General features: G+C 33.6%; 2 protein-coding genes, 2 long non-coding RNA genes and 2 other non-coding genes across 8 annotated transcripts in view; 2 read left to right on the top strand and 4 right to left on the bottom strand.

Moving 5' to 3' along the window:
* Positions 1 to 6,072: 6,072 nt before the first annotated feature.
* LOC107939070 (uncharacterized) lies at positions 6,073 to 6,844 on the bottom strand. The gene is made up of 2 exons (XR_001695040.2): positions 6,454 to 6,844; positions 6,073 to 6,360 (listed from the first exon to the last, which is right to left on the bottom strand). It is a non-coding gene; the product is annotated as an uncharacterized lncRNA (long non-coding RNA).
* A 13,253-nt stretch (positions 6,845 to 20,097) lies between these two features.
* LOC107927138 (uncharacterized) lies at positions 20,098 to 23,766 on the top strand. The gene is made up of 2 exons (XR_001692385.2): positions 20,098 to 20,839; positions 23,230 to 23,766. It is a non-coding gene; the product is annotated as an uncharacterized lncRNA (long non-coding RNA).
* Positions 23,767 to 25,514: 1,748 nt separating this feature from the next.
* LOC107927119 (nuclear transcription factor Y subunit C-2) lies at positions 25,515 to 27,749 on the bottom strand. 3 transcript variants are annotated; one of them, XM_016858120.2, is made up of 8 exons: positions 27,625 to 27,749; positions 27,396 to 27,531; positions 27,201 to 27,297; positions 27,034 to 27,104; positions 26,752 to 26,946; positions 26,134 to 26,214; positions 25,968 to 26,043; positions 25,515 to 25,678 (listed from the first exon to the last, which is right to left on the bottom strand). In XM_016858120.2, exons 1-7 carry the CDS (start codon positions 27,714 to 27,716, stop codon positions 25,969 to 25,971), a joined length of 747 nt encoding a protein of 248 aa, XP_016713609.1. In that variant the 5' UTR covers positions 27,717 to 27,749; the 3' UTR covers positions 25,515 to 25,678; position 25,968. The 3 variants fall into 3 exon arrangements, with proteins under 3 accessions (XP_016713609.1, XP_016713617.1, XP_016713623.1); XM_016858128.2 differs by lacking the exon at positions 26,134 to 26,214; XM_016858134.2 differs by lacking the exons at positions 25,968 to 26,043; positions 26,134 to 26,214.
* Positions 27,750 to 40,677: 12,928 nt separating this feature from the next.
* On the top strand, positions 40,678 to 40,784 carry LOC121211655 (small nucleolar RNA R71). Its single transcript, XR_005906874.1, has one exon. It is a non-coding gene; the product is annotated as a small nucleolar RNA R71 (small nucleolar RNA).
* Positions 40,785 to 44,652: 3,868 nt separating this feature from the next.
* On the bottom strand, positions 44,653 to 44,759 carry LOC121211656 (small nucleolar RNA R71). Its single transcript, XR_005906875.1, has one exon. It is a non-coding gene; the product is annotated as a small nucleolar RNA R71 (small nucleolar RNA).
* Positions 44,760 to 65,720: 20,961 nt separating this feature from the next.
* The window catches only part of LOC107927114 (zinc finger CCCH domain-containing protein 14), a 9,928-nt gene continuing 3,559 nt past the window's right edge, over positions 65,721 to 72,089 (bottom strand). The window contains exon 2 of the mRNA XM_016858107.2: positions 65,721 to 69,869. Within this exon, the coding sequence (XP_016713596.1) occupies positions 69,594 to 69,869 (276 nt within the window). The 3' untranslated portion in view covers positions 65,721 to 69,593. The remainder of the gene's footprint in view (positions 69,870 to 72,089) is intronic.

Raw genomic sequence — 72,089 nt, 5'->3', positions numbered from 1 at the left:
TTGGAAATTCGAGGAATCATACCCTACTGTGCTGGGATTCGATTTTTTGTTGGACTAAATAGTTGAGCATCCTTTTGTGATTTTCAAATTATAAATTTTCGGTCGTCGAAACAAGAAGACTTTTGACAATCAACTCGGGTTATTCAAATGTTATTAAAAAAGGGAACCACATTTCAAAAACATTTTAGACATAAGGACAGTATTTAATCGCTTTGGTACCAATTTTGGGCGTAGTGAGGGTGCTAACCCTTCCTCATACGTAACCGATTCTCGAGCCCGTTTTCTAAAATTTTCGTAGACCATAATCGGTGTTTTAGTAAACTGAAAATGTTTTATTAAAATAACCAAATTCTTAGGTGATCTGTTCACACCAAAATAAAGAGATCGGTGGCGACTCCATATTTCCATTTTCAAAAAGTCGATTCCCTCGCTTTTTTTATTTTAAATAATAAAAAATAAATGGGTGGTTTCGACGGTATCGTTTCGATATTTCGTAATTTACTTAAACATTGAGTCAATCCACAAGAAGTTCCAAGACTAAAAACTCCTTATTGTATACTCTTTATGAAAACAATTCATCCAACTGTTTTCTCCAATGACCTCGTCATGTATGTGTTACCCTTATATAATATCCTTGATTTCTTTGAGTTAAATTTGTTCACTCAATACAATTCTATTTTATCTTATTGTCACCATTGTTTCTTCATAATGATTAATATGATCACTGTCAACAAATGACTATGATAAATTGTTTGTTCGAGAACAAGCAACTCGTAGCCATGTTCCATATTTATCAATCCACACAATGTCAATGAGAGGATACCGTTAACTCTTTAATCGCGCTATGAATTCCATTGTTGCTAGTAAATCTACGACATACACAAGTCATGTACCCAACATACTGACTATGTGCTCGATCATCTTTAGAGAATAAGCCTCCACTTATATCAAAGCACATGAGGTATATATGCATGGTTAGCAGCTAACTTTGGATTTAGGTAAATCACACCATAGATGTTACAAGTGAATTAATTCACAAACGGATCCAAAATTAATTCATCTTGGGTCCAGTCCAATGTATCATTTTTTCAATGAATACATCTATGTCTCTACCCGTGGAACCAACTACTCTGATAGTCAAGACTAGTTATCTCCCTAATTAAAATTTTAGATGACATAATAATCCTTCTGAGTATTTGAATCAAACGTTCACTTTGATTCTTTTACGGTATTATAGACTCGTTTAGGTTATCTACTGAAGTAAGTTGTATTTCTCATAATGTAAACGTTCTTACAATGGCACTTATCATCAATTTGAACTTAGACAATCAATGAGCTAATATTTACTAGTCACAATTTTTCTATGTATGCAAAACATGAAAGATAGAAACACAAAATATATAACAGTGAAATATAAAATTAACTTTATTTATTTATTCATTGTTCAAATATATAGAAAACAGTTACATGTTTACTATAATATGGACATATTCCCAAACATGGTATAGTAGAATGGAAAATTTTTAAATATGATTTTAGGTCTCCTAAACTAGTACCAAGTTGGCTCTTGTGAAAACAGTGAATCACGTCACGATGACAAACCTTTGAAGTTGCAAGCACAAAGCCATGTGGCAATGTCATGATTCAGGGTCATGGCGAGCATCAAATAGAGATTTGCATCGTGACGAGGAACCCTCAATGTCGGAACATCAACTGAAAATCTTAAATTTTTTTACAGTTTGGCCTTATTTCGGCATTGGGTGATTAGAAAAGCTTTCATAAGTTCGTATAAGACCCGGTAACGATTATGTATCGTTTGATACTCATGTTCTAGCTATATTTGAATGTTTAACGATCTGTGATTGAATGTAATTATAGTTGGTCCAGCAACGAATGTAGCACCTTGTAACTCGGACCCGGCGATTGGGTCAGGTAACAGGGTGTTAGAACGATTTTCCTTTATAACTGATATGGTGCTCGTCAAAATTTCTTCAAGCTCTTGAATTTCTTTAAAGACTTCTTAAAAGAACTTTTGAATATGTGTTGAATGGGTTGGAGGTGACCCTTTTTTATAGTTCCAATTACTTGAGTAAAAGAAAGTACTTATTAAATGTAAACTTTTCAATTGAGTGATTTACGAATATTAAACTATTTTATCTACTCTAAAATAATAATATAATAATATCACTTAATCATTTTAGTTTAATTAGTGATAATGTAAATTTTTATTATGTATCTTTTAGTTGATCTAAATTAAGTAGAGAAAAATAATTATAACATAGTATATGATGTCATCATTTTAAACTTACGGTAATTTCGATTTGACTTGTGACAGTCTTTAATTGATTCAAAAATTACTTTGTTTGCACTAATATTTAAGATTCCTACTGAGTTGGTGTTACCCTTCAATCAGGATCTAACCTAGTGGTAAATTTATGAAATGTCTCTTATTTTTACAAAACAATACTTATTATTTTGAGGGTTATTTTTTCTTTTTATATAAAATCTAAAAAAATATTTGCATATGATAGGTTTTAAACCCAAAACCTTATAAATGTTAATAACTAAACTTTATTATTTCAACAAAAATTATACTTAATAATTCTATCATTTTTTAGAAATTTTATTACATAAAATTTTGACTCATATAGTAGGTGCACTGTCTTTTATGTTTTTGTTTTCTTGTTGGAAAGAAAAAAGAACAATATTCCTTTTTTTCTTTTTGATTAAAAGGAATTTTTTTGGCATAAAAACTTATTTTTCCCTCCCGTTCTATAAAAAAATTATTTTAGTCATTCATTTAAATTTTAATATTTTTTAGCTCTTAAAATTATTTTTTTATCAAATCAACTCAAAATTGATTAAAAGTTAACATTTTTTTAACTTTTCTGACATGGCATACAAGTGGATTACTATGTGGATGACACATTAGCATTTAATTAATTTTTTAAAATTTAAAATTTTCAAATTTTTTTAAATTAAAAATCATTACAATGATTAAAATAATATAAAAGTTATAAAAATATTTTTTAATATTTTTAAATTTTAAAAATTAATTAAATGTTGACATTTCATTCATATGGTTATCCACGTGTATGCCCACGTCAATAGAGTTAACAATAAATGTCAATTTTTCTATACATTTTGAGGTGATTTAACAAAAGATATAAACTCATATGTTAAAAGTGATAAAAATTAAATAGAAAGTTAAAATGAATTTTTTTTTATGAAGTTAGAGGAGAAAAATGTTATTATATCATTTTTGTTCAATGGGTTTTGCAAAGCAATATTAGGCCCCAAATAGGAAATTGGAAAATATTAATTAATTATTTTGGAAAATTCTTACTGAAGGATACTTCAAGAAAAAACAAATTTGTAGGTGAACGCGAACTTTGTTTTAATTTTCTGAAGGATTTTTCAAAAAAAAATTCCCATCAATTATTTTTTCATGGAAATCCATAAAAACATTAAATTGTTTTCACTCATGTGAAAAAGAAATTATCTTAAAAATATATTTAAAAATTCATACAAAAATTAACTGAAATTCCTGTTGAAATAGTAAAATTGAAAAGTAAAAAAAAAAGTATTTTGGGTTGAAATTTCATTTTTTTATGTGTTTTAGTTAGGTTTATGTAAAGGATGAATATATCCCATAACAATATAATTTATTATGTAAAAGAAATATTTTAATAATTTCTTGATATTTGGATAGGTTACACAAGTGAATTAAGTATTCCAATTAATAGTTTAAATAGGCAGGAAATTAAAAAAAAATTCACTTAAAAACGGACTTCCATCAGGGTTGGTTATGTTCCAAACAACACATGATATAAAGCTAAGTCTAGAAACCAATACAAAATGATAAGCTGGTTGTCATTATTTCTTATATTTTGAATTTGGGTGTGAGAAATTTGTGAGCAACAACCACTAACTCATTTATTGTAACATAAAGATTATTACCATCCACTTCCAACATTCAACATAACAATATCTACTCTCTTATTTATTGTTACAATTCTATAAGAATCTAATCAAATTTTTATGCTATAGGCTAATATGGGGGTGGTGGAGGAGGTCCTCCTGGACCTTGAGGAGGTGGAGGCTGCCCAAATTGAGGTGGTGGCGGATTGTGCGGAATAGGTGGTGCTGGCGGTGGAGGCTGCCCAAACATAGGTGGTGCGAAGGGGTCTGGTGGAGGTGGTGCCGGATGCCCTGGCGGTGGTGGAGCAAAAGGGTCAGGTGGAGGTGGTGCCGGATGCCCTGGCGGTGGTGGAGCAAAGGGGTCTGGCGGAGGTGGTGCCGGATGCCCTGGCGGTGGGGGTGCAAAAGGGTCTGGTGGAGGTGGAGGATGCCCGTGGTGAGCCATTGTGGTGTGCCAAGTGTTGAGTAGATCAATGTTTGGGGCTGCACTTGTTTATAAACAAATGGTAGAAGAATGTAGAAGGCAAAAGTACAGTACATAGACTAGTAGTTGAGAGCTAGGAAAATGGCACGTTGTAGGAGACAAGCAAAAATTTGGCAAACTGTGGTTCCAAATCTTGTAATGTTCCAACCCCCAAGGCATTTGGTAAATAATGAAAATTGATGGCAAATAAGATTATGAATTTATGGATGGCCTAGAGCCACATGTAAAGGTGAAATGGACACACCCCAAACCATTTTCTAGTCTTCAATAGACAAGAGGTCGGTGTGAGCTAAAATTCATTACTTTTTATACTTAAAAATATGTTATTAATATTTATATTTCTATAATTAAAATTAGATAAAATAATTTTTAAGATTACTTAATTTGAATTTAGATGGGATGAAATCATTGTAGAAGTTAGGGGTTAGTAAAATTCGATTCGATTCAAAAAAATAGAAAAAAAATTCAATTTTAAATTAATTGAGTCAAGTGTTTTGAGTTGGAGAAGAATATGGTCCATGGGTTCCCTTTATTGGAACTATGTTTCTATTTATTTTTGTTTCTAACTGGTCGGGTGCTCTGTTACCTTGAAAAATCATACAATTACCTCATGGAGAGTTAGCCGCACCCACGAATGATATAAATACTACTGTTGCTTTAGCTTTACTCACGTCAGTAGCATATTTCTATGCGGGTCTTTCAAAAAAAGGATTGGGGTATTTCAGTAAATACATTCAACCCACTCCAATTCTTTTACCTATTAACATTTTAGAGGATTTCACAAAACCCTTATCACTTAGTTTTCGAGAGTCGAATATTACAATTTAAAAGAAAATCAAAATAATTTTTTATATTTAAAATATTTATAAAAATTTCAAAATCTATATTTTTCAAAAAATATACTTTTTTTTAAAATTTTTAAAAAATATATAAGAAAAGCTAACAATTTTAAAATTTTTTAAAATAATAATTTTAAAAAACTAAATAAGTTAATTAGTAATTTAAGTTTATCATATTAAAATATTCTTTTTTTTCTTTGAAAAAGTTTTAAAGATATATGTTTCAAAATGTTGTACTAATTAATTATACTATAATAAATCAAGCTAAAATGATAAAATAAAACTCATTAATTCAATTAACTAGAAATTTTTTCCCAACGTTAACCCTAGTAAAAGTTGTTATTCTCCACACCACGCCCACTGAGGCGGATCCGTGGATAGATTAATCTAGGGACTGATTTTGTGCTTCAATCAACAATTATCTTATATTTGGATAGCAATAAAATTAGAGAGAAATAAGTAAGATACTTCCTGTAATTCATTTCATGTGGTTGGGATTCAATTATCATTCACAAAAATGTATCATATTTTAAAACCAATTATTTATTTTTTCAAAAAATACTCGTAATAAAAAAATTATTGAAGTAGAGAGTGGATACCTGGGTTAAGAAAAAAAAAACACCATGCAAGAAATTTTCCAATTTAGATTTCTTTTATTCAATAAAAAAATAAAAAAAAGATGAATGTCCTTGATTACTCTCCTCTTTTTTTGTTTCTATTTCAAGCTGGGAAAATAAAGTAATTTTTCTATTAAGATATTTCTATTAATCTTTTGTATAAATTATTTTATAGGAAATATAATTTGAAAAAAAAAATTATAAACCATTCTTTTTCTTTTTCAAATCTTAACTTAATAAAAATGATGAAAAATTCTAAACATTAAGCATCATTACGCCTATAATCCCTTTTTTACCCTCTCCTTTGCTATATTCGCATCAACTTCTGTAAGCATAATTTATGAACATAAACATAATTCAAATGTGTAAGTGAAATGAGTGAACATCATTAATTGATCATTCTCGTCCAAAATCCAAGATTGACTAGATTCTGCAGTTTTCCTGCTCAAATTTCCCATATAATGTGCGATCCCTCACAATACAAGCAGAAGCAGCTAGCCTGATATATATATTTTTTTATATCATAACAAAACAGATCAGATCAAGAAGAGATTAAAAAAAGAAGAAAAAAATTACAAAGATACGGCCTTACTTTCTTCCGTTTCCATATATAAACAAAGCAAGGAAGATGTAAGAGAAAGGGATAAGCCTCTGGAAATCACTGGAATGGGTGGCCTCGGGAAGAACTTCAATTTATGACTAAAACGATGAAAAGCTTTCGAATGGTTCATCCCAAAGACCCCATTCCTGTAATTTCCAGTAGCTCAATTTCCCTTTCCCCTCTTCTCTGGTTTCTTCTTTTTCCGGCTCCGCTTTGCCTTGCTTTGTCGCTATCATATCTTTGAGCACCCAGCACGGATCCGATCTGAAGTCTATTTAATATCTTTACTTAGGTTTTTAACTTTTGTTATTTGCTAGCTGGTCCTTTATGTTTCAATGTTTTTGCTTCAAGCTCAGTTGTCTATGTTCTAGGGTAAACTACGCTCATGGTCACTTTTTTTTTTACTTCATGTTACATTTTAGTCATTTATGTTTAAAATGTTATGTTTTAATCACTTACGTTATCATGTTGTAACATTTTAGTCAGTGAGCCATTAATTTTTGTTAAAAAATTAACGGTAAGCTGATGTGGCACGTTGAATTATCATTTCAAACAAAATTTTTCAGTTAAATTATACAATTGGTCCCCTATACTTTTTCATTTTGAGCAATTTAATTTTTTTTCTTTTATGTTCTTTTAACTTTCCTTTTTTTTTTATTTTCTATTCTCTTATGCTTCCCCCTCTGTTTTCCTACCTTCTCCATTCCTTTTAACATATTAGGAAGTCGAATTGGTAATGAAGAAAGAACCATTGTATGGGCTTATGAGTTTTGACTATAGGCAATGATGGCTTTTGACTTCCTACTTCTTTCTTCACAGCCAATTCGATTTCTTGAAATATTAAAGAAATAAAGAAGGTAGGAAAATAGAGGGAAAAACAGAAGATAATGAAAAAAGAACAGAAAAGAAAAGTTTAAAAGAACATAAAAAGAATAAAAATTAAATTGCTTAAAAATAAATATAGGGATCAATTGTATAATTTAACCTAAAATTTTTGTTTAAAATTATGATTTTAGTGCCACGTCAGCTTACCGTTAAGCCATTAATGACAATTAACGGTTCAGTGACTAAAATATTACAACTACAATAACGTAAGTGATTAAAACGTAATATTTCAAATATAAATGATTAAAATGTAACTTAAAATAAACAAAAGTGACCATAAGTATAATTTACCCTATGTTGTATGTTATATGCCTTTTTCTTTTGTTGATAATGAATTTTTTTGTTTCTAACTATTATATCCTTTACACTTTAAGACATTCATTAATAATATCAAGAATGTAAATAAAATTCCTTCAACATCTTTAAATACTTATATTCATTTTTTAAAATTAATAATTTTCAATAACTAAATAATTTTGTTTTAATAACCTTAATCTCCAAAAATTAAACTTGTTTTTTAAAAGAAAAAATCAAACAAGAGCTCAAGATATAATAATACACGAAGTTGAATTTTTTTTATTTTGTTTATTCTTGTTTCTAACAGCAAATTTATTTTTAAGCTTTTTTTTTCTCAATAAAAATAACAAAAATATGAGAAGAGATTGTATGAAACTGTAATTTCATATCATCTCTATTCATTTTTAGTAGATGAATAACAAATCATATTTTTCCTCCTTATTTTTAGCATTTTTAGTTGAATTTAAATTTTTTTCAAAAGAAAAAAACTGAAAATAAAAAAAATTCTAATTTGTCATTCTTCTATTGAAAAAATATAGGGATAACATGAAATTACAATTTCATATTATTCTTCTTTAAAAAATATTGCTTTTTTAAGCTAAGTCTAAATATTCTAAAGCCCATACAATAAAAGAAAACCTTAAATTTTACATTCATCATAGAGCAACCCTTTCATCCACTTTAATTCTCTCTTGGCACCTTCACTTTAATTCTCACATTCGCATAGACTCCCCCAATCATTATTGCAATTTCATTCACCATCTCCTATCAAAATTAACACTTAACAGAAAGCTTCCACCACTACTTCACCTCTCTCGGCTTTTGCCTCAACTTATTGCCATCACCTTTATCCAACCACACCACCTCCTTTGCATGCATTACCAGCACTCCTCAAGCCCCACGCGGATACCACCAGCTCTTGCTCTTGGACCCCCCACCATTTTCACCTTTCCCACCATTACTCTTTATGACCCTCTCATCAATCACCATCCTCAACTCGACACTTGTCACCACACTGCCTACATCATTTCCCTCGTCACTAAAATCACCTATGACCAGCTCATCATTTCATCATTGCCAAGCCCCCTAGCCATCATCACCCTAGGAACCCGTATTCAAGCACAACCAACCTTGAGTCCCTGATCATGAAACCCGATTAAATCAAACACAACTTAAAATCTTTTCCTTGTTGCTTTTTTTTTCATAGAAGCTTTTTGTTAGCCTTGATTTCAAATGTTTTGATGTAACATAATTAACTTAAAATTTTTATTAAAATTTGTCAAAATTCATGATAAAATCTTAGAAAATTATTTTCAAATTGTTGAAATTATTTTTTTGAAAAAACGGGGTCGACTTTGATTTTGAAAATAAAAATAGGAGTCGCCACCAATCTTTTTTGTTTAGGTGTGATCGGATCACCTCGTACTTTGATTGTTTTAATAAAATATTTTGTTTTATTAAAACAACGATTTTGGTCTACGAAATTCGAGTAAACGGGTTCAGGAGTCGATTACGTATGAAGAAGGATTAGCACCATCGTAACGCTTAAAATTGATACCTAATTGATTAATTAATGTCTTAATGTCGAAAGTTGAAAATCCATAAAGAATTTAAAAATACGATCCTCCTTTTTTATTAATGTTAATTTTACAAAATGGTTGGATAAATCGAAGCAGATGCTAAAGACCTTATTGTCCCGAAGTAATAAAATGTCACATTCAGTACGTTAGGACACTACATTTTAAACCCTCGAGAATAAGCTTGTCTTTTGATTTTCAAAACTCATGCATTTTAATTTTATAAGGACATTTGGATCAAACAAGAAAAATCGAAACCAGTACGCTAGGGCACAATCTCTCGAATTTCTAAACATGGAATATCGCCTTTATCTTATTCATATATTTTGAAATTTGAAGAATTTTGGCTATTTAGGTTCGACGAGAAAAAATCGAAACCCCGTAAGTTAGGGTATGATTTTCTCGAGTTTCCTAAATTCGAAATATTGCCTTATTATTGAAAATTCTTTTTTTAAAGAATAATATTGAGTATTTTGCTTAAATGAAATGTAATTTTTTTAAAACGATGATATGTGAATAAAATTTTCGCATGAATGAGAACGAATATACTAATAAGAACGATTTACGAGAATTGCATAGTGTACACTAATTAAATAATCAAAGATGAATGAAATAAATAATAACAACGATAATGATACCAAAGTATGCACATAAAAGGACTACCAACTTAAAGAATAAAGGCAAAGAAATAAATAAAATAAATACATAAATAATGTAAGAGAAAATAATTTATAAAAATATTGGAAATGAAGAACCAAATTAAAATATAAATAAAATCAATGATACAATTCATAAATAAATAAATAAATTAAATAATAAGAATAATAATAAAATACAAGTAAAAAAAATAAGTAATCTAATTTTTACAATAATGAATAAATAAATAAGTAAGAACTGATAAAAATTTAATTAAAAATTGAAATTTAGCAAATAAACAAATAAATGAAGCAATATTAAATATAATAGTTAAAACCATAATAATAATGATGATAATAATAATAATATAAAAAATAAAGTAAAAAAAATAATGATATTAATACATAAATATAAATAGAAATATAATTTGTAGAAATATAATAATAATAGAAATATAAGTAGATAAATAAAGATTAAATAAATAATAATAGTATTTGAATAAAAAAATATGGAAATATAATACTAATAGTAATAATATGTTAAATTAATTTATTTGAAAATGAAATAGCGAAAATAACAAAAAAATGACTAAATTGAAACTTGAAGTAGGAATTTGTGGCAAAAATTAAAAAAAAAGAGAGAAGAGGACTAAATAGCATGTGCGAATAATAAGGAGGGACTAAAAGGGAAAATTTTCCTTTCCCTCCAAAACGCACAGCTTAAGGGAGGGCCAAACTGAAACGCGCGCCACGATGGAGGGATTAATTGGGCAATTACACCCTACCACCAAAACGACACTGTTCTAGTGTCCAATCTTCACATAGTCTGAGGACCAAATTGAAATCGAAATAAAATCGTGGGGCAAAAATTAAAAAATAAAAAAATATTACATTGCAAAACAATAAAAAAGCGGAAGGGCTAAAAGCGTAATTAGCCCTTTCGTTAAAAAAACACGCTGACCTTGGCTGGAGCGGGTCAGGTCGAACAGGTCTTGGGCGAAACGACGCCATTTTGGGCGTTTGATACTTGCTCCAAAATGACGCCGTATGGAGGGGCTATAAAAGTAAAAAAAAACTTTAAAAAAAATTCATTTTTACACTCTTTTTAAAAAAAGAAAATAATCCTCTCTCCCTCTCCCGCCCCTTGCGATTTTCGGCCTAACTCCGGCACTGTCTGTCACTGCGCACCGCTGTCAGCGTCGCCGTATACAGCAGCCGGAAAGCCGAAGACCTTATTTTTTTTTTCAGGCCAATCATAAAGGTAAGCTTCTCCTCTCTTTTATATCTATATTTTCCGATATATATGTATATATATATATAATAGATTCAAAAAAAGAAAATAATAAATAAAGAAAATAAAAGAAAACAAAAGACCTTAGAATAATCTGATTTCTGATCTGAGTTTTTTTGCTTCATTTTTGATTCTCTGTGTATATTCGTAAAAAATGAGGGAGAAAATACAATGTCATGTTCATGGCTTTTATAGCCGAACCATTACAATTTTTTGTTCTTTTTGCTGCTATTTTGTGTTGTCGTCCTTTGTTTGTCTTTTCTGCAGGTATGGGGCGAGGATGTGGAGGCACGAGGGTGGCGTACGGAGGCTAACGTAGTGGTAGAGGTCGGGGCTATTGGTGGTTGCGACGCAAGGGAAACCTAGGATTTTCGAAAACCTCAAAATTTTGGGCCTATTGGGCCTTGTATTTTTGGGTCTAGGGGTTTTGGGTTATAAATTGGGCTAGGGTCTTGGGTATAGGTTTGTTTGGATTGATTTTGGGTTTGTGGTAATTTGGGCTGTTAAAAATTGGACTTTATTTAATGGGTTTTATTTGATTTTTTATTTGTTTTTATTTTGTATTTGTATGGGCCCGGGCAGATTTGGGCCTGTACAGCTGCCCCTCTTTACTCATTGTCGTGTAATGGAAATTAAGCAAAGACCTTTAAGAAGGGCCAATCTTGCCCGGTCTCTAAATTTCGACTTCTTTGGGTATTTCTCTTCTTCAAGTAACCTTGTTCCAATCCACTGTATCTTCAGAGGTATAGGAATTGGTGCTTCAATCTGTTCCAATGTAATTTCAGGGAGAAGAGATTTGTAGCTTCGATCTACTCCGTTGGAACTTCAAGGAGATAAAAATTGGTAATTTCAACCTACTCTACTGCAACTTCAAGGAGATAAGGTTTGTGTACTTTTATCCTGCTCTACTGCAACTTCAGAGAGATAAGGATTGTGGCTTCGATCTACTCTAATGTAATTTCAGGGAGAAGAGATTTGTAGCTTCGATCTACTCCGCTAAAACTTTAAGGAGATAAGAATTGGTAATTTCAACCTGTTCCACTGCTACTTTAGGGAGATAAGGTTTGTTTATTTTTATCCTGCTCTACTTCAACTTTAGAGAGATAAGGATTGTGGCTTCGATCTACTCCAATATAATTTCAGAGAGAAGAGATTTGCAGCTTCGATCTACTCCGCTAAAACTTTAATGAGATAAGAATTGGTAATTTCAACCTGCTCCACTGCTACTTCAGGGAGATAAGGTTTGTTTATTTTTATCCTGCTCTACTTCAACTTTAGAGAGATAAGGATTGTGGCTTCGATCTACTCCAATATAATTTCAAAGAGAAGAGATTTGCAGCTTCGATCTACTCCGCTGGAACTTCAAGGAGATAATAATTGGTAATTTCAACCTGCTCCACTGCAACTTCAGGGAGATAAGGTTCGTGTATTTTTATCCTACTCTACTGCAACTTCAGAGAGATAAGGATTATGGCTTCAATCTGCTCCAATGTAATTTCAAGGAGAAGAGATTTGTAGCTTCGATCTACTCCGTTGGAACTTTAAAGAGATAAGAATTGGTAATTTCAATCCGCTCCAATGTAATTTCAGGGAGAAGAGATTTGTAGCTTCAATCTACTCCACTGGAACTTCAAGGAGATAAGAATTGGTAATTTCAACCTGCTTCACTATAACTTCAGGGAGATAAGGTTTGTGTATTTTTATCCTGCTCTACTGCAACTTCAGAGAGATAAGGATTGTGGCTTTGATCTGCTCCAATGTAATTTTAGGGAGAATAGATTTGTAGCTTCGATCTACTCCGCTAGAACTTAAAGGAGATAAGAATTGGTGGCTTTAATCCACTCCAATGTAATTTCAGGGAGAAGAGATTTGTAGCTTCGATCTACTCCGCTGGAACTTCAAGGAGATAAGAATTAGTAATTTCAACCTGCTCCACTGCAACTTAAGGGAGATAAGGTTTGTGTATTTTTATCCTTCCTACTACAACTCAAGGGTATAGGATTTGTATCATCTTTAATCCATCCCACTATAACTCAGAGGTATAGGATTTGTACCATCTTTAATCCATCCCACTACAACTCAGGGGTATAGGATTTGTATCTTTTTCAATCCATCCCATGCAGCTCAGGGTTATAGGATTTGTGGCTTCTTCAAATCTATTACACTATTCTCTGGGTATCATGACTAGATGTGTATGCATGATATTTGCATGAATGTAGAATATCATTTTTTTCAAGAATGACCCCCCTTTAATGTTTAGATTCTCATTGCTTGTTATTTGTCGAGGTTGTATCACTAGCACAATATTTTGTCTCCTTGTTCAACTGATATCTTTGACAGAAAATCCGAAGAGTTAGTCACAATTTAGACTCCTCTTTCTCAAACATTTCCAACCCTTAGGTTTGGTGAGTTCTAAACAACAGTCTTGTTTTAGGTTCTTATACTATTTAGAAGCCTTCACAGTAATATGCATAACTTCTTTCGTGAAAGTTTTATTAGTCCATTAATCATTATTTAAATGCAAAATGCTTGAAAAAGATCATAACAATAAACAAGAAGGAAATTGATTGGGAGCATAGCTCGAAATAAATAAAATAATCAAAGATAGCAAATACAATAAGAAGGAAATTAACTCAAAATGAATAAGTTAATCAAAGATAGCAAATGTAATAAGAAGAAAATTAACTCGAAATGAATAAGTTAAGCAAAGATAGCAAATGTAATAAGAATAAAATTGATTGGGAGCATAGCTCAAAACGAATACAGTAATCAAGGATAACAAATTCAATATGGGTAAGATGAAAACTAGGTGCCCTAGATATCGCAGCTTGAGCTTCTCTATACGAACTTCTTGAGAACCATTTTGAGCTTGACATGTGTTTAGAAGATCTTGAGTACTTTGTAGATGCCCCAAGATGTATCATACCTCCTCATTTTTAATTCAGGCATAGCAAGACTACCGCAAGCCCCACTTTTTATAAAAATTTTAATTGCCTTTTACGGGTTTTCAATTCAAAATCCCTTTGGTCTCAAGGGGCCCTTTGAGGGTTTTTGTCTTGGCCTCTCATTTTTCTTTTCTTTTCTTTTGACTGAATCCAAATTTATGGGATTAGGCAAGTTCTTGCCATTCATTTCAGTTAAAATCAATGCTTTTCCAGAGAAGGCATTTTTTACCACATAAGGTCATTCCAGATTCGGCATCCACTTTCCTCTAAAGTCCTTTTGTATATGAAGGATCCTTTTCAAAATTAAGTCATTCTCATAGAATTCTATGGGGCAAGCCTTCTTACCATAAACTCGCATCATTCTTTTTTAATACATTTGACCATGATAGATATTTTCAAACTCTTTTTCTCAATCAGGTTCACTTGATCATATTGAAATTGGACCCATTCTGCTTCATTCAATTCTTGACTCAATCAAAGCTTGGAGAGAAGGAATCTTAATTTCAATGGGCAAAACTGCTTCCATTTCATAAACCAATAAGAAATGTATTGCCCCACCGAAGGTCTTGGCCGACGTTCGATAAGCATAGAGGGTAAATGGTGACTTCTTATGCCAATATTTACAAGTCTCGGTCATTTTCCCCACGATCTTTTTTGTTTTGTTTTGTTTTCCTTTATATATATATTTCCCTTTTTTTTTGGAATTTGATGATTATTGACTTTGTAATATTGGCATATGAAGTGACTTTCACCCATTTAGTGAAGTAATCGACGACCACAAAGATGACGGTGTCTGCTAGAAGCTTTTGATGAGATCGACCCAATAACATCCATGCCCCACATAGAGAAAGTCTATGAAGAAATGAAGGAGGCACATGAATCTTGCCTCCCTAAATTTGGCATTTACGACATAACTGATGCAATCCCCTTCCATGGTGGACCAGCAGTACCCGAACTTCATGATTTGCTTGGCCATTGTAAAACCATTAGCATGTATCCTTCAGACCCCTTATGGACCTCTTCTAAGATTTTTTTAGCCTTAACAGCATCCACACGTCTTAGTAGCCCAGGCGTATCTTGATACGATCATGCGAAAACATCTTTAAATTCTTGAAATAACTCAATGATGTCTCGCTTTGTCTCTAAGGTGACATAGGCTCCTATTTTCACATTTTTCTCTTCTCCTAGGCTCACAATGTCCATTGAGCCTTTGTAAGATAGGATCTGTTTCTCACCTTATTATACCATCTTTAACAAATCAGGAGATAGGCTACAATCTCTATCATCTTCAAAGTCCTGAGATCCCTCTAGACACATATCTTGCTCAAAAGGAGATTCTAGGTTAGTAGCAGTGTCGCTCATGTCGTTGATATCTAGGAGACCTATCGTAGGTAAGAAGGAATATTTTAAAGAATAAATGAATCTAAGAATAATTATTTGTATGGAATGATCATGAATGAAGAATGAAAGAATATTTGAAAGAAAGTCCAAAGAACAAATGAATTTAAGAATAACTATTTTGAATAAAAGAATATTTGCTTGCAATGATAGCAAAGATGCATTTTATTGTAATAAAGATTTTGAACATAAACCTATTTTACAAAAGAATTCTTATTGCTTCTAGGCTTAAAGCAACAAGCGTGTTTTGAATTTTACTCTAAATTGGCTCTAAGAAATACAAGGATCTCTTCTACAGTCCCATTGTTCAAAACATCCCCAAGTACGTTAGGGCAGACACTTGAAAAATTCTATTCCCCGGTTCCCTCTTCGGATATGTCGTTAATGTTTAGATTCCCCAACATTCCTACCAGGCCTTTGATATCTTCATAAAATTTGATTTCTTTATTGTCCATCATGTCCTGCACCAGGGCTCTGAACTTGATGCATTCTTAGATTTCATGCCCCTCTTCATTATGGAACTCCCGCTCCATTGGGCGTGGATGGGTCGTCAAACTTCACAATCCCCATTTTAATAAATATTTCAATTAGATTTTTAAACGCAGTGCAATTTTCGATTGAATGCCTAATGATTCCAGCATGGTATTCGCACTGAGCATTTGTGTCGTTTCATTTGGGAAAATGAGGTTATATCAGTTCTAGGTAGAAAGGGGACACTACGTGTGCATCGAATAGGTTCTGATATAGCTCCCTATACGTCATAGGTATAGGTGTGAACTGTATCCTTTTAGTATTCATCTTTGTATTGGCTTTTTATCTTGGGGCGCTTTGGTGGTTGACAGTTACCGTCTTCAGTTGGTTTACAGTGAGTGACTTGGAATGACCTTTGTTGTATGTGCTCGTGTTGTTTACCTCATTCTCCCTTTTCCTTGGGGCTGACCTCTTGGTACTATCCCCTGCCTCTATTTTTCCGCTCCTTACCGCGTTCTTGATCATTTCGTCAGTCATCACTATATCTGAGAAGCTTTTAGTGGCACTCTCCAACATATGAGTGATGAATAGAGCCTTTAAGGTATTGATGAACAACATGGTGGTTTCTTTTTCTAGGAGAGGTGGCTGAACTTGTATAGCAACCTCCCTCCATCTTTAGGCGTATTGTCAGAAGCTCTTATTTGATTTCTTTTACATATTCTGCAAGGTGATCCTATCCGGGGTCATGTTCGTTACGTGACTATACTGTTTCATGAAAGCTTGAGCTAGGTCCTTCCATGAGTTGATCTTGTTACGGCTCAATTAGTTATACCATTTGGATGCTGCCCCAACCAAACTGTCCTAGAAGCAGTGAATCAATAGTTGATCATTGTTGACGTACCCAGTCATTCATCTACAAAATAGGGTAATATGAGCCTCGGGGAAACTAGTCCCGTTATACTTCTCAAACTCAGGAGTTTTTAACTTGGGGGGAAGCACCAGGTTTGGAACCTAGCTCAAATCTTTAGCATCGATTCCACAGTGATAGCCAACACTCTCCATCACTCTGAACTTCTCCTCTAACCACCTGCATCGGTCTTCCAATTATTTTGGGAGTTCCACTCTCGCTCTTTCAGCTTCTACCATGTCATCTAGATCAGGGACTACAGGATTAATTGGGTTATCCCCTGGATTAGAGCCTAAGCCTGCTTGATAGTTGATTGGCATCGAGGCACCGACCTGAAATTGTTGGGGCCTAATTGTAACGAATGACCTTCGCGTGTACATCTTGGGTTGCATTTGAGCATTTCTCGTGGTAAAACCAAGAGGGTAAAGAGGATCTTCATTTTTATCTCCAGTATTGACTATAGGACATTTTCCTTTGTCTGGCCTACTGGTCAGCAGTTGTGTTAGCTGGTTTATCATGTTTCTTTGTGACTCTAGCATTTGGTCCCTCATATCCTGTTGGATTTTAGCCAATTGCTCATGCATTTGTGCTTGCATCTATTTTTGCATCTCTTTCTGCATTTGTTCTAACCTTTTCAGTCTTTTATCCATCGCTTTATTTTTTCTTCGGGTTCCATAATGATGTGTACTTGGTAGGTTTTTATCGGTTTTCAGATTAACTGAAATAGTTTTTAACTAATTAGGACCCTTTTGTGATATTCAATGCATATGATGAAATGCAATGCAGATGCATGAAATGAATGCAAAAAGAGACGTTGGTTTTGATTCAATTCTGTTAGAACAAATTTTCTAGATAAAAAATCTCTTTACATAAAGCAGAAACATATACGACCTTGCTCTCATACTCCAGGCAAAGACATCGATCCCTTTCTTCATATCCGGATGTTAAGATCAAACCTCACGAACTTCCCAATGGATGCCTCTACTAGCTCCTTTTTGCTTGATTTGGGCTGCGACCCATTACTCACTTATCCCCGTGAGGTTTGTTAGCTTCTTTAAGAAAGTTGACGGCTCCCGAATAATCTTTGTCGGCTCGAATCCTCGGGCAGCGAAGTATAGTCGTATATTTCTCCACGGACTATCAGCCTTCTCTCATTGTGCTTACTCGAAACATACTCAAATGGCCGTATTATATTCCACTTTATCAAGAAATCCATTTTCCATGACAAGCTCTCTATTTAGCAACTAAACGTGAATCAACACTTTTTTTCTATGATGATGCAATGCAATGTAATTATAAACAAAACAAAACAAAACACGTCAGTACATAAGAAATAAACAACAAATAGAGCACCTATTCGGGTGACCTTTAGGGGTTTGGTGGTTCTATCTAGGGTGGGCTCCTAGGGCTCACTATATGTGGTCTGGTTCTAAAGAAGGGGTACCTGAACTAGCAGATTCCTCGATCCTCACCCATTATAGGCTCATATAGACTTAGTTCAGTTCAGGGGAATACATTTCCCTATGGCTATACGGAGATGAAAATATCACGAAAACATAGGTACATATGTATCCCGGAAGCAATCCGCTATCCTATGCGGAGGTGAAAACCTCACGAAGGACTAGTTTCTCACTCCTACTAAAAAGGGTAGATCGAACGATCATGAAATGCAATATGCGAAAACACCTAAAGATTAAATCAATAAAGCACATATTACAACCAAAATCATAAAAAAATGACGAATGAAATGTAATAAAAAGATCGTATTTTAAAACAAAATTTTCAATTTTCAACGAAAAGACAGAAATTAATCAATTTACGATTTGACTCTCTTATTTCCCCAGTAGAGTCGCCAAGCTGTCGAAACCATTTTGTTTTGTGTTTGAAAAATGAGTCGACATTTTATTTTGAAAATGAAAACAGGGTTCGTCACCAATCCTTTTTTATAAGGTGTGATCGGGTTACCTTATGATTAATCATTCTAATAAAATATTGTGATTTATTAAAATAATAATTTTAGTCTATGAAATTCAAGAAAATGAGTTCAGGAGTCGATTGCATACGAGGAAGGATTAGCACCCTCATAATGCTCAAAATTGGTACCTAATTGATTAATTAATGTCTTAACGTCGAAAGTTGAGAACTCGAAAAAATTTAAAGTATGATTCTCTCCTTTTTATTAATGTTGATTAAAAAATTTGAACGAATTAAAACGAGTATTGAAGGCCCTCTCGTCTCGAAGTACCAAAATGTCATATCCCGTAAGTTAGGACACTGCATTTGAATCCCTCGAAAGTAAGCTAGCCTTTTAAATTTTTATTTTAAAAGCCGTGCTTTAGTTTTTAAAAGGATATTTGGTTGTTTAAAATTCAACGAGAAAAATCGAAACCCCGTGAGTTAGGGTACGACATTCTCGAGTTCCTAAACACCAAATATTTTCTTTGTTTTGTTTAAAACGTATTTTGAAATTCGAAGGAATATTGGCTATTTAGATTTAAGGAGAAGATCAAAACCCTGTAAGTCAGAGCATGACTTTCTCGAGTTTCTAGATGCTAAATATTGCATTTATTTTAATTAAAACCTATGTATCTTAAAGCTTAAAAGGAGTATTCGGCTATTTCGGGTTAACGAGAAAATCGAAATCCCGTAAGTTAGGACACGATTTTCTTGATTTCCAAAATGCAATATATTACCGATTTTTATTTCCTCCCATTTTATAAATTCGTGTGAAAATCATCATAACATTAAAAGGGTATATGAATAAAATATGTTATCGAATGGTGACGGCATGAGTATACTAACAACAGTTCATAAGATACAATTACAATAATCATGTGACTTAATATCAATATTAGCAATCAACGATGTATGAAATAAATGATAACAATAACGATAGATAATAACAATAATAAAAGTAAGTAAAAGGAAATATGAAGTGCATAATAAAAGGAAATAGATTAATCCAAAGTATTTAAAAATAAGAGGTAAATAATGAATAAATGAAATAAATATGTAGGTACATGATATAAATAATATTAATTATTTTTAAAAATAATGAGTTATAAAATAATGAATAAATTGATAAATAGAGTTTAATCATGAAAACAAATAATGAGTAAATAGGTTGATAGATATTACATATAAATATTATTTAAGTTTTAGTATTAAAAAAAAGGGAACATATAAACAAGAATACACAATTAATGAAATCAATTAAGCCGGGATTGAATTGAAATCAAAACAGAATTAAAAGGAACAAAATGGAATGAAAATAAGATATTGGGCCCAAATTGTGATACGTGAATGAGATGGGGGACCAAATGGGGCAATATCCCTGTCCTCCAAAACACATAACTTCAATAAAGACTGAAATTGAATACTACAAAAATTACAGGGCAAAAATTAAAAGAAAAGAAAAAGGAAACAGGGTCGAATTGCAACAGACCACGAAAGCGGAGGGACCAGCTCCGAAAATAACCCGTTAGAGTAAAAACACACGGATCTTGGCCTACGCGGGTCGGGTCATCAGGTTAGTCCCTATATACAGCGTCGTTTTGGGGCGCTTTGCAGCTGAATGAAACGGTGCCATTTCTTTGTGCTTATAAAAGGCAAAAGAAACTCTTTAAATTCATTCTTTTTGTGTTCTTTAAAGAAAAAGGGAGAGAGAGGCTCTTTTCTCTCTGGGGAGAACCTATATTCCGGCCATAGGGCTCGGTGAGCCTCCGCCATGGCTCCACCGTAGCCGACCATCGAAAACGTACAAAATCGGCCTCCTCAAACCCCTTTTAAGTCCCTTTTCTAAAAGCTAAAAAAGGGTTTCTTTTTGCTTCAAAAATCAAAATAAAGTAATGCATAAGAAGGGGAGAGAACTAGGCCTCTATCGTCTTCCAAATCCTCATCAGAACCCTAAGGGGTTTAGAGGTATTCAGATGCCGCGGCCTCTGACGACGGTAGAAGAGGAATCGCCTCTGGTAAGTGTTCTCTCCTTTTTATTTTTTTATGTATTTCTATCAATATTTGTATCAAGAGAGGATTAAAAAAAAACTAAAACAATCACCTTTGGCCAATACTGTTTCCTTTGATCAATCTATTTGTTTTCTCTCTATTGATTTTTTTGTATTCGTAACCTAGTTTTTTTTTTGTATTGATTGTCTATGTAGGTAAAAAAAAATCAAAAGCCAATTTCTTTATATTAGAATAAGAAAAATAAATGCAACATTTTGTTGTTTTTTTGTTTGTTGTTTGGGCTTAGGGTTAGTTGACTTGTTGGGGGTTTGGGTTTAGTTAGCTTTGGGCTGGTGTTTAATTTTGGTTTGGGCTTGTAATGGGTTTGGTATTGGTTGTAAATGGACCAGTCTTATTTTGTTTAGTTTATTTTATTTTTTTGTTTTTGTTTTGTATGGCAAAATTGGGTCCCTACACAAGTGTTTTCAAACTCATAAATCTAATTAAATTGATTTAGAGTATTTCTTATAATCCTAAAAGTCCTTGAAAATTCCTCTACAATTGTTTTAGTAAAGTCTAGAAACTTATACGAAACCCCTGGCCCACTTGTGTCGATACAATTGAGATAATAATCTCTCATGATTCTAAGGGAGAAGTACCGCACAAAGCCCTAGGAGTATCGATGCAACTAGAGTTATATCAATACTAGCCAAGACTGGTATCGCAACAAGTCAGACAATGAGCACCTCTAATTTTCCATAAACATGTATCAATGCCCTTGAGGAATTGTATCGCAATAAGTCAGATAGTAAGTTCCATTTATTCTTCCCTCAGACTTGTATTGTTATTAGCCCAATTGTATTGATACCACAACCTCTAATGGCTATAATTTTTAAGACTTCTATTGGTACCAAAACACTTGTATTGGTACAAGTCATCTGCAAAATATAATTAATGTGTCAACTCAGTGTTGCAACGGCTCCAATTTGTGTCTAACAACTCCAAACGTCTCCAGACTTGTTAGATGGTACAAATATGGTTCAATGACTCCCAAATGAAGATAAGAAACAAGCTTTCAAAGATTAAAGTGCAAAAATTCAATCTTTTACCTAGTTTTTTTTTTTAACTTGTGAACACTTGTGAGTTCCACTCTTATTCATTTACTACTTAAAAACCTAAAAACGCAAATTGACACTAAAATGACTCGATTCTACTCAAAATATGCTAAAGTGTGTGCAAAGGCACAACAAATAAACATGTCAAATCACAATAGATCAAAAAGCAGAAACTTAATTACAAATTATTTAAGCTCTAATCATATATGTTCAATCAGTAATTCGCTAGCTCAAGATAACTAAAAACGAATTGCATGTAGAACCAATAATATGAAATGAATGAAAACGATAAAGTAAGGGAAATATACCATATACATCACTACATGCAGTAAATGCGTTTTCTCACTAACTACAAAAGATAACTTAGAAATTAATTTAAGATCTTTGAATTATTTAATTAATAGAAATTAAACAATTAAAGTTCGAAGTGAGAATTAAATTAATTAATAATTATGGATTTTTTTAATAAGACAATTAAATATAATTCTTCATAGATTCTAGTACAATAAAGTTATCATGATTTAAACAGAATTAGAATTTGGTTGAAAAAATAATTTAATTGAGAAATTAATTTAGTTAATTTATTCCATTGACTTAATTAATTAATATTTTGAGAAATAAAAAATATATATTGGGTTGAATAAATTATAAGTGTTGGATAAAAGTCTCGATAACACATATAATTAGACCAAATATATAAAAGGGGCCTTACTCTAAGGGTGTCGCCACCCCTTACTCTTCTACTTAGACTAGAAGTTGTATTTACTATTTAAATATTGTTATTTAATTAGATCTTATTCGAATAGAACTCTTGTACTATTTCTCTATGAATAGGAATGATGTGTTAAGCTTTTCAATGCACATTATTCATGTCGTTATTCTGTTAAAAAATAGTGAAATTTTATTTTATAGAATAAATTCTATTTTCTTGGAAAATGCATAATTTCGGTTATAAAGAGAATGACCTTTCCTATTGAAAATTAATAAAGTCTTCATTCTGTGCAATTGATTCATGATACTTTGATCCCATACTCAAAGTAATTCATGGTTCGAGAATAGTAGAGAATGTCGTTTAGTAGAGAGCCATTATTAACTTAATTGTCTTATACAAAGCACAAATATAATTCTAGTTAATGCTTATTCCTATAAATATCATAATGGCTCGGTTTTAAAGAAAAAATTTGCACTTTCATTGTGCCTTAAAGCACTATTTTCTAAACCGTTTTTTCCAACTAGAAGATCCTTTACTTTTCTCCATTGACCTCTTAGGGAATCTTTTCATCTTCTTGTTTTATTTGTAGCTTACGAAGGAATGTATCAAGCATGCACCGATATATTGCGGTCCCCGTAAGTCATGTTCCACATTCTGAAACTTTTCTATTCACCTTTATATCATTTTAAAGGCTAAGATGTTACGCTCAATGGTTGCACAAGTGAGCTTGATATGGGATGGTTCTCCTCGTGTCCTTTTAATTCGTGATGATAAGATGTAGCATTTTCTACACTTACATTTGATAAGGAGATTTAAGGAGCCATCATGTTTATATGAAGGGAGTCATTAAGGGATCCATTCATTACCTCTCATTGAAGGAAGGCCTTCACTTTTACATACTTAAGTAGTTAGCTTTGTTTGTGATTATCTTCTTCTCTCATCAAGCCACTATTCAATAAGCTATAAGGCATTTTTGTTCTAATAAGGAGATCTAAGAAGATGATATGATGTGGTGAATGTTTCCTTTGTGTGCCTTGACCTTTTCATGTGCTCGACATGACATTACTTCTCTTGGCATAAATAAAGTATTCTCACTCTAACTTAATAAGGAAGTGCATCAAACTAATCTGAGTCTTTTTCTTCCTATAAGCTCGTGCATCTTTTATATTAGAAGTTACTCTAACTTTATTTTAAGCTGCCCCTTTTGTTTATTCATTGGCAAGTAACATTTTGTTTCACACAAAGGGTTCGTGTTGTTGGCCTCACTAAGTGCTTGATCTTGGAGGGAACCTATTCGCCCTTCTCTCGTTTTTGCCTTTATTTTTTAAAAGGAGATGGTTGTTGTATGCTAGAATCCAAAGACATCCTTCTATTTCACCAATATTTTGAGGCTTTAGGGATTCTTTTTACCATGATGTCTCCCTTCCTCCTTTTTTGGGAGCAAGGTCTTCATTTTGTAAATGTCTTTGATTGGCCTTTCCTTACATCTACTTAAATGGCATCCTTCAAGTTGAGGTAGTCATTTGTTGTGTGGCCTATATTATTGTGAAGTAGTCACTCAATTATGGACTTCTTCCTCTATAGACTAAACCATATAGGAAGAAAGGTTCCTAATATTCCTTTACTTTCACCAAGAATTTTTCTTTGTGAGGTATTCAAAGGCAAGTATTAAAAGAAGAGTGTCAGTGATACCCTTTTCAGGTGCTTTGGGCGTTGATAGTTTCAGTATCCTACTATAGCTTCATCTTTACTCCATTAGGCAAAGTGGTGGTTTGGTTTCCCTGTAAGTCAAGGCAATACTAATGTTCCAAAGATCATCTTTGGCCTCGAGAAGATTCTTTTTCTTCTTCCTTTCTCAGCTTCTCATTATCTTTCTAGGTTCCTTTCGGGGCACATTCTTAGAGTTGAGCCAAAAGAAACTCATTTTGGGCTTGTAATTCTCTATACTATTGGGTTGTAGATCGAAAATCCTCTTTGATCCTTGGATCTTAATAATATCTCTCCTCTTGATAATCAATAAAAAGATATGAAAGAGTGTGATGGTTGTCCCATCGTTAAAATTGTGGGAAAGATGGAAGGTAAGTTTTTATATTGTCATCATGACCTCGATATTCAATTTTATGTTATGCTGATAATGGCTAGCATCTTGGTCTTCTTGATCCTGATAATGATAGCTCTCCAACGATAACCATATAATTTTTTGTTTGTTTCTCATAGACTTCATCAATTATTATAACAATTAAGTTATATAAGATGTTAGGGAATACAAAGTGGTGGCCCACATCTCCTGTGGCATGGAGAAGCACTAAGGATGGAGGTTCGGAGGGTTAGAGGTGATACTCGAGTTGAGTGTAAGCTATATGGTTGATCTTGTGTATCTATCCCTTGTCTTGATGCCAAGAGGAAGTATTTACAAAGAGAGACTGGCTTGGCGTGGTTCTCAATCATCAAGTGTTTTACTTCATAGGTACAGGCGGTAGAGTGGTGGATTGTTAGCTAGGAGCTTGTTGGTGCTAATGTGAGGGGATTATATGAGATGCCTGGTTGGAGCATTGTTAATTCTTAGAGATCATAAATTGATACGTATTGACAGAATCTCTCACCATATATTTTTAGGGATTGTGTTCGCCCGCCTCATGTGATGTGATGTTTTGGTGAAGTGAAGTTAGGACTATACTTCTGGCAAAGTCAGAAAATTAAATTTCGTCCAATTTTACTGGACTTTGGATAACTCAACGATGGATGAAATGGAGAGGGTATAACGGTTTTAATTACCTTTTAATATAATATTTTTATTGTGTCAATGTTAAAATTATGTACAAACTAAAGGCATATTCTATGAATAGGGGGATAAAGGAAAATGAAGATGCCAAGTTGAAATATATATTAAGTTATTATTATAAAATAGATAAGACAATCTATATGAATGTAAAATAATTATATATAAAATAACTCTGGATTTCATTTTTCTTTTACTAAGGCTGCTTCTTCATATTCCACACACGATTGCAATTTTTGTAATCAGCCAGCTTCATTCACTGCATAAACAAGAGAACCAGTCATGTATACTATGTAAAGGCAAAACAAATAAAAATAAAAGGTCTATGAACTATCCCTTAATAGTTAATATAAAGAACTTTCAAAAGCATTATACAAACTAAAATAGTAATGTATACCATCAAAGTATCAAGCAATGCATTATATAAATTCACAAAAGATAAATATCCCAGATTTTTTTCTTTAATTGAACCCAGTTCAAACCTAATTATTATTAATTCCTAATGTTGTGCAAAAGTGAAACTCTATTTCATATTAAATATCATATACCTTAATCGAACTCATGAGAGGACATAGGAGGTTTAATCATATATTGTTGAGCTTCTGGGCTTCTAATAACCAGCTCCTACGAAGTAAATAAATAATAATAGAATTAAACCACAATTTTTCTAACAACAAATCAAATAATTATTTTTGAACTCATTCTAATTCTCACAGCATTCATGTCCAACAAAGGAAACTGCGGTTGGTTAACAGGATGATGCTCATTTTCCTCGAGAAATTTCCCATCATCATCCTACAAAAATTCGTAGTGTTCAAATAGTCCTACCCACCTCAAATGTTGACTTGTAAGGTAGGGAATCTAATAATAGCTATGTTATATAAGAATTAAGTAATGTTTGTGCATTTTGTCCTCTCTACTCAAAAAATAGATATATTAATTTTTATATGTTAGATTAAAAAGCAAATTGATCAGTTCTGTTAAAAAAATTCATTTATTTATACTGTTAAAAACTGAAATAGCTAACAAAATTATCAGATAGTGACATGTGTACCTTATGATGACATATAAGTCCCAGTTTTTAATAGCAGAACAGCAGAAACAGATGAAATTTTTATCATGATCAGCTTGCTCTTTTGACAAACATACAATAACTAATTTACTCACTTTTTTAGTAAAAGGGATAAAATGTAATCTGATAAAATGTAATACTCTTAATATAGGACTTTTACCGAGACTTGATATATGAATTTGAAGATTATACAACTTTGGCTCATTGATAGTTTTGTAGCATTTGAATGTATTATGTACTGCATTGATATATAAAAGGACCTTGTGGTTAATCAACGGGACGACATCAAATAAGAAATGGAGTGCCTCCTCTTGCCTTATCGCCTTGGAAACGTCACAGCGCTGTAGGGTTCCGCGTTTGTCTTCTTCAGTATGCAGCCATGCACGAAGGGTGAGCTCTAGAATGAAGAGCTCACAGGCCTTGGAGAACAAGATAGGAGTGTCTGCACTGATCATCTAGTGCAACTTATGAAATATTGGTAAAAAGTCCATCAAAATTGAAAATATAAAATAAAATCATATGAAAATTAGTAATAAATTAACCTTCACATCTTTATCAGATTTCATAATCCTCTTGATCCTTGCCAGAGGTAGCTGATGGTGGCTCTTGAAAGCTTTAATTCAGTATAAAAGCAAACAGGCACACAACACAACAATCAGAAAAAAAGCAGAATAACAGATGAAAAGAGAAAGGAAAATTATTAAGGGACCTGAAATGTTATGAATCTCCAACATTTGTTGGTACCAAAACAACTCTAGACTGCGTTTCTGGACCAGAAGATGTGATTGCTTCACTTCTTCACCGTCCTTCACCAAGACATAAGAAGATTAAAATGAATAATAATATGGATAGTACATTTAATATAAAAAGAAAATATGATTTTCAAAGGAAAGAAAAAGGCAACCTCATTGGAAGGCTGGTGAAACGGTAACATGAAAGAAGTCATTGGCATGAAGTTATGAATTTGAGGAGAAGAGGTTGCAGAAGGTGTGAACTCCATAGATTGATTCAAGTCCATGGTTAACCTTTCTAGCGTAGGCCTGTTCATGTCAAGATTCAATGGATCAATATATATAGTGCAGTCTGATTAATCTGAATGAAAAAAGAATTTGATTCCTCTAATTTTAACCTACCAGGTGGTGTTTGTCATAATGAGTTGAGCATCTTTTTTGAGTGAACTTCTGTTCAAAAAGGTTTTAGAATCAACATACACTACCATTAGCATAGGATGGGATTTAGTTTTCGTCCTTAAAAACTGCAAACCTGTTTACTTTTCTTTTTTAACTTTGCTTTCAGCTATGATGTCAACACTGTGTGCGGGGGAAACCAGAAGCAGTTAAATACCAGTTCATTTTAATTCCTTGTTTTCCTGCATTTATTAATATAGTGTCAAAAACTATTGATTTTCACAGTAATTAAAGTAGATGCTTTCAATAAATGTTGTTTTTAAAGTGAAACCAACTTTATAAGATGTTTAGAATTAATCCATAGATATCCAAGCTTCCACAAGAGAAATCCATTCGGATGTAGTAAATTTATGGTTCCCTGCAATTGTTTGATATTTGGCCTATTATCTATGCTTCTATATATACAAGTAATGTCCCAAGGGTTTTAATTTATTTGTTTTTTTTTTGTGTGTATGATTTGGAAATTTGTTTTTTATTAGTTTTCTTTGCATTATAAAAAAAATAAATTTCAGTATTGGTATTCCTATGTTTAAATTTGATATTTAATTTCTAACATAATTTAGTTTTTATATTTTCATATTATTATTAATTAGTTCAAATAATCAATATTATTAAATTTTACCTGATTATATATAATTTATATGGCTTCCTATTTCTTTTGTTTGTTTTTTTTAATATTATAAGATAATGGTCTAATTTTAGTTTTAGTCTCTATACTATGCTGAGACTTGATATTTAGTCTACTTTAATTTTGACATAATCTGTTCTCTCTACTTTAAAATTTCATTAGTATTGTTAACTATTTCAATCAAAAAATGTTCATATCATTTTTTAAAAACTCTATTCCAAAAAACATTTTACTGTGACAAATTTGAAAAGTTTTTAAGAAAAAATCAAAATCAGTATTTTCAATATTATTTTTATTGCTACATCACTACCAAATGAATGCTCTTTTTTTTTTAATTTCAAAATGTTACACCAGTAAATTTAATAGAAGAATTTTAACAATAATAATAACGTGACCTAGATTTTTAAATTTCAAAAGTAGACTGATTAATTTCTTAAAAATAAAAGTAGAGTGATTAACTTCCAAATGTATAGAGTGTATAAGAACTTAAAGTATATTTTAACCTTTAAATTTCTACTCTATAATTTGACACAAATAAATAATCAATTCAATGTAAAGCGTAGACCGAAAACCATAGTAATACATATAATAATTAAATCATTATAAGTTAATTATTATTAGAAATAATTTTTGAAATAAAAAATAAAAAATTATTTAGGGATATTATTTCACACAGCCAATGGAGTTTAAAAACTTTTCGAGCAATGTTGAATGGGTGATATATATCCTTTTGATGGGGTACTAAAATAATAAATAATAATAATTCAAAAAATGAGAAGTGTTGTAGTATTTGAACCTTATATGTAGAATTAAAAATTTTGACTAGAATATTGTAAAATCAAATGTTGTAGTATTTCAAAATTATTTGGTATATTCTAGTGGAGTTTAAAAACTCCATAAACAAATTATAAACAAATTGAGAACATGACATGTGGTTTTAAGATATAGTAAAAAAATTAAAAAGTTAAAAATATAAAATGAATGGGACGTATGACAAATTTTTAATTCTACTTGTGGGGTTAAAAGGTGCAGATCTAGTGTAAGAAATAACAACTTGTATATGAAACAATAGTAAAAAGTCTTTTGAATTGACCAATATGGTTATTATTATTCAATTTATTTTTAAATTATCATTATAAATATTTTATTTTTAATAATATTTATTTGATTTAAAATTTTTGGAGTGAATAGAATTTAGTGATATTTTGATTTATAACACATGAAAAAAAAACAAAAAAAAACAATTTTTTTAGGATTTGAAATAAATAATGAAAAGAAAAGAAAAGGAATTTTCAAAAAAATATTGAAACATTAAAATTAAATAGAATAAAAATAAAATGTTTTCGATATTTTAAAATATCTTTTTTTTAAATTTCTTTTAATTAACCAAAACTTACAAAAATTTTAAAAAAAATAAACACTTATCAACACAATAAAAAAATAATACAAAGAAATAAAAGGGCACTAACTAATCCAACTATCTTTTAATTGATATTACTTAACTAGTAAACAAATCGAACAACTATTCATGGTTATGCCATTATAATTCTCGGTAACGGCATCAACAACTTTATAGTCCACGTACATTTCACTTGCAAAACATATATATTAACAATTTTTAGCACAGAAAAATCGCAAACATAACAGTGTCAAGATGTAATATAATAGTACTCTTTTATAATGAAATACTTATACAAGCATTCGAAAGATCGTTTTCCTTAAGTATTGATTAGTAAACCATGAACTAGTTACACGACTTACTAGTTAGGAAATTATCAACTTACTTTGCTTAATGATTGATAATGAAATCAATATCAAAATCATAAAAGAGTTAACCTAGATTGTTTACTAAGTAAGCTAACCTACAAGTCCTCTTTCTTTATTAGACTAATGCAATTAACAATGCGATGATCAGTTGTTCAACTAGTTACTAATTGAATTGACATGCATGTTTAGATTGTATCATCATTCCTAATGGAAATCCCTTCTCAATCATATTGACACTTAGGAACTATTGCCTAGGATGTTCTCTTAGTCTCACTTAGTTAATAGCTCACCTCGGTCTCACTACTCAGTATGATCATTTTAAGGTTTTACATGGTAAAATCTCCTCCTAGTCTCATCTATGAACATTTTCAACTAGAGGCGTCAATTCTAGTTTACTAAACATCTTAACACAATCAAATAATAAACCAATCATCATGTAACGCCCTCAACCCGACCAAATTCACCAGGTCTGAATCTCAAGTGTTACTTCCCTTGTACTTAGCAAAAACTTTTAAAGAAAGTCAACTTGTACTATTGACTTAAAACATATTCCTTATTATTTTAACTAAGATCTTACTATTAAATAAATAAAGAAAAATATTTAAAAAGATAAAATAATACATCAGACTTGTCACAAGTTTTTACAACACATAAGTTTACAGAAAACAAACACGATAAGGCGTAATCCTACTATATGCCTTATTACTAAGTTGTCCACTGTATGCATAATAACCCGGATCGTCGCTTCCTTGGTGCCTTCCTGGCGTCGTCCTTCTTGGCGAACTCTTTCAAACAACATCACTTGAAACATAAACAAAACACTTGTAAGTTACAGAAACTTAGTGAGTTTGAATTCAAAATACCTTGGAACCTTTCTTGCTAAATTCTACATTCTGGATATTTGGATTACCAAATCTGTCTTTGGCAGATACCTACACATTGTTTGATACCTATATATTTACTTATGCGCCACTTGCCATACTTATTGTATCATACTTAACTAATTGGCTGACTTCAGATTTTACCGGATGATACTATCTTTTCTCTTCTATTTAGACAACTTTCAACATTTATTCTAAAATAGTTGACCACAGATACTATTCTCTTGGCGGATACTACTTATTCACTTTTGGCGGATTCTAACACCAAGTTTTATTAATCATATTATTAGTCATAACATACCTTGACTCAAATTCCATACATTCACATACTGATCAGAAACACTCCAAATCATTCCGAAGAATTCTAAACATCTATAATTCATAACGTAAGAATACCAAATTTACCAATGACTTAAATTCCAGCTTTTCCCAGAACAGTACATGATACCACCCAAATTTGACAGATATTAGATAACTTAGATTAAAGTAACTAAAATCAAACTAACAGACACTTATACATTTCACAATATGAATATGCCCTTACTTCAAACTGACAGACTATTAAGGCGAATTCCCTTTAAAAGTACAAACGTAATTCCTCATTCAAAATTTGCCTCTCACGGCTTATTAATATTACTACCATATCAGACAAACCATACTATCTTCAAACTCATTAGATACTCATCATAGAATTAGCTATAGAAGAAATCTCAAAATTTACCCAGATCCTAACACAAAGGTGAATAACCTAACTTTCCATGCATATACATATTACCGAATAAGCCACACAGACGTATCGGGATTCGCCACAATGGCAATTCAAAATACACCACAAAGGCTTAGTAGATCACGCCACATAGGCAACATACAAAATCATGTGTTTACTATCCGGACGGACTTTCTTAGAAGGTCTCATGAGTTTCTTTCTCATAGACTTATATATAACTTCATGTCATGATTTGCTAGTTTGATTTACATATTACCGAAGGCATCACCATGAATATTCATATCATCATATTACGCTACAAGTCTCCACCACATAGACTTACATACTTTTAGGTCGTGATCTATCAGTCTAGTCTTCATTTTACTAGAGGCATCACCATGAGTGTCTTCAGATCATACAATGCTATGGGTCCCGCCACATGGTCATGCACTTATTTACATATCGTGATCTACAGTCTGGTTAGTAATATAACCACCCTACTAAAGGCATCATAAATGGATATTTTACTCGAAATTCATTACCCAGATTTGTTTACGCACAGCTGATCAATTGGTACATTCCTATATCAGACTTTACCTGCATACTTATCAATCACTTTATATTCATACAATACTCCATACATAACATCATCACATACATATATCATTTTTAGTATGCTTCACATACTTACCTATTATCTGAGGTGTTATCATTATATACATGTCTTTACCTAAACAATTAACATATAAAAGTTAGAATAGAGACTCACTTAATACTCATCCAATTGTAGCTTAAAGCTCTAGACGTGGACATCCATCTCGACCCAACAACAGCAACTGCTTAAAGAATATAGATTCACCATTAAAACCTATTTTTGTACAATCTGCTAACATCTCAATCATAAATAACCCCAATGCAAGGCCTTGTATTCATGACTTACTGTTCATATACCTCTTAATAGACTTACTTATTCAAAACTTAAAATTCAAAGCTATAATACTTATCAGAAAGTGGAACAACCACTAATTAAATCAAGATACTTGACTTCCAACTTAATGAAGAAGAGATAACATTTAAGTTTAAGAAAAAAATTAGAGAGTAATATATTAAAGGAAGAAGAAACTCCCTCATGAACCCTTTTCACACATATATATATACCCAATTTCCTATTAGTGGAACATAACAAGTGTCACTGAATCCAAAATTTGTCCTTCTTAGTGGCCTACAGATTCCTAAAGAAACACAAATGAGGATTCCATATCAATGATATTTGACCAATCAATCTAGTTGACTCCGAATCAGGACACTTTACAAAACCCAGTTAACACATTGCTTCGGTAATTGGGCATATCATACTTTTGGCAGTAACTCTCACCAGGCTTACTTTTTTCTTAACATGATCTTTTCTTAAGCATCAGAATATCCTGAGACAAGATCCTTAATCACTTCCACGACATATACATTACGCTAGACTCTAATCCACCTGAAGACTAAAAATTGACGGGTTCCACTATGCCAAACGGATAATGATGATCGTTTTATGAACCACTAAACTAGACTACGATCACGACTAAGGTAAGCGCACCTATCGAATGGTAGTATAGTTACGGTGAGTCCAGAGTATCGTATCCTAAAGGACTAAAAGTACTAGTATTAACTTTTTTTCTATTATTTAGCCTAAAATATAAGAGATTTTTTTAGTCTAAAATTAACTAACTAATTAACTAATGAACGCGACAGAGAGTGAAGAAAGTAATCGAATAAACTAATAATAAAGACAATACCCAAGGAAGAATCCACCTAGACTTCACTTATTATTCCAATTCTGAATCTAACAATTTATTCACTTGTCTTGATCTGTAGAAATCCCTAAATTATGTTAATATCTCTTTCGAGACTAAAAACAACTGACTTTAGGTTGATTAATTGAAATCTCTTTCTAATTAAAACCCCTATTGTCGAATTAACTCGATTTATGGATTCCCTTATTAGATTTGACTCTAATCCGGCAGATTTATGGCGCCCTATTTCTAGGGTTGCATGCAACTCTAATTAATTATGTGATATCTACTCTTAAACAGGGACTTTTGCTCCACTGAATAAGCACATCAACTTGAATCAATATCCTAAAAATATTAAAACAAGAATTAAGAAATATAATTAAGAACAAGAACAAGTATTTATCATTAAATTCAGAATATTAAATAATAAGATTCGTCTTAGGTTTCATCCTCCCTAGGTATTTAGGGAGTTTAGTTCATATTATAGTAGGAAAAAAAACAAAACATAAAGAAACCAAAAAACTTTGAGAGAGAAATTGGAGGAAGATCTTCAGTCTTGAAGGCGATCCTACTTCCGAGCTGAATCCGTTGGCGTTCTTTGAGTGATTTCTGTGTTCTACTCTGCGTACCCCTTAGATCCTCTCCTAGTGTGTTTAAATAGACTTTGGAATGCCCAAAATAGCCCAAAATTAGCCTTTTTTGAGTAGAATTAAAATAGGTCTCGACAGGGACACGGTCGTGTGGCACACCCGTATAATGGGGCTCAGGCCATGTGCAATTCTGATATGGTTTTAAGTCGACACGACCATGAAACACGGGCGTGTGTTCTGATCATGTGTCTAACACTAGCGTGTGGATTACCCGTGTGGAAGTGTCTGGGCCATGTGTAGCACTGAAATAATCCTATTTTGTCCTTTTTGGCCTTTTTCTCGCACTTTTTGCTTTCCTATGCTCATCTGGATATAAAACATGAAATTAAAGGATTAGGAGCATCAAATTCACTAAATCTTATGATAAATCATCCGAAAATATGTCAAGCATGGGATTAATATATGTTACTTTTGAGGTTTATCAAATATCCCCACACTTAAGCATTTGTTTGTCCTCAAGCAAAATCCTCAACTCACAATTAAAATGCATTCTTCTCAACTTATAATTCTTATCAATAATGTTTCGAAATAATTCACAAATAATCATACATTGAGAATTCAACTAAAAGAACATCAAAGTTTCAAACAATCCAAGTTGAGCATTTTAATCACAAAATCATAGGTATTTCCCTTTATCCAAATAACTACCTTTAATTCCAAATCGACAAGAGTTTACATCCTCACTAAAGATTCACTCAAATCACTCAAAGTGTTTAAGGTTCAATAATTAAGCACTCATTAGTCAAACATGAAAAGTTATTACCATAGGCTTGCATGACAATCAAATCTCCACCACTATAAATGAGATGATGCACAAATCAAAAGGTCTTTAGCAGGGTTATAATGGGGCTTGGGTTAAAGGTGTGGATAAAGGCTGAAAAAGAGAGTTAGAATCGAGATCAATTTAATAAATTACCAACCTTATAAAAATAAAGCTAATTACTGAATTACAAACAAGTGCCAAAATTAAAACTATCCAAAATTAATAAAGTGAGCTTTTTCTCAAAATAATAACTTTAACTTGTCCTAGCTTATTACGGAAGTATAACAATATGTAATTACATGAGTATATAAATATACATTGTTTTTTTTAAGAATAAGAATAATAATAGAAAGTACATAATAAGACATAATTCAGCAAATGAAATGAACGAACATAGTTAGGTAACTAATCAAATCAAATCTCAATAAAAAGGGAGTCAATAAAAATGGAGAAATTCTTAACGAATCAAAAAGGATTAAGTTGTGGGTTAACATTAAGGGGAAAATAAAAAACCAATGGTTAAAGCTCAAAGGGGTTCACTAAGGTTCAATTATGTGGGTAGGCTTTTTATGGGGTAAGTGGGTTAAAAACTAAGTGCCTTTATCATCTCAGTATATCAAATCAAAGGTGTGGTCTTGACATGCATAATCGAAGCAAGTTCTAGAATAACAAATCAATGTTGACACACTCATAACCAATAAAATAAGTGAGCAAGAAAGATATATGCTTTAAAAGGCTCAAAATCTCACCAATAAAATAAGTGAGCAAGAAAGATATATGCTTTAAAAGATATATGCTTTAAAAGCCAACTTATCATGTTTGATTCTCTAATGTCTTAAAGTTTAAACAATCAATGCACAATTACCTATGATTTAATTCAGAACATATCAATAAAATTATAAACAATCAGAATTCACACTAATAGTAACATGAGAAAATTATTTTATGACAAGATATAATTCAGGGATTTTCAAATAATAATACAATTAGCCTCCCCACACTTAAGATGTACATTGTCCTCAATGTACAAAGATAGATAATACCAATATAAGTAGGATATCATAAGAGAGGGAGAAAATTGAAACTGCCTTGAAAATTGGATGAAAAATCCTAGAATAATGAAGAGCTGAGATGTAGGCAAAGTGAATTTTATTGCATGATTCTAAGCAACTAAAGAAAATGAAACACAACTGTTGAAGAAGATTAGAGGGTTACTCGATAAAAGCCATAAAGATAAAATTAGTTAAAAAAATGAGTCTCTAAAAGCAACATAATAAAAATAAAGATAAAAATAAAAATAAAAATAAAAATAAAAATAACATAAGTGGACTCAAAGGTCTTCACCATCAGATGCATCGCGAGGTGGGGTGCTAGAGGCGAAATGTAGAATGCTGGCAGATCTGCTACAGGGTTATTTCTATACTGTCAAATCGCTGAGCAGAGCTGTTGAACTACTGAGTGAAATACTACTCAAAGCGTGTGAATCGCTCAGAGAGGTCTGCCAAGGTGGCAACAGACTGAACAAATCTGTGACTCGGAAGTGGCTAAAAAGGTAGGTCCTCATGATGGGGAGGAACATCATTAGTAATGTCCTCGGGCTCATTGTGAGTGCTAGACTGGAACAATCGATACTGAGGAGGATGCACTCCACGACCCCGCTCTATCATCCTCATATGAATCATGCTCGAGATGCCTTAAGGGGACATTTGGCCAACAAGAGTAAGTGTGGATGACATCTCCGGTGTGTTGAAGAGATCGAAATAGCAAGCTAGGCGAGTGACATAGGGACCCAAACAAATGGGACCCTCCCTATGATGGTCTGTCTGGTGTCTGGAAGCGAGAGTGATGAAATAAGCAAAGTCGAAGACATGACCGGTGGCCATGCTCCATAATAAATAGGCGTCAGTAGTGCTTACGACTCTGTACTCTCTCGCCTCCCAGTCAAGGTGTGAGCCAAGATGGCATAGATATATTGTAGTGCTGGAGGGAGAGAAGTCGCTTTGGAGCGCCTCACATCGTAGGGAATCTAACTCACAGTAAGATCTGTCCAACAGCAGGAGGGCGAGTAGTGAATATGATGGTGGAGGTAGAGAAAGTCCTGAGAGGCCATAAATTCCTCTGTGTATAGGCCCAAAGCAGCTCCAAACTCTGGCACACTCATGTGTCGTATGAGGCTACCAAGTCGAAATGTAATAGTGCCAGCCTCGTCATGGGTGGACATCACGTGCTGAAGATGGAATGTGGTGCAAAACTCAAGGGTCAACTCCATGTAAGTAGGATCGATGATCTGGAAAAAAGATTCCATGGAGTTGTGGTAAGATGGGCTTGAACGAGGTCACTGAGGTGGACCTGCTCCAAAGCAGCCTAATCGATATAGTGGCCCACTCCCAATGGTCGTATGCGGAGGAGTTGGAATAAATCATCTTGCGGGTCTAACGAGAAGTGCAGAAGAGGATGGTGCACTTCAGCAGAGGTACTTAAAGAGGTCGCACCAGGCCCCTTCCTCTTTTTCGAAGGGGGAATAGCAACTTTGGACTTGCCTCGTGTGTTCGTCATAGAGAAACTGTAAGAAGGGAATCACACAATTTTGGACGAATCATCACAATAGGCAGACGAATACAAAATAATCATCAAAATTCATCTCAATCGATTAAACTAAGTAAATAGAATGCTATCAAAGGATAATAATAATAAAAAAACTAATAGGAATATATATCTAAAATAAAGGAAGACACAAACAAATAAATCAAAGAACCCAAATAACTAAAATACTATCCAGACTTGTATTAAAACTAAGCAAATTAGTACTTAAGTAAAATTAACAATGAAAAGATTTATGAATCAAGAACAGAGAATCCAATAGAAACAATAAAAGACATAATAATAATAATAATAATAATAATAATAATAATAATAATAATAAGAAAGTAAACTAAAAAAATGAGAAACAAGGACCGACGGTGGATAGGACGGATGGAGTTACGAACGGCGGCGGCTGGTACAGGTCTTGGCTAGATGCTGGGTGGGGCGGGCGCAGTTGCGTTGATGGAAGCATGCGACGAAGGGAGGGGGCTGTTGGTCGGCGCTTGTGTGCATGTGGAAGATTGATGGTGAAAGAGGAAAGGAGAGAAGAAGAAGGAAGAGGAAAAAGAATGCTTTTGATGGTGGTCAAACAATGGTCGGAGTAGGGGACAGGGTTGGGGTCAGAGGCTGAGGAACAAAGCTTTTGAAGAAGAAGACGATTTTAAAAAGGGACACGGTCATGTAACGACCCTGTGTTGAGCCACACAGCTGAGCCACATGCCCGTGTGGCTCTAGTGTAGCCCATGTTCGTCGCGAAAATTTAATGCCCATTCGTCACATGGCCTTAGACACGCCAGTGTGTCCTAGCCGTGTGGTTCATACGACCGTGTCGCACGGTCGTGTTTTATGTTTTTTACTTCGTCCACACCCGTGTGGCTCACTCATACGCTCGTATAACCTATCGCACGTCTATGTGGATTGACAATGTCTCTCACACGGCCATGGGCCTTGCCTGTGTAACTCTCTGACTTGTTAAAATTTGAGATATTAAGCTCCAGGTTTCACATGGCCTAGGACACGCCCGTATGTCCAGGCCTTGTGTTTCCTACGACCATGTAGATTTATTGCAGGCCGTGTTCATGTCAATTTTTGGGAAATTTTAGCCCTGTTTCCACATGACGAAGGACACGCTCGTGTGTCCAGGCCATATGGGTGTAAAACTTGCACTTATAACATGAAAATTAGATAAACTAAGCTATTTAGTGGTGTTAGTACTCAGGTTGCCTCTCGAGAAGCACTTATTTAGAGTCTAAGCTCGACTCACCTCATATTTTCACGGTTATGGTGGTTCACAGAGTCGAAACTCCTCTTTCCTGCTATCAATTTGATCAAAATAAGGTTTGAGTCAAGTACTGTTTACCTTGAAAGTGCCGAAATTAGTATGTGTTACCTCGACTGTACCGTACGGGAAGACATTTAGTATCGTGAAGGAAATTGCTTTATTAAGCTCAGAATTGGTAATACGAGGGTCTGTATCATCCAACAGTACCTTGTGTAGGCTCGTCATGGATTCACTTTGGTTCCTCTTGTACTCTCAGTTTCTCCTTAACTTGTGTTAGCCTTTCATCTAGTTCCTCAATCTGTAATCTTCGTTCTTCAAGAAACGTCCTGTTGGTATTGAATGAGTTTGGCTATGGCTCCATCACGTCTTTGCAAGGAAATTCCTACACAAAAGGCTGAGTTGTAATGTTACTCACATCAAAATGACTTGTAATATCATCTCTATCACTAGACATTTTAATAGAATCATGAGCTTAGAGAATAATTGTTTCATCTCCTACACGAAATGTGAGTTCACCTGTTCCAACATCAATGATAGATCCAGCAGTTGTTAAAAAGGGTCTGCCTAGAATTAAGGGTACGTCACTGTCCTTATCCATGTCTAAGACAACAAAATCTACTGGGAATATGAATTTGTCAATTTTAACAAGCATATCTTCAACGATACCCCTAGGAAATCTAATAGTTTTATCAGTTAATTGTATGTTCATCCTAGTTTGTTTGGGTTTCCCTAGTCCTAGCTGCTTAAACATCTTGTAGAGCATGACATTAATACTTGCCACTAAATCAGCTAAGGCATTATTAACATTCAAACTATCAATTAGACAAGGAATCGTAAAACTCCCTGGATCTTTCAGTTTGTTGGGTAGCTTGTTTTGCAAAATAACTGAGCAAACTGTATTTAACTCCACATGCGATAACTCATCTAACTTTCGTTTGTTTGCTAAAAGCTCCTTTAAAAATTTAACTATGTTTGGCATCTGCGAAAGAGCTTCAATAAACGGTAAGTTAATATGTAATTTTTTAAAGAGTTTAAGGAATCTACCGAATTTTTCGTCTGTGTGATCTTTCCTTGTCGCATTGGTGTATGGCACACAAGGTCTATATTCTTTGCTTACCGACTTTTGTGTACCATGACTCACCTCAACCTTACCATTTCTTACCATAGCTTCTTGCATCATTTCAGATTTAGGTTTAGCTAACCCTTCTTTGTCGTGCACAGTGATGGCATGGAGTTGCTCCCTTGGGTTAGTTTCTGTATTACTAGGCAACCCACCTTTACGGTTGTTCAGAGATCAACTTAGCAAGCTAACCTATTTGAGTTTCGAGCCCTTGAATCGATGCTTGCTGATTTTTAAGTGCTGTCTCGGTATTTTAAAAATGAGTTTTTGACACCAAGATAAATTTTTTAAGCATCTCCTCAAGGTTCAGCTTTTTCTCTTGTTGGTAAGGTGGTTGATGAAAACCTGAAGGGTGTTGTGGCCTTTGATTCCCTTGACCACCCCACGAAAAATTGGGATGGTTCCTCCAACCTGTATTGTAAGTGTTACTCTATGGATTATTCTGAGGTCTAGAATTGTAACCCATATAGTGGACTTATTCTCCCTCGGTGCTGGGGTTGAAGGATGGATAGTCTGTGTTGTGCATCCCTCCTCCATTTGAATCACACTTCATCACTGGATGTACCTAAGTAGAATCATACAAACCATCAATCTTTTTATTCAATAGTTCTACTAGTTAGATAGCATAGTGACCGCATCGAGGTTGAAAACACTAGCTGCTTTTGTCGGTTTCATTCTCATGACTTGCTATTGATAGTTGTTTAGTGACATCTCTTCAATAAATTCGTAAGCCTCTTCAGGTGTTTTGTTGTTCAATGTTCCACCAGCTGTATCAATCAGTTGCCTTGTTGAGGGGTTCACACCGTTGTAGAAGGTCTGAACCTGTAACCATAAAGGTAACCCATGGTGAGGACACCTTCTCAAAAAATCCTTGTATCTCTCTTATGCATCATAAAGTGTTTCTAAATCCATCTGCACAAAAGAAGAGATATAATTCCTCAATTTAGCCATTTTAGTCGGCGAAAAATATTTAAGCAAAAATTTTTTGGTCATTTGTTCCCAAGTAGTGATTGACCCTCGTGGTAACGAGTTTAACCACTATTTAGCCTTATTCCGTAATGAAAAGGGAAACAACCGAAGGTGAATGGCATCGTCAGAAACGCCATTGATATTAAAGGTGTCGCAGAATTCCAGAAAATTTGCTAAATAAGTGTTTGGATCTTTGTCTTACAAACTATCAAACTGAACAAACTGTTGTATCATTTGAATTGTGTTAGGTTTCAGTTCAAAATTATTTGCAAAAACAGCAGGTCTAACAATACTCGATTCAGTTCCTATTAAAGTAAGCTTAGCATAATCATACATAGTACGAGGAGCAGGATGTTGATTTACTGGATTTGCAGCAACTACAGGAGTTAGCGGATTAGTCGGATTGTTCGCCATCTCTTCGGGTATATCGGTCACGTCCTCTTGCTATTTCTCTATATACTGTAGGCTTCGCCTTATTTCTCTTTGATTTTTGTGAGCTATGCTTTCTATCTCACTATCAAATAGCAAGCATCTTGAGGGGTTCGTTCTAGTCATAAACTAGAGATTCTTGCCAGAAGCAAATAACAGGGTGATTAGAAGAGAAGTAAAAATTAAATCAAAACAAAAAGTAATTTACAATAAAAATAAAAAAATGGCTAAAGTAATAAAATTCAAGAGTTCCTAATATCTTAGTCCCCGGTAATGGTGCCAAAAACTTGATGATCGTTTTATGAACCACTAAACTTGACTACGATCACGACTAAGACAACCGCACCTATTGAATGGTAGTATAGTTACGATGAGTCCAGAGTATCGTATCTTAAAGGACTAAAAGTACTAGTATTAACTTTCTTTCTATTATTTAGCCTAAAATATAAGGGATTTATTTTAGTCTAAAATTAACTAACTAATTAACTAATGAACGCGGCAGATAGTGAATAAAGTAATCGAATAAACCAATAATAAAGACAATACCCAAGGAAGAATCCACCTAGACTTCACTTATTATTCTGATTTTGAATCTAACGATTTATTCACTTGTCTTGATCAGTAGAAATCCCTAAATTATGTTAATATCTCTTTTGAGACTAAAAACAACTTACTCTAGGTTGATTAATTGAAATCTCTTTCTAATTAAAACCCCTATTGTCGCATTAACTCGATCTATGGATTCCCCTATTAGATTTGACTCTAATCCGGCAGATTTATGCCGCCCTTTTTCTAGATTTGTATACAACTCTGCTTAATTATGTGAGATATACTCTTAAATAGGGACTTTTGCTCCACTGAATAAGCACATCAACTTGAATCAATATCCTGAAAATATTAAAACAAGAATTATTAAACATAATTAAGAACAAGAACAATTATTTATCATTAAATTCAGAATATTAAATAATAAGATCCGTCTTAGGTTTCATCCTCCCTAGGTATTTAGGGAGTTTAGTTCATATTGTAGTAGGAAAACATCTCAAAAATAGGAAAACAACAAACATAAAGAAACCAAAAAACTTCGAGAGAGAAATTGGAGGGAGATCTTCAGTTTTGAAGGCGATCCTGCTTCCGAGCTAAATCCATTGGCGTTCTTCGAGTAATTCATGTGTTCTACTTTGCGTACCCCTTAGATCCTCTCCTAGTGTGTTTAAATAGACTTTGGAAAGCCCAAAATAGCCTAAAATTAGCCTATTCTGAGTAGAATTAAAATAGGTCTCGACAAGTACACAGTCGTGTGGCACTCCTGTGTGATGATGCTCAGGCCGTGTGAAATTCTAATATGGTTTTAAGTCAACACGGCCATGACACACGAGTGTGTGGTCTGACCGTGTGTCTAACATGGGCATGTGGATTACCAGTGTGGAAGTGTCTGGGCCATGTGTGATAAACTATAATTTATACATATTTTTATCCCATCCTTAGCACATTTATGGATGATTTATACTTAAATTTGGTGAATTCGATACTCCTAATCCTTTAATTTCATGTTTTATACTTGGGTGAGCATAGAAGAGTAAAAAGAGTGAGAAACGGGTCGAAAACGGAGAAAATGGGCCAACCTGGAGAATAACACGGCCTTGACTTCCTCACACAGGTAGACCACACGGCCGTGTAGTTCTAGCAGGCTCTGACACAGGTAGACTACATTCCTGTGTTAATTTGGCAGAATCGACACACGACTTACACTGGTAGACCACACGTCCGTGCCTATTTAACAGCCTTGAGCACGGTTTTGAAGTACTTGCATACAGGCGTGTTACACGGGCATGTCCCTGTCGAGCCCAAGTCTAATTTTATTCAGAAAAGGCCACTCTTAAGGGCTTAGAGGCATTCTAAAGCCTAATTAAACATACTAGAGGAGGATTAGAAGGGACACACGGAGTAGGAGGCAAGGAATTACTCACAGAAAGCCGATTGATCCATCTCAGAAGTCGGATTCATCTTCAAGACTGAAGATCTCCCTTCAATTTCCTTCAGGAGTTTTGGGTTTTCTTTATGTTATGTTATCTTTATTCTTTTGAGATGTTTTTTTTCATAAATATGAACTAAATCCCCTAAATACCTAAGGGGAATAAAACCTATGACGGATCTTGTTATTGTTATCTGAATTGTATGATAAATATTTGATTTGTTCTTAATTATGTGTTAATTCTTGTTTTAATATTCTAGGATATTGATTCAAGTACTGATGTGCTTATTCAGAGGAGCAAAAGTCCCTGTCTAAGAGTAGATCTTTCATAATTAAGTGGAGTTGATTGCGCGCCTAGAGATAGGGTGACAAGATTTTGTCGGATTACGGTGAAACCTAATAAGGGAATCCATAGATCAAGTTAATGCAACACTAATGAGTTAATTAGAAAGAGATTTCAATTAATTAACTTAGGATTAGACGTTGTTAGTCTCGAGGGAGAAAATAATATAACTTAGGGATTTCTACGAATCAAGTCAAATGAATAAATTGTCTAATTCAGAGTCAAATAACAAGTGAAGTCTAGGTAGATTTTTCCTTAGGTATTGTCTTAATCAATCAATTTTCTCAAAAAATTTTTCCCAAATTTCTTTTTGTATGTTCTTAGTCTAGTTAATTAGTTTAGATAAACAAAACCCTTAATTTTTAGGCTAGATAATAAAAAGAAAGTTAATACTAGTACTTTTAGTTCCTTTGGAATTCGACAATCCAGTCATGCTAAAGCTATACTACTGTTCGACAGGTGAGCTGGCCTTCATTGTGATAGTTAGTTTTCAAGAGCAATCCATTATAAATTATAAAACTTATTGTATGTATCATATATCACATCATATCACGATTAAGTTTTTGGCGCCGTTGTCGAGGAGCTAAGATATTAGGAACACTCAATTTTTATTACTTTAGCCATTTTACTTTTATAGCAATTTAAATTTTTATTTTCTTTTTTAATTTTTCGTTTATTCGCTTCTGGCAGGTTTTTATAGTGTATGACTAGAAGAAACCCGTCGAGACCATTACTTTTTGATAGTGAGATCGATCGCATAGCCCACAGAAATCGAAGAGAAATAAGGCGAAGCCTAAGATACACAGAGGAAGAGCAAGAGGATGATATTTCAACTACAACCGAGGAGATGGCTAAAATCAGGAAAATCCGCTACCTCCTGCGATTGTTGCTGATCCAGTAAATCAAAATCCTACTCCGCGCACTATGTATAATTATGCTAAACCTAATTTAACAGGAACTGAGTCAAGTATAGTTAGGCCTTCTATTGCTGCGAATAATTTTGAACTGAAACCTAACACAACTCAAATGATACAACAGTTTGTTCAGTATTTTTCGAAAATTTTTTACTTAAGTATTTTTCACTGGCTAAAACTGCTAAGTTGAGGAATGACATCTCTTCTTTTGTGCAGATGGATCTAGAAACATTCTATGATGCATGGGAGAGATACAAGAATCTTTTGAGAAGGTGCCCTCACCATGGGCTACCACTTTGGCTACAGGTTCAGACGTTCTACAACGGTGTGAACCCCTCAACGAGGCAACTTATCGATGCAGCCGTCGGTGGAACTTTGAATAGCAAAACGCTTGAAGCAGCTTATGAATTTATTGAAGAGATGTTACTGAACAACTATCAGTGGCAAGTTATGAGGACAAAGCCGACGAAAGCGGTCGATGTTTTCAACCTCGATAAGGTTACCATGCTATCTAACTAAGTAGAACTTTTAAATAAAAAGATTAATGGTTTGTGTGTTTCTACTCAGGTACACCCAGTTATGGGGTGCGATTCAAATGGAAGAGGAGCACACATGGAATATCAATCCTTCAACCCCGACACCGAGGAGGAACAAGTTCAATATATGGGTAACAATAATTCTAGACCTAAAAATACCCATATAGTAACACTTACAATGCAAGTTGGAGGAACTATCCCAATTTCTCGTGGGGTGGTCAAGGAAATTAAAGGTCATAACACCCTCCGGGTTTTCAACAACCACCTTACCAACAGGAAAAGAAGTCGAACCTTGAGGAGATGCTAACAAAGTTTATTTTAGTATCAAAAACTCGTTTTCAGAATACCGAAACAGTACTTAAGAATCAACAAGCGTAGATCCAAAGGCTTGAAACTCAGATAGGCGAACTCGCCAAATTGATTTCTAAACGACCACAAGGTAGCTTGCCGAGTAACACCGAATCTAACCCAAGGGAACAACTTAATGCAATTACCATTCAAGAGAAGGAAGGGTTAGTCAAACTTGAACCAGAACCGAGGTAAGAAACTGAGGTAACCAAAGGTAAGGATAAGACGGACCAGAATGAGCAGAAGCTGGTAAGTAAAGATTACAAACCTTGAGTGCCATACCCCAATGCGACAAGAAAAGACCGCACAGACAAACAATTCAGTAAATTCCTTAAACTTCTAAAGAAATTACACATTAATTTACCATTTATTAAATCTTTTTCATAGATGCCGAACGTAGTTAAATTTTTAAAGGAGCTTTTAGCAAATAAGCGGAAGTTGGATGAGACGTCGCACGTGGAGATGAATGCGGTTTGCTCAGCCATTCTACAGAATAAGCTGGCCAACAAATTGAAAGAGCCAGGGAGTTTTACAATTCCTTGTTTAATTGGTAGCTTAGATGTTAATAATGCTTTGGCTAATTTAGGGGCTAGTATCAATGTCATGCCTTATAAAATTTTTAAACAACTAGGTCTTGGGAAACCTAAACAAACTAGGATGAGTATTCAGTTAGCCGATAAAACTATTAGATTTCCTGGGGGTATCATTGAAGATGTACTCGTTAAAATTGACAAATTTATATTCCCAGTTGATTTCGTTGTTCTAAACATAGAGGAAGATAGTAACGTACCTTTAATTTTAGGGAGACCCTTTTTAGCAACTGCCAGAACGATAATTAATGTGGGTACAAGTGAACTCATACTTCGTATAGGTGATGAAACAATCACTCTTCAAGCTCGTAATTTGAGTAACCCCTCAAAAATTGAGGGTGATTGTATAAATCATACTACTAGTACTGATTATGTTGTGAAACCCTCTGTGCGGGAAACACGTTCGAGAAACACACATGAGCCATGTTCAAATAACAACAATGGACCTATCTATGAAGAATGAAGGCTACGAATTGAGGAACTAGATGAATAGCGGACACATAAACCGAGGATACACGATAAACCAAAACCACTCCATGATGGACTTAAAGTTGTATCGAATCAACTTAAGGTGAGAGACAAAGTACTACTAGATGCAGCAGACCCTCGCATTGCCACTTCTGAAACTAATAGAGAAACTCCTATTACAGTACTTAGCATTTTTCCATATGGTACAATCGAGGTAATTCATCCCAAATTCGATACATTCAAGGTAAATAGTACTCGTCTAAAACCATATTTTGATAAAATTGACAGTAGGGACGAGGAGTCTAAACTCCTCTCACCACCACGACCACGCAACAGAGAGGTAAGTCGAGCTTAGACTTTAAATAAGCGCTTCTCGGGAGGCAACTCGAGCACTAACGGTATTGATTTCTTTAAAATTTTAGTTTTTAACATCTATTCACTAACTGAGTCCTTGAAACACAGGTTTCTAATCCACACGGCCAAGCACACGGGCGTGCCTTATGCTGTGCTCACACCACGGAAGGCGACACGGCCGTGCGATACGGCCATGTGAAAATAGGGAAAATTTTTTCCCCAACACAGGATTCGATAAGTGGCCACGATCGTGCGACGTGGCCGTGGGTGAATCTGACAAAACAACACAGGCGTTCGACACGCTCGTGTCTAGAAACCATGGTAAAAATTGATAATTTAGCACAGACGTACGACATACCCGTGCCCACCTCCTGTGCTCAAGACTGTCAAAATAACATGGGCGTGGGCATACGTACACGGGCGTGGGAGAAGCGAACGAAGAAAAACACGACTGTGAGACACGGCTATGTGCCCCAACACGCCTAACGAACATGGGCGTAGGCCGAATTTTAGACGTGCCCAAATTTGAAAGTCACGAAACACACGAGCCAAAATAAGGGCACACGGTATGCCCTAAAATCTATATAAGCCCCCACTATTCATCATCCCCTCCCCGAAATATCAAACCCTAGCCGTCGGAATCCTTTCACATGCCCTCCCTGCCACGCCCGTGCGCTGACCATAGCACCACCATCGATGACCCAAGCTCCCCCCTCCACCAAGCTATTGCATTTGTTCACTTTTCTCTTTATTATCTTTATTTCTTTTTCTAATTTTATGATCTATTCTTGTTTTATTTAACTATTTTAATTTATCTTCATAGTTCTAGTGATAGTTCTTTGCCATTTTTTATGATACATTCATTCATTATCATTCCCATATGCATTCATCCGCTAGTTATCTCCTTTAGCATCATTCTCGTATTTCTATTCAAGATTTGATTAAGACTTGGTTGTTTTTTAGTAGATTTTCCCTTTAGTCAGAAAACCCCTATGAAATATTATTTTAACGTACTTGCATGCTTTTCTATTTGTGGGGATTATTCTTATACCTTCATGTTTTCATAGTAGATACCATGTCAAACCCACAAGGTAAGAGAACCGCTGTCCCAGCTTCGAAGAAGAGGAAGGGAACAGCATCATCCTCGGGTCCTACCGCGGAGATTAAGCACCCGTTCCTCCAATTTCCCTTGGGACCCCAGGAGGAACTTTTTCAGATACTTCGGGCCTGACCCCTAGGTATGGGCCGCTGCATTGATTGGGCTGCACTTGAGCAAATCCAAATGGCTGATGCAGTTCGGGCCCTCTTGACTACTGACCCGTGGGGGTTATTTTTCGAAATCGTCGAACCGATGTACCTTAAGCTCACACTCGAACTTTGCTCGACCTTCTACCTTCAAACCGCTATGGTAGAGTTCGATGATCCCGGAACGGTCCAGTTCCGTCTCAGTGGTTTGGTTCGCCAACTGAGTGTCCCTGAGTTCGGAATCGCACTAGGACTATACACGGAGGAGTTCATGGACGAAAATGAACTCGACACTCTTAATCGCCATATCCACTATTCTCCTTCGAAGTGTTGGAGTTCTTTAGTCCCTGACTCGGCCACCTATGATCCTAACCGCTCTAAGACATTAGCCCTCACTCCATCCCTGAGGTACCTACACGCCATCTTGGTCGACACTCTAACAGGACAGCGAGAGAGCACTGGCATTGTCAACACTCACGATGCCTATTTCTTATGGAGTATGGTGAACAGACACGTCTTCGACCTTGCCTATTTCATTGCCCTCGCCATTCGCCATCAGACGGAGCGATATATGAGAGGAGTCATCTCCATTGGCCCCTATGTGACTCGACTGGAACAGTATTTCAGGCTCCTCAACACAACAGCACAATCATCCTCACTCACTCTCATTGGTTAGATGTCCCCACAGGGTATCTCGAGTATGCTACATATGAAGATGATTGAGCGAAGAAGTGAAATTGACCCTCTTCAATATCGCTTGGTCCAGTCTGCCGAGGAGGAGGACCCAGAGGACATTACTGATGATGTCCCTCCACGTCATGAGGACCCACCGTCTCAGCCACCACCCATCCATCGTCCAGTTCATACGGCGGCTTCACTTTCTGACATCTCTGAGCGCCTTACTCGATTTGAGCAGTAGTGTTTTCAGTGCTTTGATCACATTGATGCTACTCTACACCAGATTTGTCAGCACCTTCACATCTCATCACCACCACCACCTCGCGAACCATCCGGCGATGACGATGTTTAAATTTTTTTATTTATTATTTTTATTTTCACTTTTATCTTTATTTATCTTCTTAAAGTACTTTTTATTTTATTTCCTTTAATACTATTTCATTTTTAGGTTTTATAATTTTTCTTGAACAATTTATATTTTCGGCTATTTTTACGAGTAATTATGCTTCTTTATATTTCCTAAAAGAAGTTCCTCATTCTATCACAGTTATAAAAAGCTCCAAAGCTCACTATTACTTAGAAACTTGCAACTCAACTGGAAAAGGTTCTCCACGACTGCCATGTCCATCCCGATCACCACGATAACCTCTTCGCTGGACATTGTGATTGTGGAACCTAACCTCTACCACCACCGGAGTATCCTCCTCCAATCTCATCATTATCTTAGCCGATTATTCTCCATAACTCCAATTCAAGGATTCCATCTATCATTCAGGAAGTTTCACTTCTCTTCCTATCTTATGATCTTATATCTATATTTTTCAATAAATCTAACTTTGTACATTGAGTGCAATGTACATCTAAAGTGTGGGGTGTCTTTTATATCATTATCAGAAAAATCCCTGAATTTTGCCTTGTTCTCAAATAATCTTCTCATATCATTATTAGAATGAATTTGATTAATTTATGATTTTTATTGATATATCTTGAATTAAAACATGGGCATTCATGCATTGATTATTTAAACTTTAAGGAATTAGAGAATCAAGCATGATAAGTTGATTTTTGAGAACTAAAAATTTTTAGGTTGTTTCCCCAAGTTTAAGTATTATCTTGAGTTAAAATTCATAGGTTTAAATATCAAAAAGCCATAATTTTTGTGAGATCTTGAGCCTTTAGAGCATCTATTATTTCTTTCATGCTCACTTTTATTATTGCTATGAGTGCGTCAATATTTATTTGTTATTCTAGAACTTGCTTGATTATGCATGTCAAGACCACACCTTTGAGTTGATATGTCAAGATGATAAAGACACTTAGGTTTAACCCACTCACTCCATAAAAGCCTACCTTCCCAATTAAACCTTAGTGAACCTCTTTGAGCCCAATAACTCATTCATTGATTTACCCTTAATATTATCCTGCAACCCATTATTGTTGAAATCCCCTAAATTAATTTGATCCCTATTTTTGTCGAGATTTGATTTGAATAAATTACTTAGCTATGTTTTATTTTTGACAGTTAGCCTATGTTATTTGACTTGTTCTTAAAATATATATATACACAATATACATACATATATATTAGTAGTAATTCTTTGTTTTTCAGCTTAAGTGTTTAATTCCATATTCTGAGAAGAAGCTCACATGTTTTCAATTGATGATTAGTTATTTTTCTAGTTAGGTAACTTTTCAATTTAATCTCGATTCTAATCGTTTCTTTCAGCTTGTGACGACACCCCTTAACCAAAGCTACGTTACAACCCTCTAAAGACCTTTTGATTGTTGCTTCATCTCAATTTATAAGTGGTAGAGATTTGATTGTCATGCAAGCCTATGGTAATAACTTTTCATATTGACTATTGAGTGCTTAACTTGTTGTCCTTAAACGCTTCGAGTGGTTTGAGTGAATACTTAATGAGGATGTTAAACTCTGTGTTATTTTGAATCAAAGGTAATCACTTAGATGAGGGGAGACACCTATATTTTCGTGATAAAATGCTCAACTTGGAATGTTTGAAACTTTGATGTTCTTCTAGTTGAATTCTCAATGTATGATTATGTATGGATTATTTTGAGATATTATTGATACGGATTATAAGTTGAGAAGAATTTATTTTGATTGTGAGTTGAGGATTTTGTTTGAGGACAAGCAAATGCTTAAGTGTGGGGGTATTTGATAAACCATAATTTATACATATTTTTATCCCATGCTTAGTATATTTATGGATGATTTATCCTTAGATTTGGTGAATTTGATGCTCCTAATCCTTTAATTTCATGTTTTATACTTAGGTGAGCATAAGAGAGTAAAAAGAGAGAGAAACGGGCCAAAAACGGAGAAAATAGGCCAACATGGAAAATCAACACGGCCTTGACTTCCTCACACGGGTAGACCACACGGCCATGTAGTTCTAGCAGGCTCTAACACAGCTTGGACTTCCTCACACAGGTAGACTACATGGTTGTGTTAATTTGACAGAATTGACACACACTTACGCGGGTAAACCATACGCTCGTGCCTATTTAACAGCCTTGAGTACGGTTTAGAAGTACTTGCACACGGGCGTGTCACACGGGTGTGTCCCTGTCGAGCCCAAGTCTAGTTCTATTCAGAAAATGCCATTCTTAAGGGTTGGAGGCATTCTAAAGCCTATTTAAACACACTAGAGGAGGATTAGAAGGGACACACAGAGTAGGAGGCAAGGAATTACTCACAGAAAGCCGATTGATCCACCTCAGAAGCCGGGTTCATCTTCAAGACTGAAGATCTCCCTTCAATTTCCTTCAGGAGTTTTGGGTTTTCTTTATGTTTTGTTATCTTTATTCTTTTGAGATGTTTTCTTTCATAAATATGAATTAAATCCCCTAAATACCTAAGGGGAATGAAACCTAAGACGGATATTGTTATTGTTATCTAAATTGTATGATAAATATTTGACTCTTTCTTAATTATGTGTTAATTCTTGTTTTAATATTCCAAGATATTGATTCAAGTACTGATGTGCTTATTCAGAGGAGCAAAAGTCCCTATCTAAGAGTAGATCTTTCATAATTAAGCGGAGTTGATTGCGCACCTAGAGATAGGGTGACAAGATTTTTCTGGATTAGTGTGAAACCTAATAAGGGAATCCATAGATCGAGTTAATGCAACTAGGGAGTTAATTAGAAAGAGATTTCAATTAATCAACCTAGGGTTAGACGTTGTTAGTCTCGAGAGAGATAATAATATAACTTAGGGATTTCTACGGATCAAGTCAAATGAATAAATCGTCTGATTCAGAGTCAAATAACAAGTGAAGTCTAGGTGGATTTTTCCTTGGGTATTGTCTTAATCAATCAGTTTTCTCAAAAAAAATTTCCCAATTTTCTTTCTGTGCGTTCTTAGTCTAGTTAACTAGTTTAGATAAACAAAACCCTTAATTTTTAGGCTAAATAATAAAAAGAAAGTTAATACTAGTACTTTTAGTTCCTTTGGGATTCGACAATCCGGTCTTGCTAAAGCTATACTACTGTTCGACAGGTGCGCTTGACTTTGTTGTGATAGTTAGTTTTCAAGAGCGATCCATTATAAATTATAAAACTTATTGTACGTATCATATATCACATCATATCATGATCAGTGTGCACCATTGAAATAATCCTATTTTGTCCGTTTTGGCATTTTTCTCGCACTTTCAGCTTTCCTATGCTCATCTGGATATAAAACATAAAATTAAAGGATTAGGAGTATCAAATTCACTAAATCTTATGATAAACCATCCGAAAATACGCCAAGCATAGGATTAAAATATGTTACTTTTGAGGTTTATCAGATAACTTCACAACCCTACGCGTTATTCTTGGATTCGTTAGACTTGGGGTATGGCACATCAAACATGTACCTCAATTGTAATTAACAACTAGCATTCTAATCAACCATCAAGAATTTTAGCACATCATGGAATTCAAAGCACAAGAAGCCTTCTAAATATTAAAATAATAGACATGAATAAAAGAAAACTGTTTAGAATTGCTAATTCATATGAAAGAATCCACATTTCAAGGTAGAGCTTTTTTTTATCTCCATATCACATTACAATCCACAAGAACTAGTTTATGATTAAAACCTCACAAAGCTAAAGAAAATGTTCTCTCAAAAGTCTCTATAAAAGTCTACTTTTCTAAAGTCTAAAAATCTCTAAAACTCCTAAATGAATCTCTTAATTCTGATACAAAGCAAATATTCATTGTAGGAGACTAAATGACCATTTTCTCCCTATTAAAATTGGCTTTAAAAAGAATTCAGAACCAAAATTCCACAAATTTTCCCTTCAATAACTGTCATAAGATTTAATTCTACAGATCAAATTTACGACCTCCATTATCACAACGTTATCAAAGGACTTCTCACTTGCTGGTGTCTAGGTATCAACGTTGCAACCTTAGAGATCATGTTACGACATTAAGGGCTGGCGTCCAAACTTCAACACTTTTCATGTTGCAAGTTAACTCACATCCATATCTCCTTCAATATGGGATGAATGCATGCAACGCTTTCGAGCAACTCACGTCGCGACTTTTCCTTTAAGTCTCAACTTCTCATTTCACACAGTTTGTGCCGTCACAATCTCATTCTAATTAATGTCACAACATTCAAGCTGAACATCTCCTAGCCTCTCAAAATAATAACTCACATAGTGACCATGATCAATGTCAACTTGTGACATTGCCCTATTTCTACAAGTCTCTCATGTTTTACTTGCCATGGTCCTCCTAACTCTCTAACATAACCAAATTAAGCACAACATAAGTATCACTTACTTCATAAAACTTGAATAATGTTAAAACACTAAAAATGGCATAAAAACACAGCTAAAGCTAAATGCACCATATCTAAATACTAACAGCTAGAAGGCTCAATTTCACTTAAAAACAAGCTAAAGTAAGCATGAAAATGCCCTAATTGTATATATTAAATTATAGCACATCAAAGCTATTCTGCTCTATTTAAGAGCATTTATCTTCAGCTTTCTCTCTCTTTATATATTTTTACACCTCTTTAGCAAAAACCATCATTTAGTCTTACCATATCATATGGGGATGTTCTACCTCACCTCGTTTACACCATAAACATATCACTCTCCATATACTTTATTTCCAATTACTTTGCATACTTTGTTTGATAGTTGACTTGACTGTCAAAGTGTATCTCAAAGGATAACCTTCAACGATTTTCATGTTTGTCTCCTCATTATAGGCCTCTGAATGAAGCTTGCTCTCACAGTCATTCACAAGGGACCAAGCCACAACCAAGTAACATTGTTTGTTCAAGACTCTCTTCATGGGAGAAGACTATTCCTTGATATCATCGTTCGTCTGAGACTCCCTTTATGAAAAAAGGCCATTCCATAATGTCACTAAATCTCATTTGTCTGAAGGCTTCCCCATGAAAGAAATACACTCCTTGGCACAATCTCATATCTCACAAGGATACTTCTTGGCATAATCCATTCAAGACCATTTGCTACAAGGAATCACCTCTCCTCTCATAAGGCCAAAGTTATTCACCAAGTCAAATAAGAGATCCCCTCTTGTCACTTCACCACTTTTATCAAACATGTTTGTAGACTTCACCATCTTATTCCTCACTGTTAGATCTGGTTTCCTAACTGTAGCATATTCATTTCGTATACTTGTATTTTTTGAACAAATTGGTTAATAATAATATCCATTAACTACATTAATACCCTTTGTATATTATCCTTAATATTTTTACATGCAAAACAAAATAGAAGAAAATAAAATATTGACTTACTAGTTATCTAATGTTTTAACTAATACTAAGTGGTATTATATGGTCAGATTGTAATACAAAAAGCCAACTTGTATTAGTAGATGAACCAAAATATGTCCTTAGTCTAATCGGAAATGAGCAAAGTGATTAAAAGACTAATATGTCATTTATCAAATCCAATTAGGGAGATGTTTTATCTTGAGCATCCAAGCGAATGACTCCCAAAAGATAGAGACATAGGTGTAACTTACTAGATTGACAGTACATCAGACATGACACAAGTGTAATAGATCCTAGATTCATTTATGGGTTTATTCACTTATGACATTCATAATGCGGCATACCTTAATCCTGAATGGATGATGGACTATGTATATGTAACTCGTATACTTTGATGTTAGTAAAAGGTAGAGTTCAAATAGATAAAGAACTGAAAGCTAGTGCGTAAGGTATATAACTTCTGCAGTATGTAGCATCATTCATAATAGTAGAATTCATAGCCCAACTAATGGGTAAATGAAATTCTTTCATCGACATTACATGATAGATAGAAAGTAAACATGGCCATAGGTTGCTTGTCTTTGTGATAAATGACTTATTTACTATTTGATAGTAATTGACTTTTCATAAAGGAAGATGTAATGATTATCATGAGATAAAATAGGATCATATTGGGAGAACATATTTATCCCAAAGAAATTAATCATATCCTATGAGGGTAACACGCTAATGACAAGGTCATTGGATAATCACTGATTAAGTAGCTTTTGTAATGGTATTTGAGAAAAAAATAAAATAAAAATAAAAATAAAAACACACAGAAATTTTACGTAAAAACCCTTTCGAGAAAAAACCACGGGCAGAGGAGAAAAAAATTCACTATGTCGAAAATTTGAATCAATACAAGAGGAATAGACTATGTCTATTTATAGGCTTATAAAGCCATATTCTAGTAGGATTGAAACACCGTATCATAATCAATATAAAATAGATGGAGTTTAATAAGGTTTAAAAAACCTTATTCTAAAATAAAATAAAAGAAGTCTAGTTCTATATGGATTTTACTTTTATTTTATTTTCCATCGTATTTTATTTAAATAAGAATTTGGGTCACTTAATTCTAACAATCTCCACCTTGACACAAATTCTCAATGAACAAGTTCTTCATCGCGAACTTTCAATAAACAAGTTCTCCACCTCTTCCATAAAACCCCTTAAGGGTTTAACTTCAACAATGAACACCAACTAAGTCTAAGCAATGCTCAAACTTGGTTATAGAAAGTGACTTAGTCATCATATCTACAGGATTTTCATGAGTACTAATTTTGCTCACAACAATATCACCACGAACAATAATATCACGAACAAAATGATACCAAACATCAATGTGTTTTGTTCTCTCATGAAACATTTGATCTTTTGTAAGAAAGATGGCACTCTGACTGTCACAAAATACTGTGCTGATTTGAAGGTCTTCATTGAGTTCACTAAAGAGTCCTTTCAACCAAATAGCTTCTTTACAAGCCTCAGTAATCACCATGTACTCAGCTTCAGTGGTAAACAAAGCGACTGTAGATTGCAAAGTGGCTTTCCAACTGATTGCACAACCTCCGATTGTAAAGACATAACCTGTGAGAGAGTTCTTCTTTTACCAAGGTCTCTAGCAAAATCAGCATCAACATACCCTATGACTCCATCTTTAGTTCTTCCAAACTGTAAACAAACATTAGTAGTACCTCGTAAGTATCTTAGAATCGACTGAACTGCTTTCCAGTGTTCTTTACCGGGATTCGCCATGTATCTGCTAACTGCACTGACTGCATATGATAAATCTGGACATGAACAAACCATAGCATACATGAGAGATCCCACTGCACTAGAGTATGGAACATGTGACATGTACTCAATCTCATCATCTGATTATGGAGACAAAACTGATGAAAGTCTGAAATGGGCTGCTAAAGGAGTACTAACAGGCTTAGCACTTTGCATATTGAACCTGCAAAGAACTTTCTCAATGTACCCTTTCTAACTTAGGTACAATTTACTTGTTTTTCTATCTCTGAGAATCTCCATTCCAAGTATCTTCTTTGTTGGTCCTAAATCTTTCATCTCAAATTCTTTACTTAGTTGGGTTTTGACATTTCTTATCTCTCCTTTATCTTTTGCTGCTATCAACATGTCATCAACATAAAGAAGTAGATATACAAAAACACCATCATTGTTTTTCTTAAAGTAAACACAACTGTCAAAACTACTTCTTTTGAAATCATAAGAAGTTATAAAGGAATCAAACCTCTTGTACCACTGTCTTGGTGACTGTTTGAAACCGTAAAGGGACTTTTTCAGCAAGCAAACATAGTCCTCTTTTTCTGAGACTATAAAACCCTCTGGTTTTTGCATGTAAATATCCTCCCCAAGTTCTCCATGCAGAAATGTAGTTTTTACATCTAACTGCTCAAGCTCCAAATCATGCATGGCCACAATAGCAAGCAAAGCTCGAATCGAACTATGCTTAACAACTAGAGAGAACACATATGTGAAGTCCACTCCTGGAATTTGACTGTAACCCTTTGCAACAAGCCTTGCTTTATATCTGGGTTCTTCAACTCATGGAGTCCCTTCTTTCTTTTTAAACACCCATTTACAACGAACAACCTTTTTACCTTTAGGAAGTTTCACAAGGTCCCATGTTCTGTTTTTGTGGAGTGATTCCATCTCTTCTTGCATAGCAAATATCCATTTTTTGAGTCTTCACAGCTAACCGCCTTAGAATAATTAGATGGCTCTTGATTCACATCTATATCTTCAGCCACATTTAAAGCATAAGCAACTAGATTAGCCTTGGCATACTTCTTTGGAGGTTTAATTTCTCTTCTAGTTCTATTTTTGGCGATAGAGTATTGTGGTGAAGAAGCAACTCTATTCTCAATTTTTTTTCTGGCTTGAGGAGTCGACTCTGTATTAATCTGATGCTCCATCTGCTTTTGATTTTTTTATTGGAAGAGTTTTTAAGAGATAAGTTAGGTAGCATAGCTGTTTCATCAAAAACAACATCTCTGTTAATCACAAATTTTCTATTTTCAGGACACCATAACTTATACCCTTTTACACCAGCTTTATAACCAAGAAAAACGTATTTAATAGATCTCGGTTCCAATTTTCCATTATCAACATGAGCATACGCAAGACACTCAAAAGTCTTTAAATTAGAATAATTAGCAAGATTACCAGACCATACCTCTTGTGGAGTCTTTTTCTCAATGGCAATGGATGGAGATTGGTTGATTAAAAAACATGCAGTAGAGGCTGCTTCGGCCCAAAATGACTTCGATAAGTTGGCATTTGACAACATACATCGAACCTTCTCCATGATCGTTCTATTCATTCGTTCTGCAACGCCGTTTTACTGTGGAGTATGACGAACTGTCAAGTGTCTCATGATCCCTTCTGACTTGCACAATCTATTAAACTCATCAAAACAGAACTCTAAGCCATTGTCTGTGGGGAGGTATTTTATCTGTTTTTCCGTCTATTTTTCAATCATAATTTTCCAAGACTTAAATGCGGAAAACACATCGCTTTTCTGCTTCAGGAAGAACGCCCAAACTTTTCTGGAAAAATCATCAATAAAGGTTGGCATATAATTAACTCCACCTCTCGAAGGCACTCTGGATGACCCCCACAGATCAGAATGAATATACTCCAACATTCCCTTCGTGTTATGGATTCCTCTAGTGAATCGAACTCTCTTTTGCTTTCCAAAAACACAGTGCTTACAGAAATTTAGTTCGCAAATTCCTTGCCCATCAATAAGTCCTCTTTTACTCAATTCTACCATGCCATTCTCACTCATATGCCCTAAGCGCATATGCCAAAGTTTAGTAATATAATCATCTGACAAGGAAGAGGAAGCGACAGCTGCATCACTAGTAACAGTAGAACCTTGTAAAACATATAACTTAGAAGTTTTTCTTTGCCCTTTCATCACAACAAGGGAACCTTTGGAAATCTTTAAAATCCCACTTTCAGCTGTATATCTGTACCCTTTTGAATCAAGAGTACTCAACGAAATTAAATTTCTCTTCAATTATGGAACATGCCGTACTTCACTAAGTGTTATGAAAACTCCATCAAACATCTTAACTTTAATTGTTCCAACACCTGCGATTTTACACGAAGCATTATTTCCCATCAAAACAACACCTTCAGACACTGTTTCGTAAGTTGTAAACCAATCCCGATTGGGACTCATGTAGAAGGTGTAGCCTGAATCAAGTATCCATTCCCCGCTTACTTTAGAATCATTGACAGAAGCAACTAGAAGTTCACCATCGCCGTAATATTCTACAACATCGGCTTCATCGGAATTTTCTGGTTGTTTTCCCTTTTGATTCGCAGCCTCCCTTTTAATCTTATTTTGTAGCTTATAGCACTCAGATTTAATGTGCCCTTTCTTCTTGTAGAAGTTACAAGTTTTACCTCTATTTGAAGACTTCGATCTACCTTTAGATTTACCACGAGGATTCCGTTCCTATGTCCTACCGCGATCATCATCAGCATTTCGATCTTGTCTCCCACGAATAATGAGACCCTCTCTTTGAGAGTCGGGTTTAACCATAAGATGCTTCATCTTATCATACGAGGTTAAAGAATCATATACCTCAACAACTGTGAGAGACTTGCAGCTATATAAAATCGTGTCTCTAAAGGTTGAATAAGACGGGGGCAACGAATAAAGTAGAATCAACCCTAAATCTTCTTTATCATACTGAACCTCCATGGCCTCCAAGTTTGAGAGAATTTCTTTAAACACTGTTAAGTGTTCGTGTACAGACGCACCTTCCTCCAAATGATGAGCATAAAGACGCTGCTTCATATGAAACTTGCTTGTTAGAGTTTTCGACATACATATTTGTTCTAGCCTCTTCCATAATGCAGTGGCAGTCTTCTCTTTCATCACATCCTGTAAAATTTCGTTGGACAAATGCAGATGTAATTGTGTTAATGCCTTTCGATCCTTACGCTTCTTCTCTTCATCTGTTAATGTCGAAGGCATCTTATCTATCCCTAGCAAGGCATCCTCCAGATCCATCTGTGCAAGAACTACTTGCATCTTAATTTACCACAACACAAATCTGGTGTTGCGATCCAACAGCGGAATTTCATACTTCAAAGACGCCATTACCGTGATCGAGATGAATAACCTGGAAGCTCTGATACCAATTTGAGAAAAAATAAAATAAAAATAAAAACACAAATTTTACGTGGAAACCCTTTCGAGAAAAAACCACGGGCAGAGGAGAAAAAAATTCACTATGTCGAAAATTTGAATCAATACAAGAGGAATAGACTATGTCTATTTATACGCTTGCAAAGCCATATTCTAGTAGGATTGAAACACCTTATCCTAATCAATATAAAATAGATGGAGTTTAATAAGGTTTAAAAAACCTTATTCTAAAATAAAATAAAAGAAGTCTAGTTCTATATGGATTTTACTTTTATTTTATTTTCCATCGTATTTTATTTAAATAAGAATTTGGGTCACTTAATTCTAACAGTATTTAATTAGGGAGAGCTCAATTACAATACTATAATAGAATTATTTCGTGAGTAAATAAGTTTATAATTAATAGACGAAAAGTTGGAACTTAATTATAAATTGTTTGAGTCATAATTACACATGCCCAATTGATCCCTTCGCTAGCTCGTTGAAACCAGAATTGAATTGCATGTAGAACCAAATGAACAAAATTGATGAAACTAGAGAAATGGGTTGCATTCACAAATGAATGCATTTCACATTGAGTATAAAAACAACTTGAGAATTATGTTAAAAAATGGAATTAAATTAATTAGTCATTACGAATCTACTGATTATAGAAATTAAATATATAGATTCTTTTACGATAAAGTCGTCATGACTCTAACAAAATTAGAATTGTATTGAGAAAATTATTTAATTGAGAAATTAATTTAGTTAATTTAATTTAATTAATATTTATATTGGAAATAAAAAACAAATATTGGGTTGGATTAAATTATGAAGTGTTGGGTTAAAAGTCCAAGATGCACATATAATTGGACCCAATACATGAGAGACCTAATCCCCCTCATTTTGCATATGAAGGGTGACAACCTTAGTGTTTTTATCTAGGGTTTGCCCCATCTCCTAGTTAGATTAGGGTTAGGCTAGGAGAGTGTTTTTCTATTAAATAAAATTTATTTGTGTTATACTTATTCAATTAAGATTCTCTTACCTCTACATATAAATAGATGACACTGGTAGAGCTATTTACAAGTTTTTACACATAAGTTTCATATATTGTTATTCTGTCAGAAAGTCATGAAAATTTATTTTCTTAGAATAAATTTTATGTTCTGGGAATAATAATTTCTACCAGTTTCTATTGAGAGAATTACTTTCCTACTGAAAGTAATAAATCATTTTTGGTTCTGTGTTTGGTTCTTATTGTTTGAGTCTACACTCAACACAATTTTAGGTACGAGGATAGCGAAGAAGGTAATTGGATTGAAAGTCGGGAATGTTTTTGTAACACCCCAAATTTTTAGATTTTTTGAATATCTTTGTCATATAATTTGATTTGGAGTGTTGGTTAAGTACCCTAGAGTTTGTTTTAGGTCCTAAGTTTGAATCTCTTGTGTTGAAATTTTTATTTAATTTTAACTTTATGTTGAGCTTGAGCCTTAAGGCTTAGATTATTTTATTAGTTGGGTTGTGACAACAATGAGCTTGGTGGTGCAGTAGTTAGGCATTTGGTTATCTCTTGGTCTTGAGTTAGAGTTTTGTTATGTGCAAGTATGGAACATTTTTGGCTTAGCCTTTTGTTAGTTATGGAGTTTCCTGTAAATTATAAATCTGGTGGGTGGTTTTGGATCAAACTAATCTTTTAAATATTTTATTTTATTTTATTTTATTAAAAAAAATCCCTAAACTTTCTCATTGGGAATTGTCAAAATCACCCTCCCTTATTAGTCTGCACATTCTTTTCTTTCTTTCAATTTTGTTTCATATTTTATTTCTGTTCTTTTATTTGATTCATCCTTTTGCCAATGTCACCACTTTTCTTTTTCTATTGAATCTTTGCAAATTCTTCTTTTATTGCATAAGTACACCGTTAAGGCCTATTGTGACCCCGGTTTTCACTCATTCTTTCTTTTTGTCGTGGTGGTCTTGGTCATGTTGGTAAGTTGTGGGAAGGTTGACTCTTTTCTAAGTTGGGGTTTTGTTTTTCTAAACATAAATCTGTTGGTTAATGATTTCTTTTTATTGATTTGGTGTTGTGGTTTGTGATTGTGGTTAGGGGAAGAATGTGTGCTGATAGATGATCCTTTAGCAAATTAAGTTCTTAGAGGAGTTGCTATAAGTTGCAATAAGTGTTCGTTATTAATTTAGGGACTGTTCTCTTGAGAGGAAAAATGAATTTAAGTGGAAATATTTGTGCTAAATCGAAGTCGTAAATGTTTGGTTTTGGTGTTGTTTGCAGGGTTCTAAGTGTTCAATTGTGTGGTGGAATAACTTCACTATTAAGTGTGTGAAAATGACCCTAAAACTCAATAGAAAAATGATAAATCATCAAAAAATGATAAATCATCAAACAGGGGGCTATTTTTGAAATTGCCCAGTGCCACATGGCCATGTGACAGGCCGTGTGATAGATCGTATGTGCCACATGGCTGTGTGTGTTTTTACAAACCGTGTGGTTAGGCCATGTGAAGCGCACGACTATGTGAAATTTTGCAGACCATGTGGATCACACAGGCTGGGTTTTTGGACCGTGTGGGCCACAAGGCTATGTGGGTTCGTTTGGCCAATTTCTAGGCCCGATTGAGGGTCGTTTGGGATACTCAAAATTTAGGTTCGTAAGCATATTACGGGGCTAGTAAAGCGTAAGTATAGTACGTAATTACATATGAATAAGCTTAAAGGTATGCTAGGTAGGATAATTTATAAATAAACCATAAGCTATGTTATGATCTATATGAAAATATGTGTATATGCTTGTTATATGCTATGTGATATAAGTATGTATGATATATGATTATGATATGCATGTGCTTTCCGGACAGGTTATGATATGACAGAGGAAGTGCTATATGGCAACTTGTACTGCAATTATGGTGACTAGACCGCAAATTTATGTATAGTAGCTTAGTTGCAAATATATTAGTGGCATACCAACACATATTGGTGTGATTGGATGGATGGACTCTTGTAGTCTTATATGGTGTGATTGGTTGGATGGATATGGTGTGTAGTGGTTGGGGATAGGATAGGATATGTTATGATATGATTTGATCCAATATTATATGCTATGGTCTGATCTGATATGTTATACTACTATTCGATATAACATGAAATGTTATGATATGAGAAGATGTGATTCGTATAAATCTTGATAAGGTATGAAATATTTGGAAAAATATGCTATGAAATGTTCTGTTATACATTTATAAATGTACTTAAATTATGGGTCAACTCGCACACTGGGCTTAAAGTTCACAATCTGTATGCTTTGTTTTAGGTAATCCTCCGACCTAGGAATGGACAATGACTCCAGAGCTCGGGTTTCACGATTTCAGATTATGCACTTAGACTTTTCTTTTTATTTTTTCATTATGGATATTTTGGACTGTTTTGGGTTTTTTATTTTTGTTATGGACTTTTTAATTTTTGGTTAGTTCGTTAGCATTATTTTGATATTTACTATGTAAAGGTTTTAAATGCCTAAAAGTGTTTAACTTATGATAATTAAAAATCAATCGCGGTTTTATACACAAAAAGTTATAAGGTTTTCTGCTTCAAGACTAATTAAGATTCTCCCAAAATGTTTTAGTAAACAAATTTTTTTCAAGTAAGTTGGTTTTGATTTTAACAATACAATTAAATTGTGAAAATCGTTGTGTTTTCAAAAAAGTTGAAAATCGTTGTGTTTTCAAAAAAGTTGTTCGATTAAATTTTCTATTTGTTAAAGTGGGTTTCCTTCTAAGCTAAATGTTTGTTTCTCTTGCTTGTACGATGTAATCTCTATAATCCGACCGTAACATCTAGGCCGTGTATAGGGTGTTACAATTTCGGATACATCTTGCACAAAACAAAAGTACTTTTTGAAAAATATTATTACCATAAATATTACAAACTAATTCGATTTTCGAAAATTTTAAATTTTCTTTATAACTAAAAATTATTTTTTTTAACATGATTTTTCTAATACTCACCACTAATGCACATTGTCCATGGACTCTCACTATTGCAGATAAGTTGTTGCGGATTGAAGAACTTTCTCATCTGCAACAATTTTCATGGTTTAAGGTTTATTAGTTTATGCAACTATTCGCTTGCAAACTTGAGTGTATCTTTAATCATTTCTCTTCACTTGTTAATTTTATTTGCAAATAAAGAGATATTATATTTTTTTAACAAGTGCTTATTGTATTTGTAATTTTCTATCGAAATAATATGATATAGGTTCAAATCATAGGTGATCATGGGCCGGGCCGGGCCGGGTTCGGGTCGGGCCCATACAATTTTTTAGGCCCGTCTACTAAGCTCCGGCCGGGCCCGAAATATGGGCCTAAAATTTTGCCCAAGCCCGGCCCGAAATAAAATTACTAAGCTCGAGCCCGGCCCGGCCCATATTAAATTTTTTTTATTTCATTAAATAAAAAAATTTAAAAAATAATAAATCAAATATATTTAAAAACATGAAAACAAATATTAAAACAAATAAAAATAATACTAAAACAATTCTTAAAACAATACACAAATTAATAATATAATAAAAAACGGTTATATTAAAAATTTAAAATAATTAAAAATAAAATAAAATAATATATATTAATATATAATTCGGGCCGGGCCGGGCTCGGGCCAAAAAGCTCTTACCCGTGGCCCGGCCTGTTTTCTAAACGGGCCTCATTTTTTTGCCCAAGCCTATTTTTCGGGCCTATATTTTTACCCAAACCCTCCCATTTTTCGGGCGGGCCTTCGGGCCGGGCCGGGCCGCCCAGCCCATGATCAGCTCTAGTTCAAATTGCACTAATAAATTATGAATTAAAGCAAAACCAATTAAGTTCTAATTATAATTTTATTAAATTTTTTAAATTATACCTAATTTAATTTTGAGTCACTTGTTCATGTCATTCTTAGTTCGAATCAATTTTCGATTCATATCAATTTTGAGTTCAAATCACTTTTAGGTTTGAGTTTAAATTGTTGGAGTTATTACTTTTGATAGTAAAATTAAGTTGGATTGAGTTTTTAAGTAACATACATTAGTATTTAAAGTCAAAGAAATGGAATAAAACTGTTAGTTGATGTGTTTAGGATTGCTATTTCTAGTGTTTGCTATTTTTAATGTTTTCTATTTTTAGGAGTTTTATTATTTGAATTTATGTTTGATGCTTAACTTTAGGAACATATTGTTAGTAAGTTGTTGTTTTCACTTACTATAAATTATGAACCTTATTGAATAATATTCATCTGTTCAGTTTTCTTTTCTGATAAAATACCAAAAATTGGTAAGCAGAGCTTTTTTCTTAAAGGTCATGTGTTAGTTTTTGTTGCTTTATGGAAGCTAAAATTAATTTCTCTTCAATTACGCCGCCTATTTTTTATGGAGATAATTATTAGATTTGGGTACTGCAAATAGAGACTTACTTGGAGGTTATAGATCTTTGAGAAGCAGTGGAAGAAGACTATGAGATTCCTATATTGCCTACCAACCGTACCGTGGCACAGATCAAAACACAAAAAGAAAAAAAGACAAGGGAATAAAAGGCAAAAACTTGTTTATTTGTTGCATTTTCACCAACTATTTTCACATGAACTATGTCTCTAAAGTCAACAAAAGAGATATAGGATTATCTCAAGACTAAGTACTAGAGAGATGAAAGAATTCGTGGGATGCAAGTGTTGAATCTTGTACGTGATTTTGAGCTACATAAGATAAAGGAGACTAAGACAGTCAATGAGTATTCTAAAAGGCTCCTTAACATAGCCAATAAGGTCAAGTTGCTAGGTTCTTCTCTAGCAGATTCAAGGATTATGGAGAAAACCCTTGTAACAGTATCTGAAAGGTGTGAGGCTACCATCACCACTTTAGAGAACATGAAGGATATGTCAATGATTACTTTGACGGAACTCTTAAGTGCTTTACAAGCACAAGAGCAAAGGCGTGTAATGAGGCAAGAAGGAGTCGTTGAAGGTGCCCTACCAGTTAAGCATCAAGATGATGGAAAGAACATGAGGCCGAAGAACAAAAAGATTCATGCTACGAGTGGAGAAAGCTCTGTATTTAGGAACAAAAGTAAAATTGGAAATAGAATATCATGACTAAAGAAGAATTATCCTCTATGTCAACATTGTAGCAAGAAACGTCGCCCTCTTTTCAAGTGCTGGAGAAGACCAGATGGAAAGTACAAAAAGTGTAACCAAATGGGACATGAGGCTGTTATTTGTAAGTACAAAAATCAGCAACAAAGAGATGAAGCACAAGTGGCAGATCAAGAAGAAAAAGATTAGCGTTGTTGCAATTTGTTTCACTAGTCACGAAACAAATGAAAGCTGGCTCATTGATGGTGGTTGCACTAATCATATAATACATGATAAAGAGTTGTTCAAAGAACTGAAGAGTACCGAGTCCAAAAAGGTTAGAATTGGGAATGATGACTATATTACAGTCAAAGTAAAGGGCACTATAGCCATTACAAGTTATTCAGGTACCAAGTTCATTACTGATGTTTTATATGTACCTAATATTGATAAAAACCTATTTAGTGTTGGTCAATTAGTAGAGAAGGGATTCAAAGTGAAGTTCATGGAAAAGGCATCTATAATAGAGGATACTATAGGACAGAAGATGTTTGAAGTTAAGATGGTAGGAATGGGAGTTTTTCCCTCAATCTAGTGTAGGAAGAGCAATCAACTTTTCTAATCAAAGAAAACCTCACAATGCTGTGGCATAAAAGGCTCGGACACTATCACCATCAGGGGATACTGCAGATGAAGTCTAAAAGGATGGCAATTGATCTTTCGGAACTTGTTGATTACATATCGACATGTAAAGCTTGTCAATTTGGAAAACAAAATAGAAAGCTATTTCCCAAGACAGCGTGGAGAGACACTTTTAAGTTTCAATTGATTCACACAAACATTTGTGGACCTCAAAAAACTCCTTCATTTACAAGTAGTCGGTATTATGCTGCTTTTATTGATGATTTTACAAGAATGTGTTGGATCTTCTTCTTAAAATTCAAATCAGAAGTAGCTGGAGTATTTTGTAAATTCAAGAAGACTGAAAATCAAAGTGGCAACCACATTACAATATTAAGGTCCGATAATGGCAAGGAGTATACATTAGAAAATTTCAATGCATTTTGTGAAGAATATGCCATTGAGCATTAGTTAATAGCTCCTTATACTCCGCAACAAAATGGAGTTAGTGAAAGGCAAAACAAATACACCTTAGACATGAATAGATGTATGTTGCATGAGAAAAAATTACCTAAAAAGTTCTAGGCAGAAGCAACTTATACCGCGGTTTTCCTACAGAATAGTCTGCCCACAAAAGCGGTCAAAGATCAAACATCATATGAGGCCTGGTATGGTCATAAACCATTTTTAAATTTTCTCAAAATATTTGGTTGTTTGTGTTTCACTCACGTTTCACAGATCAAGAGAGACAAGTTAGTCAAAAAGGCACTTCCATGAGTCTTTATTGGCTATAGCACTATTACAAAAGCTTATAAAATTTTCCAACCGCAGTCTGGGAAATTTGTTACAAGTAGATATGTTCATTTCGTGGAAGATAAAGAGTGGAACTGGGATGAGAAAAGTGGCCAAAACACAACAGATGTAAAGCTTAATTTTCCTGTTTCAACCACAGATAAAGATGAAAATTGGCTGAATAAGTTGGTGGATGATGCTTTAACAAGGGGTACTAGGTTGCTCATTGACATTTATGCAAGATGTAATATAGTTGTGAACCTGAATATTTTGTCACAGCAATGAAAGACATAAAATGGGTGGCTGCAATGAATGAGGAGTTGTCTATGATAAGAAAAACAAAACATGGGAGTTGGTTGATCGACTCCATGATAGGAAGGTGATTGGAGTCAAGTGGGTGTACAGAACCAAGCTTAATGTTGATGGCTCAATCAACAAGCACAAAGTAAGACTTGTGGCCAAAGGCTATGCACAAGTTTTTAGCGTGGAGTATTCAGACACCTTCGCACCAAATGCTTGTTTGGACACCATAAGACTTTTACTTGCTGTAGCTACTCAAATGAATTGGAGATTGCATCAGCTTGATGTAAAATCAACTTTTTTAAATGGAACTTTGCAGGAAAAAAATTACATTGTGCAGCTTGAAGGTTTTGTGAATAAAGGAGAGGAAGAAAAGGTGTTTCTTCTCAAGAAGGCTCTTTATGGGCTGAAACAAGCTCCAAGAGCTTGGTACAGCAAGATAAATGATCATTTGCTGAGCTTGGGTTTTGAAAAAAATATTTCTGAAACCACTCTTTATGTCAAAAGTCAAAATAATGATATTTTCATAGTCTCTCTTTATGCTGATGATCTCTTGCTAATGGGAAATGAAGCACAGTTGCTTGAGGAATTCAAGTAAGAGATGATGAAGGTTTTTTAGATAATAGATCTCGGCCTTTTCCTTGGAATGGAAATTAAGCAAGCTAAGCATGAAGTATTCATCTGCCAAAAAAAGTATGCCAAGGAAATCTTGAAGAAATTCAAAGTTGAAGAATACAAGGAAGTGAGTACTCCTATGAATCAAAAGGAGAAGTTGTGTAAAGAAGATGGAGCTAATAAAGTTGCTGATGGATATCTTAGAAGTTTGATTGGTTGCTTAATGTATCTTACAGCAACACGTCCTGATATTTTAAATGATGCATTGTGCCAGTGAATTGCATTTCAGGGCTGCCAAGAGAGTAGTTCGTTATATTAAAGGCACGAGTAATTTTGGTGTTAAATTCACATAAGCAAGGAGTTCAAGCTTGTTGGCTTTTCTAAAGTGATTGGGAAGGTTCCATTTATGACTTGAGTATTACATCAGGCTATTGTTTTACTTTTGGATCTAGTGTCTTCTCATGGAGCTCGAAGAAGCAGGAAACTGTGGCTCAACCCATTGCTGAAGCAGAATTTGTTACTGCAGTAGTCGCTGTTAATCAAGCTTTGTAGTTGAGAAAACTATTCAGTGATCTTAAACTTGAATAGAAGGAAAGCACAAAGATTTTCGTTGATAATCAAGCTGCCATTGCAATTTCTCACAATCCAGTATTGAATTCATGGGAAGACTAAGCATTTCAACATTAAGCTTTTCTTTTTGAAGGAAGTACAAAAAGAATGTAATATTATACTGGTTAATTGCAAAACAGAGGAGCAGGTTGTAGATATCTTCACCAAGCCGCTCCTAGTAAGCAAATTTGAAGTTTTGAGAACAACACTTGGTGTTTGTAGCTCTTAAAGCAAGGAGTATTAGTTGATGTGTTTAGGATTGCTATTTTTAGTGTTTGTTATTTTTAACGTTTGCTATTTTTAGGAGTTCTGTTGTTTGAATTTATGTTTGATGCTTAACTTTAGGAACATATTGTTAGTGGATTTTTATTTTCACTTAGTATAAATTGTGAACCTTGGCTGAATAATATTCATCAGTTCAATTTTCTCCATCTGTTCAGTTTTCTTTTCTGATAAAATACCAACAAAAACTATTTAAATTAATTTCAATTATGTAATAGATAAATAAATAAAAACAGAAGAAATGTTTATTTATTTATTTTGCATTTGATGCATTTATCAAATTATCATTTCCTCTTATAAACAATTCTGCAACATAGTCCAATTAAAAAAGCAGATAATATCTCCCCAAAAAAAAGCAAATTAAATCACATAAATTCTCCCTTCAAATTTAAAAAATAAATCACATAAATTCAATAAGTAATCTCTTTTACGAGGAAAAATTATTTTCATAATTATGACCTTGAACAGAATGAGTTTCCCGCAGATATTTCTGATATTATTAGAATCAATTTATTTACATTTCTCTGTTTAAGCCAAATAATTGGTATTAAGCCGGAATTTAGTGGTGATTGTTATTCGGTAAGAGAGTGACGGAAGTGGCACCTGTGACCGTAGGGACAGATCTGACCAGCGAGGACCATTCGACAAGCCTGGGTCTTGTACCTTGGATGCCTAATAACAGGGCGTAACTCAGTGATGCCATGGGCAAATTGGCAATGCTCACCGTAAGGACATGACCCTATCTCTTCCCATGTATCACACAGTTCTGTCTTAGCCATTCCTTGATTGTATACATCCAATTCAATCGCCTTTTCTCTCCTCCAGTCAGATGACACTTGCACCCCAAGCTGTAAATTTGCTGAGTTATTATTTATTTTCTTCATAAAGCCACGGTGTTTGCATGGCTAAGGTAAAAGAATAAAAACGTAAAAGTATTATGGATTAATCTGTATTAAGAATTAAAATGTATTTTATTTTTCTATTTAAAAAAATAGATAAATTAGTTTCTATATGTTAGATAAAAAAATAAACCGACTCTTCTGCTAAAATTTTTATCTATTTCTATTATTAAAAAGGGGTCCATATATATTAGCATGAGGTAAATGTATCACGCTCATATTATTGTCTTATTATTCCGTCAATCGTGTCAATTTTTAATAATATAAATTGATAAAATTTTTAATATAAAGAATCAATTTACTTTTTAAACTAACATATGGAGACTAATTTAATCATTTTTTACATTCTTAATTTTTAATATAAAAACCTTTATAATACATTTACTAAATAATAATAAAAAAACTTAATAGTATTAAAAAAAACAAATAAGTTACATGATGTTTTTGAAAATATTTTAAAATTCATTTATATTGTTAGATATGTATATACGCATTAAAGTTGGTGAAAAGAATAAAAAGTTTTGAATTGTCTTTTAAGGAAATATTAATATATATATATATATATACTTGAGAAATCGAGTTTTTTTTAAGGGAGTATAGATTTTTTATAAATGCTTTTATTGTAGTATAAGTATCAATATTATATATATTAAGTACTTAGTTGAATTGGTGTCACTGATTAACTAAACACTAAGCATCAATGGTTAGGTGAGTGATGGTGAAAATATCTTTACTTTACAAAATAAATTATATTATTTTGATGATGTTTCTTTTTCCATTTTATATATTTTATATAGAAAAATATACACATAATAAAATTTAAACCCAGGCCTTTACAGTTTTCAACATCTATACTTTACCATTCAACTAAAACCTTATTTATTATTTATATATATATTTATTACATAATTTTGTTTCCTACATCATAAGTATGCCATAATCTAATTTAACTTTTATTTTTTTATTTTTTTTTCAATTGAATTTTTGTAATTTCACGCTGCATTAATTCAATTAAATAAATTTATCAACAAACTTAATATGTAACGATATATATATATATATATATATTTCTACATATATCATTATCTAAGATCTATATCTATAATTTATAAGTTATATAAAAGCATTGATTTGGAAAAACTTTTGAACAGGCTAATTTAACCTTTGTTGTTTATTATATTATTAAAATTTTCATTTTAAATATTTTTACTATTAATAAGATTTATCAAATTTATAGGTTAAAATTATTTACTTTATCATACTTATAAATAAGAATTTATATTTTATTACATGAATTTATATAATAAAAAAATAAAATTTTATATTAATTTATTTATATTTAAATTATTATTTTTATTAATAAAAAAAGTAAAAAAATGATATTAATTTTGTTTTAAATAGAAAATTTTAATTATTTATATAATAAGTAATTTTTTATTTGATATATAAATTTTTTATAATATAATCTAATATATTATATTTTTATTAATTATATGTTATCTATAAATTATTATCATCAACTTATTAACTATTAAGAAAAAAAATTTGAATAATGAAGAATTTAATTTATAACATATCCATTTTTACAGCCTTTTACAAATGCTTTAATAATCATGATTAGCAGTTTTCTATTAGCAGTATATTTTCATTATCAAAATAATTTATATATGTTATTTAATTACACAAAGTAAAATTTTATTGTATATTGAATTGGTAAAAATTATGGGCGAATCTAGGGGCTGGTAGGTGCTTAATCCTCCTAAAATAGAAAAATGTTATTTAGGTACTTTAGAAATTTTTAAAATTTTAAATTAGTAAAGGTAAAATTATACTTTGGTCTCCCTTAAAATTATAAAAATTTGATTTAATCTTTTAAAAATTATAAAGATATAGACTATTAAAAATTAAAATTTCATTTTGCCCATAAAAGTTTTTCTGACTCCGCCTTGGTAAAAACAATTTAATTATGATTTGAATTTTTATTATAGTAATATTTGCATGGTTAAGTAAGTATATTTTTATTATATTTCACACCCTCTACATAAAATAAATATATACTTTTGAAAAAAAGAAAGAAAGAATAGTTATCTTTAAAAAAAAAAGAAAGTTATTAATAAAAGCCGGCTGTGTTTTAAAGACTAAAGTAGTATGTAATCTTTGTAAAAAGAA

Source organism: Gossypium hirsutum, chromosome A12 (genome assembly GCF_007990345.1).
Source record: "Gossypium hirsutum isolate 1008001.06 chromosome A12, Gossypium_hirsutum_v2.1, whole genome shotgun sequence".
Lineage (NCBI taxonomy): Eukaryota > Viridiplantae > Streptophyta > Magnoliopsida > Malvales > Malvaceae > Gossypium > Gossypium hirsutum.
This window is presented reverse-complemented; position numbering and strand designations above follow the sequence as displayed.

What these genes read in the sequence shown, in the direction of transcription:
- LOC107927119 (XM_016858120.2), bottom strand. Translation starts at nt 27,716, where the DNA reads ATGCTAATGGTAGTGTATGTTGATTCTAAAACCTTTTTGAACAGAAGT. An exon ending in ATTATGACAAACACCACCTG is followed by an intron (nt 27,532 to 27,624) that starts GTAGGTTAAAAT and finishes TGACATGAACAG; the next exon opens with GCCTACGCTAGAAAGGTTAA. An exon ending in CTTTGTTGGACATGAATGCT is followed by an intron (nt 26,044 to 26,133) that starts GTGAGAATTAGA and finishes TTTACTTCGTAG; the next exon opens with GAGCTGGTTATTAGAAGCCC.